We start from the raw sequence: 72,089 nt of genomic DNA on the forward strand, positions 1-72,089 counted from the left end.
GAATCATCACATGCACATGTTCATAAAGGCTGAAATATTCTCATTACTTCTTCAACTTTCTCGACAAAAGTATAAAATATTTATCACAAGTGATGGAATAGGCATATACATCATAAAGGAAATCAGTTTTTTCATAACATAAGGGAAATACATCTTTTAGATAATGCAAGAAAATGAAAACGAGATTTAACATAGATAACTCTATTTATGGGTAGTAACGCTTGATGAACTTTGCATTGAGCGGGCCTATTTGGAAGCCATCTTCAACCCTTATAAGCCTTTAGTACCTAGTTGAGCTTGCTTGGACCACTCTGTAGGGCCTTTTCCATTTCGGAGAAAACTTGGGTGGGGGTTGTCCTCATATGATTGGGTCTACGAGCTTCCATACTAGATCACCATCTTCGAACTTTCTTGGCACCACAGTTTGATTATAGGCTCAAGCGATGGACTCATGATATCTTTCCATAACTTTCGCAGCCCTGTCTTGTTTTTCCTCTAATGCCTCCAGTCTAGTGGTTCGAGGCTCAAGTACCATTCCGAAATGAGAGCCATCCAGGCAGATGGTGTCTCCAACTCTATAGGTAACACTACCTCAGACCCATACACAAGGAAGAAAGGAGTTACTTGAGTTGGCTTTCACTTTGTGGTGCGATATGTCCATAGGGCTACTATCAATTATTTAGACTAAGTTCTACCGAATTCATCCATTATCTTACTCAAAATCCTTATCAAGATCTTATTTGTGGCCTCCTCCTGTCCATTCCCTTTTGGGTAATAGGGCGTGGATTTGTGATGCTTCACTTGGTAAGTCTCTAGGAGGCTTTTCATATGTTTGTTTATGAAGGGTGTGCCATTGTTCAAAAGGATGGTGTTCGGTACTCCGAACTTGCAGATGATATTTTCCTTGATAAAGTTTGTGACTGTGGGCCCAGTAGCATTCTTTAAAGGGATTGCCTCGACCTATTTTGTGATCAACTCTATAGCTACAAGAATCCATTTATACCCTTTGCATGGTGAGGAGATATGCCCTATATGGTCAAAAGTCCAGTTATGAAATGGCCACGCCGTTCGGATGTTGTGTAGATCTACAACCGGTGCATGGATCGGTTTTCGCACTTCTGACAAGTCTGGCACCTCTTCACGTAATGGGAGGCATCTGACTCTGTGGTCGACCAATAATACCCGAGGTATATCAGTTGCTCGGAGCGCCTCCTTGATGTTCAATTTCGTGGGCTCTTTCGAGGACTAGATCCGACTCCTCCATGGAAAGACACCTCAGGGGAGTGCTCTCAATGTTTCTTCTGTAAAGCTTGTTCTGATCAAGAAAGTAGCGCCTTGCTCTACTCTTGAGGTGTGCGATGTCACTCGGGTTCTCAAGTAATGTCCCATTCTTTAAGATAGTCAATGTAGACTTGTCTCCAGTCGGGGTATCAATTTCAAAACAACTTTCACCCTCCTAAATGTATGACTGACATTTGAGGCATTCTTTATGTAGTTGGTTCGAGGCCTTCTCCATCTCAGGCCAATAGTGGCCTTGTCTTTGGATCCTTCTGTATAGACTAATATCCTTGTCCCCGTAGGACTTTTCATGAATCTGTTGTAGTCAGAACCTTGTTTCTTGTTGGTCAACACACCGGGCTAGGAATCTGGTATTTCCTCGGAAGTAAAGTTCACCTTGAATAATTATGAATTGAGCAAGCTTGGCTAGAGTCAATTTCTGACTTTGCTTTTGAGTTGTTTGAGGACTTCTCCTCTCCAGTCCTTCGAAATGTCATTGTTTTCGGATATTATTAAAGGCTCCATTCTCTTCTTGATAACAATTGTCACCTCCTTCTCTAGAATGTCAACTCTTGCCCCTATTGTTGCGAGGGCATCTGAAAACTTGTTATCGGAATGAGGCATATGCTCTATTTCGACCTTCTGAAATTTGAGGAAGCCTTTGGACCATCGTTAAGTATGTGGCCAAGGCAAGCTCTTTTAAGACGAACTGTCCTGAAACTTGTTTCACTATCAGCTTCGAGTACCCCCGAATCCGAATCTTCTTGATACTGTGCTTCTTAGCTGCTATCAAGCCTAAAATAAGAGCCTCATACTCTGCTTCATTGTTCGAACAATGGAAATCTAGTTTATAAGACAAGTATAACTTTTCTCTATTTTCGCTTATAAGGACTATCCCAATTCCACCTGTTCCTCTGGCTGCTGCTCCATCAAAGCTTAACATCCAAAATATTTCCTTGGAAACCATAGTTGCATGCATTTCTCCTATTAATTCTTCATTCACTGGTTCATAGTCGCCACTTGGTATTTGGGCAAGGAGATTGGCTAAGGCCTAGCTTTTGATTGCCTTGGGAGCTACACATGTGATTTCAAATCACTTAGTGCTAGCCACAATCTTGCCACCTTCTTGGTTAAAGCAGGCTTGCTGAGGAGGTATCGAAATGGATCACTTCTGGTGTCAACCAGAATCTGATGTGCTAAGAAGTAATACCTGAGCTTTTGGGTGATGAATACCATAGCTAAACAATGTCTCTCCACTGGAGTATATCAGACTTCTGTTCCTCGAATCTTCCAACTGATGTAATACATCGGGCATTCTACTCCATCTACATCTTGGACAAATAATGCCTCTATGGACTTGGGGGTTGAAGTTAGGTGCAACATTAGAGGCACCTCGGGCTATGTGGCTATCATGGTCTGCGATGAGGTCAAGGTCACCTTGATTCTCTCGAAGGCATTTTGGTGCTCTTGGTTCCACTCAAACTTGGCGTCTCCTTTTAACAAAGAGCTGGAGGGGGTAGAGATCTCTACAAGTGCCGGAACAAACCTTTGAATATAAGACACCTTCCCGAGGAACTTCTTTGGCTTCTTCTGAGAACACGGGGAGGCATTGCTCTGATAGGTTTAACCTTGTCTTTATCTGCCTCGATACCATGTCTATGTACAAGAAACTTTCAGCCGTCACTCCGAAATCACATTTGAGAGGATTCATCATCGTTTTGAATTTTTGGCACCTCTTGAATACTTTCTCAAGGTCTTGGAGATGGTCCTCTTCTTTTTTAGACTTTACCACCAGATCATCAACATAATCTTCCACCTCATGATGGATCATGTCATGAAAGATTGCAGTCATAGCCCTTTGGTAGGTTGCTTTGGCATTCTTGAGTCCAAAAGGCATGACTGTATAGAAGAAGTTTCCGAGAGGTGCTCTAAAAGTAGTTCTTTTTGCGTCTTCCTCGGCCATCATAATCTAATTGTATCCACTGAATCCATCCATGAACGAGAACATATGGTGTCCTGAGGTAGAGTCCACGAGAATGTTGATGTGAGGTGGAGGAAATTCATCCTCTAGGCAAGATTTGTTTAGATCTTGAAAGTTTACACATACTCTGATTTGACAATTTTTCTTCTTTATTGGCACTATGTTCGCCAACCATGTAGGGTACTATATTGGCCGGATAAAACCTACTTGTTGAAGTTTTTCTTTCTCTTCGATTTTCTCTTTGAGATCTGGATGATATTTTCGAGCAACTTGCTTGATCGGTTTGGAGTTTGGGAACACATCGAGATAATGGGAGACTAGGTCAGGATCTAGTCCGGGCATTTCCTTATATGACCAAGCAAACACATCGGAGTACTGGCCTATCAACTTTAACAACTACTCCCAATTATCTGGGCTAAAGCTCGAACTTATAAATATTGGCCTTGGGGCATGTTGCCCATCGCTCAAATCTATTTCAACAAGTTGTTCGGGCTAAGGTTTGGGCCCATCTTGCATGCATGCATTCTGGAGCCACTTTAGGATTTATTACTACGTCATCATCATGAGACTCTTCTTTTGACTCGGAGTCGATTGCTAAAGAAATCGACTCCTCGCACCTTTATAAATAGTACACCATCTTGCCTCCTTCTCAAACTTTCATCACCTTACGAGGAATTGGTAGACTTTCTAGTCGAGACGTTGTCTGCTTAATTGATTCTACCTTTGGCTCCTTGTCATCTTTGATATCCTCCCAACAAGGAATTTTGACCCCCTAAGGCTTAGAGGTGGTGGGATTTTCTTCGACAGAGAATTCGGTAAAGCAAATGGCATCAGAATAATGAGCTTCATGAGTCTTAAAAGGCCTTTTTGTAGCTTGAATTGTCACCGTCTTCTTTCCCTATTTAGCCTTAACACATCGATAATAACTTGGAGGTATAGCCTCATATCTATTCATCCAAGTCCTCCCTAGAATGATGTGATAGTTTGCATAGGAATCGATAATATAAAACTTGGTGGATGAGCGAATATCTCTAACGGCTAAATCAACTGTTACTTATCCCATAGTAACCCTTCTTTCTCTACCAAAGCCAGTGATGACTATCGATTGCTTCACAATGCGCTCTTCAGAGATTCTGGCCTTCTCTAGAGTAGTGTGGGTCATAATGTTGATAGAGGCTCCACTGTCTAGAAAGGCCCTTTTGAACTCAACACCGTTAATATAAGCAGGAACATAAAGCGGGCGGTTGTGAGAAAAATGGATACTTCTAGTCAGTATCGAAAAAAGTAATGGCACTAGATTGCTCTTTTGCCTTCCTTGGGTGGATCCCTTAGTTGACATGCATTCTTCATGGTATGCTTCGGCTATATTAATGATAGCCTTAGTGATTTCTGTTCTTGCCTCCCTGGAAGTCCAAGTCGGTTGAAGAATTGTTTGAACTTTACACAATCTTACAGGGTTTTGGCGTAATGATCCGGATCTTTCTCCACTATTGGAGGCTCATAGTTAACCATCCCCTCGGTCTCTTCAAAATAGGATGCCATACAAACATGGTATCCTCTTCTCCCATAGTATTCTTCTCCTTCTTCTAGATCGAAGGGACCTTCGACATGAGCCATAAAGGCTCTACCGTCTGGATCAAGAGCACATCCATAATAAACTTGTTCACCATTGGACTCGAAGGTGTCGTCAGGATAACAATCGTCATCATCGAGATTAGCAATAGCCTTAATCATTGGGTCTTCATATGCTATCATAGCAATATTCTTGCCATTGTCTCGATGCTAAGGATATGGTTGTTCTCGGATGTCTTGAGTTCCTTGCTTTTGGAACCTCAATTCGTCAGACTCGACTTTATCTCTGAAAATTTTCCTGAGAGTCCAACACTTCTGTATCGGATGTTTCAATGTGCAATGATAAATGCAAAACACAAGGCTCTCGCGGTCCTTTGTTGATAGGACTTCCTCGATATAAGGCAATTTTAGCTCTCTATCGGCCACCCATTCCTTAACTGGAGCTTTTACCTCTTTGATTCCATATGGATAAAAAACATTGCCCTTTTCACCACTATATTGTTTCCTCTTCTGGCCTCTATGACCCCTCCTTGTGACTTCTGGGTATCGGGGCCAGAGGCAGCAGCAACAATAGGTCCACGAGACGATTTGAAGCTAGTTTTGTAACTGGCCTTAAATTCGGACTCTTATGCCTAAGGAGTGCTAATGTTTCGAGTTGCTTCTATTAGTACTGAGAATGTGAGTAGCATGTGACTAACTAGAAACAATTTGCACCTATTTAATGCCCCTTCTAGGTGGATTTGAACCAGATAACTCTCCTCTACAGCTTCATGGTAATCCACAGCCTTGTCCTGAAACATTTTGACGTAGTCAAGGATGTCTTCACTTTCTCGTTGCTTTTCCTTACACAATGTAAGTGTGGTCACCTTTTCAGCCACTTGAAAGAACTTGGCGTGGAATTTGTTGGCCATCTCTTCCTAACTTCAGATAGAGTTTGGGACCAAGTTAACATACCAACTATATGCTCAGTTAGTGAGGGACTTAGAGAATTCTCTCAGTCGAAGGATGTGGTTTGAGCCATGAATACCCAGAATCTCAATTAACCGCAAAATATGTTCTCAAGCATTTCCTTGTTTGCCATCAAATTTGATGAACTTCAGCACCGTGTATCCCTCGAGGTATGGATAACTCAGCATCTCAATAGGGTATGGTGCCTTGACATCTGGGTCAGGCAAAGAGGGTAAAGTCCTCTTGCCCTGTTCGAGATTGAACATGGCTTGCACATTAGCAAGAGTGAGAAATTGTTGAGGGAGAGAATTTGATGGTGGAACTCCCGAGACTTGGTTTATAGAACCAGCGACTAAGCTAGGAGCGACTTAGCCATTCTGGTGTTGAGAATTCACCATCGGTGAAGACACGTGACAATATTGGCCCTTGGCACCTATGGACAAACCATTTGACAATGGAACATTGAATTGGGTTCCATAAAGTCCATTGCACATCACGGCTATACTAGGTTGGGCTTGCAAATTCGTTGTTGGCGCCAAAGGAGACCCGTTCGGTACGTGGGTAGCATGTATTGCTGGTGGAATGAGATTGGGTACGGACAGAGCTCTATTTTGTGCAAGCATGCCCCCTGAATTTGTTTGGACACCAACACCTGCCAGAGCGCCATTCATTATGTCGGAACCTACCCTAATCACCACTGGATCATGGCTTGACGCACCATGGAGCCCGGGCATGGGCAAGTTGCTGTCGCCTACTATGGTTTGAGCATGTGTTGCTACCGTTGTTGTGTTTCCATGAGCCACGGGCTAGTCGTGGCCTACTTCTCCTTGGGCTTGATTTTGCACTCTAGGAGGAATAATGCCACCTCTAGTTTGATTTCCATTTGGCGCCGATGCAAAACTAGAACTCAACACTAATATAGTGTGACTGAGATTCTAAAGAGTGGTAAGAATCTCTTGTTGGTGAAGTCCTTGAATGGCTTCAAGCAAGAGTGGTTGATCTTGAGCCAAGGTCCTATCATCACTACCATTAGAGGATCCTTGTTGGTGAACTTCATCTTCTCCTGCCATCCTTTCCGGAGTTATGTGGGTTCCGGATCTTGTAGAGACCATTAACCAATTTGCGTCCCTAGTGGAGTGGCCAAAATGTATGAGAGGGTTCAAGAATGTTGTTGGAATTTTGAATTCTCTAGAAATGATGAGAGGCATAGATTCTTTAACAGTCACAACTAGGAACACAATAACAAAGAGATGATGGAGATAAGAGATTGGGTAAAGAAGAAGGCAAAGTAGTTAGAGAGAGAATAATGGCAAGGCTCTCCCATAGATCTCCCACTTTCACTCTCAAGGTAGATAATGGAGAAAGGAAATTAGTTCTTTCCTAAGATTTGTCTCTCCAAAATCCATCCCTTTTAAAGTTATGGGTGGGTGCTATTTATAGGCACTTCATGATATGGGATGGAGCCCATGTGCAAGGTACATGGGGAATATTCCCTCTAACTACCTTGTTCGAGGAGGTGACCTCTCTGTGGATGAGGAAAACCTCGAAGAGGAGATCAACCTCTTGGCGAACCCTTCTTCTTAGCCACACCTAACCAATGATCCCCGATCATCCCAAAGGGCCATGGTAGTCCTAGAGGACCTCCGCCGCTAATATTCCTGATTCTCATGGACCCTCCCCGGTCATGCCACCTCGACCCAAGTATAGGCTAAATCAATCAATGAGTGAATTCATCTTCATCCCACCGTCTTCGGGATTCGGGCCCTTTGTTCGGGCTCTAACCTCATTCATGATTCTAGTAGGTTGATTCCGGAATGCTCCAAGTCCACAAATGTTCTGAGACTAACCAATGGAGCGGCTTCTAGATTGCAATCGAATTCGTTCAAAGCCCGAGTGCTTTAGATCTCTAGGTTTGCTCAATACTCTTTCGAGTTCGGGCCGAAGTAAGTCTCCAAGTTCGTGGATCCAGGCCTTTTCAAGGCTTGGAGCGATCTGGCCCACTTGATGGCAATAAATCTAAGTCCACTAATCTTGGACTTTCTGATTGGGCCTAATTAATTTTAATGGGCCCAACTTGACTCCTCTTACAAGTACAAATTGTTTTAATTGTAGAAAATTCTAAAACATAATTTCCTTTATTTCTTTGTATAAACAAAACTCTGATAACAAGAATCTACTGCATATAATTATAGATATATGAAGTAAGGAGCAGCTCCAATACATGGCCATGGGTGTCACTGGATCCCCCGAATGATTTTTTTTTATTTTTTATTATATAAGTATTAGATTTTAGGAAAAAAATCAGCAATGAACCCACTAAAATACAACTTTGAACACATAGTTTTCAGTCCCAAAACTTTAAACCCATCAATTAAAAAAGCTTACTTTTTGACTTTTGCCTACTTTTTGTTTAAAATATTTTATTTGTAAAGTGATAGTTTGTATCTTGCTTTGGACACTAGACTATTCTTGCCCTCTCTTTTTAAGCTTTAGGTGAGAGATGACTTAGATAGAGACACTCCAAGCTCTCTCTCATTCATCACTCTCCATCTATAGCTCTCTCTTTTCATCATTAATCTTCTCCAATGACATAAACTACTCGGTTATTAGGTAAATCTTATATAATCATTTTTCTATTTTATAGTGTTTTGGATAGAACAAATATAAATCAACAATTTTTGGGGTAAAAATTAGGGCTTTTTTTTTTGTTCAATAATTGCCTTGTTTGTAAATGTATTACATATATTTTGTTTCTATATGTTTTGTTAAAACATCAATACTATTTAATTTCCCCCTTTATATATGGGGCTAAAAATTGGGGATTTTTTTTTTCTTTAGTTTTGTTTTTTTGGCTCACTAATTGTTTGTAATTTGTAAATGTATTATTATGGATATGATGCTTCAATGCTTGTGTATGTTATGTTAGCGATGTTACATTGCACTGTAATTGATTTATGTGTGGTTAATTTGGTGTGGTTTTATGTACAATGTTTTTCTTTATTATTTTCTTTTTTTTCCAATTTGTTCTATCGCTATAGACAAATTTCTTAAAAGAAAATCAACAGTAGTAGAAGATTCATCTCCTACATAAGAAACTTCTTCTAAGCAAAGTCATGTAGATGTGAACAATCTTCCATCTGACCCAGGGCTACGATAAAAAATTTCATCTTATCTTCCTATCAATCAGGATGAAATTAGAAGAGCATATTTACAAAAGGGTCTTTGTGATACAAGGTTTGAATCAAGAAACTAATCTTAAAAGGGCTGGTGATACACGTTGGGGATCACATTATGGAACAATTATAAACTTGATTTTGATGTTCCCATCTGTTATTGATGTCCTTGAGATTGTTCAAGAGGATGGTTTACACGCCGAGCAAATAGTTAAAGCTCATCCTCTTATAGATTCAATGCAATCTTTTGAATTTGTCTTCAATTTACACTTGATAAAAAATATATTGGGGATCAGACATGAGTTGTCATTCGCGCCACAAAGAAAATACCAAGATATTATAAATGCAATGACATTAGTTAAAGTGTCTAAGCAATGATTGCAAATGATGAGAGATGATGAATGGGAATCCCTATTAGAAGAAGTGTATTTATTTTACAGCGAACATGATATTCCTATCCCCCACATTGATGATAGATTTGCAGCTCGTAGGAGGTCACACTGCAAAGCTCCTAAAATCACAAATTTATACCATTACCATGTTGATATCTTCTACACTATTATGCAACTTCAAGAGCTTAACAACCGGTTTACAGAGGCAAGTACAGAGTTGCTTCTATGCATGGCTTGCTTGAACCCCAATAATTCATTTTGTGCTTTTGATAAGCAAAGGTTAATCCATCTTGCTGAATTCTATCCATATGATTTTTGTACAATAGATTTCATGGCACTTGATAATCAACTTCAACACTTCATTGTTGATGTGCACTCTAGCAATGGATTTTCTGAACTCAAAGGAATTGGTGACCTTATTAGAAAGTTGGTAGAGACAAAGAAAGACATTGTATGTCCATCAATCTATTTTCTTGTGAAATTGGCATTGATTTTACCAGTTGCGACTGCAATAGTGGAAAAAGCATTTTCAACAATAAAATTCATGAAGAATTGATTACGTAACCGATTGGAAGATCAATGGTTGAATGATTGTTTGGTTACATATATTGAGAAAGATGTATTTGATAGTGTTGATAATGAGCTTATTATGCACCGATTTCAAAATATGAAATCTCATCGTGATCAATTGTAGAAGCTCATGTATTAACATGCCTTTCTGTTTAAACAATAGTATGAATATATTGAAATATTTTTGTTTATAATTTCAGAATTTAAATTAATTTGTTGATTTTTTTCTCCATAGGTGATATAATGATTAATGTGAATTTTCTATAAGATATATGACATTTAAGTTTTTGATTGACACCATTGACAAAAATTCCTAGAGTTGCCACTATATAAAGTTGTATCTATCTCTTTACTGGCTCTAGATTTAATAAATAACAAGACATGAAGGATACATGGCATGCATTATAGTATTCAAATTTGTAATTACTAAGCAAAGTACAATATACTTGAAACATGTTGTTCTAAATTGAACAAATCTGATTTTGTTTAAATGAAATTTTTGTTTCAAACCAAATTTTTAGACAAGCAAGAATCTCTATAAACATACAGAGTGTACAAAAATAAAATCAATTTTGTTTCTATTGTCAAAACCATAAACCAATTTTGTTTCTACGAATTTATCTTAAGAAATATATGATAACGTAATGAGAAACAAAACAATAGGAAATATAATATGACTTAAACATAAATTTGGTTAAAAGCATCATCGTTTATAGATTTTGTGAGACCCATAAAATCCTCTCGTGTGGATTGTTAATGAGATCCAACGAAGAGATGAGTTTTTCCCTATAAATCTGCGAAAATAAACATGGTCGGTGCCACCTAATCGGGGACACTCCGATGATAAACTTAGACTCTTGAATCAAAGAGAGAAGATGAAGAACTGAAGAGTATGTGTGTGTCATGTTGTGGAGACATGAGACATACCTATATTCCATGGGGTGCTTCCCTTTTATAGATGGGGGTGTGATATTTTTTTGATGGCCTTCCTTGTTTGGGTTGGGCCCATTATTAGGACTTGCTTGGGTTACCCCAAATAAGCTAGTATTTTTTAGGCCGCCATAATTGCGTCAAAACTTTCATTGTCTTCGATAGAAGGAATAAGAGTTTTTATTGCCGAGTTATACTGTTCAAATAGATGTTAGGCCTCTTGATAAAGAATACATTTCATAAATAAATAAATGAATGATTGTATAGATGCATGTATGTATAAATGTATGTATAAATATATGTATGTCTTGGAAATTAGGGTTGTGCTCCGAATTCGGAGGCTTTTGTTGATGGCTCTTCGTGCTGAGCACGAAGATTGCTCCGTATTTAGAGTCTTTTGTTGATGGTGCTCCGTGTTGAGAACGATGATTGCTCCGTATTCGGAGGCCTTTGTTGATAGCGTTTCATGCCGAGCATGAAGATTGCTCCATATTTGAAGTCTTTTGTTGATTGTAATTGGCGATCAATTTCAAACATTGCCAGGATTTTCAATAGTATATATCGTGTCATTGACTATCTGTACCAAATGTGTAGACCTGTTAATCACAAAAAAGTATTAAACTAAAAAGCTTACTCCAATGGTAGAGCATTAAAAAATAGCATTATTGCTCTGTTGTAAAGAATTACCGAGTGGAGCAGATTGAAGTAGATTGTTAAGTTGGTTTCTTTCCCTTGAGCTAGTATGAGTTGTGGTTGTATCGAGTCAGAGTAAAGTGGTCATGCATTGTATAAAACATATATTTGTCCCATTGCTTTCGAATGAAATTTGTTATTTAGAAGGATTTCAAAATGGATTTTGGCCAAAAGTGCTGAAGAGTAAGTCGAGAACAAATTGTTAAAGCAGATTCCTTGCCTCATGGGTTTCGAATGAAATTTGTTATTCAGAAGGAATTCGTAATGGATTCTTGTTAAAATTGCTGAGGATCGGTCTACCATGTTTTTGGGCAAGTTCGGCTTTAGTGATGAATGATTCTGGCTGTTACATAGTTGAGAAGTTGCCAAATATTGTCTGGTTGTAGAATTCAACATTGATCAAACTCTATGCTTGGCGGCAAAAATTTTATCTGAACTGCGATGGATATGTGGCACTTCATATAAAATCTAAAAATTTTTGGTATGGAATTTGGAAAATCAGACCATACAGATGTGTTCATAAGGCTCCAAATAGTTGGAAACTATTAGATCATTGTAATTGGACTCCCGATGGTGTAATTTTAGCCAAAATAGATCTGATGGCTCAGATCGGGTGAGAATTTTGCTCTATGAAACACTGGATAATTTTTCTTATATATGTTAAGTTTGACAACTCGGCTCGACTTGATGGCTTGCGGCTTGGCTCAGTAGTGGCTCGGCTCGGTCTGGTGGCTTTAGCAAAAAAAAAAAAAAAAAGCATAACTAAAGTTGTTGTCAGCGAGACTTGAACCCTCGCCCTTGTGATTGGTATAGATATAGTTAATTTTTGGCTCCTGGTTAATGGGTATGGACTTTTCAAGTTGACAGAAACCCTCTAGTATATTCAGATGTTGATTTCTGTACCTCCGAATTCTTGACAAGTTTGAAGCCAAGATGCTAGTTCTATGTTGAGACAGTAGTGTCGAGCAATGTTGTTGTATTTTCGAGAATTAAATCATGAGATTTTTGCCGAAGAGGTGGATGAATTAATAATTGTATTTTTTGTTCTGAGAATGTCCAAGGCTGTGGAGCATGTTGCCGAGACGTGACTCAAAAAAAGAGGACTAAATTTGTCATCGACATCGTGGTTGTAGCCAACATGATCAAAGATATATACTGGCATCGTTCATGTCAATTATCATTACTGATGAGCTTAATGATGGAGTTGTGGTGCCGAGCGTCAAAAGACAGTCAAGCGGCTACACATTCAAGTTGGTAGCTACTTGGTATTACTGTGGCATTGCCAATTGACATGTGTTGCTAAATGACCTGTGTTGCCAAGTAATGTTGCCGAGTAATAATGGTGCGAAATTGTGGAGTCATCGTTGGGCTTTATTGATGTAACTTTGTTCTTTGGTGTTGTCATACCGCATCGTATATAATGTTAGTGGTGTCACCGCCGAGTGAGATTTTGAGGCTTGTTTTCAAACTGGAGGACGTCTAAGGAGATTCGAAGTTCCCGAGTTGTCCAAGATAATGGCAATAAGCATAGATACCACAACGTTTTGGAAAGCACTTCTCTAGAAACTCTTTGATTTCTTGCCTTGTCGAAACCTCTCAGTCGACAAGTCAACAACTTCTTTTGCTTGCCAAACGCTTCTCCGATGATTATTTTCGATCTATACCATTACTTCGGTGGAGCCTCACTTTGGTGAAGTTGAGTTAGCGAGGTTCGTGTTGGTTCAAATTATTTTCTTGGCAGAAATTGTGCACACTCGTCGAAAGTTCGTGAGTCATTTTTTATCTTAAGATGAGTTGTTGAAGTATCTTGTAAAAAGAGAGCATTGAAACCCATTTGTGGACCTCAAGAGCACATCTTATCATTTGAACTCTTCTCCTCAAGATCTGCAACTGTCATAAGTTTCTAGCACCAGTACATGCAATGTATAATATATAAATAAACTCTTGGAATGCCGATTTTTGAGTTTTACTATTGCAATTTGTTGAATCTCAATTTTTAAGGGAGAAAATAATTAGTTAGTGACCAACATGTTCTTTGAAAGCTATCCCTAGCAAATCCAACTAAAGGTATTTCAATGGGGTTTACGTATATGTCTCGACTACTCTTCTAGAGAGAATGTCGAGATAGATATTAAACAAATGTTTGGACCAAATCTATGAGCATAAACATATACATATATATATGCATATAGATAGCAAGATTGAACTTCAAAGATAAATTTGAACAAAGAGGAAAAAGACAAGATCAACCGTGGGTTATGTTTTTAGTAACGTGTAACAATGATCTGAGCATCTTGAGTGTGGTGTTTGTTATCTCCTTCGTTGAATGTTTTTAGACAATTTCCACAGACGACGCCAACTGTGAGACCTAAAAAATTTTCTCACTTAGATTGTTGAAAAGATCTAACGAAAAGATGAGCTTTGCCTCATAGATCTGCGAAAATAAACATGATCGGCGCCACCCAACCAGGGACACTCTGATGATAAAGTTAAACTCTTGAATCAAAGGAGAGAAGATGAAGAATTGAAGAGTGTCTGTGTCGTGTTGCATAGAGATGAGACATACCTATATTCCATGGAGTGCCTCCTTTTTATAGATGGGGGTGTGATATTTGTTTGATGGGCTTCCTTGTTTGCTTTGGGTCCATTGTTAGGACTTGTTTGGGTTACCCCCAATAAGCTGGTATTTTTTGGGCCACCACAGATTCTATTACTAGTGCCTAAAAACATTCAATAATACTGGGAGTTTTAGGAAACACATTATACGGGAAAACAATTTGCAAAAAATTAATTTTTAACTGAAAAAAAATACTAAATTTGTATCACAGAACCTGAAACTGTAAACAAATTGAATTTTTGTCTTAAAATTGTAAGAAAATATTTTCGAAAAAATTAATTTAATGCAAATAAATAATTAAAATAAAATAAATTTCATACTGAAATTGTATAAAACTTGATACAGATTGTGGCCGAGCCAGTGTTTGAACATTGTGTATGTAAGACAGAAATTCACCCTCACCTCTAATACTTATGATTGATGGGTGTCCTTCCTCCAAGATACAACGATCACTACACACAGAAATTACACAATTTTATATGTATACAGCGAACCAATTTGTGTTATGTACTCTCTCTTCTATACTTGACTATGACATATGTATGAATCCTAAAATTCTATTTCTTATTCATGAATGCAATGGGATGAGATAGTATTTATAAAAGTGGTTGAGACCATTCTAAAGGGTCATAACTCTTGAATCAAACCTTTTCCTCTAAAGAGGCACCATAAAAAATTGCATCATTCCATTTGAATGGAGTCAATTCCTATTTACTTCTAAAAATTTCCAATATATAGAGAAGAAGCAATTGAAAGAAACTTGGAGGAGAAAGTAATAAAATAAAATAAAATAAACAATTGAATGAAAAGAAGGGACAAAGAATGGGCATGGCTGGCTATGCATTGGTTTGGTTTGAAAAGATAGAAAAGAAAGTTGGCATTTTTTTTTTTTTTTAACTTGATAGGCAAGGAGATGGCAATGAGGTGAAGTTAAATTAAGGAGATAAAATAATGACATAAGTGAGAATGAAAAGAGAGCAAGAGAAGAGAGTGACGGCATCCGGTGGACGATGGCAATTAGTGCTATACAGGAGAAGATCACAGGCTCAGAATCACAGGGTATTTGATAATAGCCGCATTACATTATTTGTGGATAACTTGCATGTTGAAATGGATCTGAAAAGGTAGTTTAGGATGTATTCGAAGTTTGGAATTGTTCGTCATGTGTTTATACCTTACAAAAATAGTAAAGCAGGTACGAAGTTTGGTTTTGTAAGGTATGATTGTAAAGTGGCAGCAAGGCTAGCAGTTCAGAAGACAAATTGGGTGTGGTGCGATAACAAAGAGTTAAAAGTTAAGTTTGCAGATTTTGATAAGAGTAAGGGTTGGCAAAATGACATCAAAAGCAAGACAACACCATTGGGTGGTCATGTTCTGACCCCTGAGGCCATCGGAAGATCTAGTATGATTAGGGAAGGTAAATCCTATGTTGATGTTGTGAAGCTAGGGGGTGGTGAAACCATTAATTGATTGAAGGTCTTGGCTTCAGATGAAGAGAATGACTAGCTAAGAAGAACTATCACGACCCAAACTCGCCCCTATAGGTTTAGTGTTGTAACTGGCTAGTAATCCATGATTACCATAGGCCTGTTTGACAGTATTACAATAACGGGGCTAGCGAAAGCTAATAATAAGAAAATAAAACGTCCAATGAGCTGTGAAAACTTAAATAAAATAGAATAAACTTTCATATAAACATATATGTACAACAGTCCACACCAAGTTTGTATAACAAAAGCATATGCAAAAAAAGGATTTTAGTTCCATGATCAAAAAATACACAAAGATCATAAACTACTTGTGTCACATGAATGAATCCCCAAAAGGGTGATTCCCCGTACCACCCGGAAGCCTCGACACTAGACCGCTGGTAACCTCACGGTGAGGCACAAAAGTTGGCTTGACAAAACCGAGGCTAGGTCGACGCCACTACGTCCCCTCCTGCACTTGATCACCTATATACATATATAAAAGCATGAGCGGGAGCCTGTTGAATAACAACAGTATAAAGAGGTTATGAATGATGTTCCCACTGTAATCCAAATCAGTCAATTATAGCAGTAAGTGGAATCATAATCATTGGCATAGCAAATCCATATTTCATACAGGAAACATAGCAGTCATACGTGGCACATCCAATAGTAGAACTGTACAGAAGGTTATGAAGATCGAACAGTCAGAATTGATGGCCATGACATTAATACAGTAAACAGAAGTTCCAAGAATTGTAACTGACAAAGATCTCTATAAGAGTAACGGTAAACAGTAGCAGCAACAGATACTATGGATGCCACGAATATAGTTCATAAAATAGGACAATCATTTAATCAGTCAGAAAGTATTATTTTAGAAACAAAACATTTTATAATTCAAAAAATACTTATAATTCAAATATATCTTTACAAGGTTGTTATTAACAGTTGGCTCCTTGAATCACGCGGCTAGGACACGACGTCTAACCTACAGAAACACATTCAAGCAATTCACAATCACTCAATTCAGTCAGTTCTTAACTATATTCGGTTCTTTCGTTAGTTGTTCAATATGTTAACTCGATTTTTTTTGTAATCCCCTTTGAATCCATGAAATGCATGTGCATGTGAAATACATGTGAAAACCATGAAAATGTAGACCCGAAAGGTAGAAAAACGAAAAGAAAAACAAAATCGAGCCTGCCCTGAAACAGTACATGCAAAAGGCCCTAGCCGCACGTGCGAAAGTGCCACTGCACGTACGCCCCGTACGTGCAATTAAAGTAGTAGGCTCAACTTCCTGGGCCCTGCTTTCTGCACGTGCGGTCCTTCTCGCCACACGTGCGATTCTAGGTTTTTCAGAACCAAAAATCAGCTATTATATTGAAATCGAACCTTTCCAAAAACCAACTCCATTTTTATACAAATCAAGACCCAAAACCCTCTAAAACATGTTGAATAAACAATTTCTAACTTCAAACAAAATTCATTACTTTAAAACAAAACTCGATTTCCATTTGAAAGATGAAAGCCTAGAATTAATGAGTAAAATCAAACCCATGCAAATTGTAAGTTCGAAACTCAAAATCCATGGAGTTTCTTCCCCCATCTACAAGAATCATGCAAGAAACAAGTGCTTGATCATGAAAAATGCCATGTATGACCCAAGCTTAAGCCAATTCTTACACTTCTGCTCTTTAGGATTCTTAACATGAACTTACACCACCCAATCCTTAACTTCCACTTAGATTATATGAGTTCAAGGATAAAACAACTTAGATTTAAGAAGTCGGAGGAGGATTCTTACCTTGGGAAGTTAATTTGGTGAAGCTTTGCCCAATCCCCTTCTTTCTCTTGAGTTCACCTCCTAAATCTCTCTCTCTCTCTCTCTCTCTCTCTCTCTCTCTCTCTCTCTCTCACACACACACACACACACACACACACACACACACACAAAAGTCTACTAGGTTTGCGCTCTTATTATTGAGTTCCAAAGCAACAAAATATCTATTTCTAATAAACTTAATCAATCTTAAGCTTGAATTAACTTAAATCACATTCACTTAAATCAAATTAAGGCTCAATATAATATAACTAATAAACTTAGTTATGCTAAGGTAAATTAGACTCTAATTACTTAGTCCAAGCATTTAATTTTAACCTTATGATTTAACGATTCAGACAGGTCTATTTCATATACTAACGTATCTGTCAATCAAAACATAATTCAAATAGCACATGACACATAATTAACACATATATAAGCATGTTAATCACATATAAACACATAAGCAAGTGTGGTGAAAGGGATTTGGAATTACTCTATGATCTAGAGAAACCTTTCTGATCCTTGAGATAGTACCTGAAAGTGAAACAAACGCTCCAATCAGGGGTGTCGGAATTAGTATTCTGATGGGCAAGTTAGTCTTTTGGTTAAGTTTTACTTTCCTTACAAGTTATTTACTATTTTTCACATACCTTCCTTTAATCGAGGCTCATCCTTTTATATTGTTCTCTTGGGCCCATTTCTACCTTTTAGGCACCCTAACTTCGTGGTTGGGCCCCCACGACCCATGAGATATTTGACGAAGTCGGCCCTCCAGCTCATTTCTATTCGGCTCACTTTACATCAGCTAAAGCCTATACAATGGGCTTTTGGGCCGACTTATAAACGGCCTCATTGAAAAGGAATCTAGTCTAGTTGTTGTGATTATCTAGGACCTGTGCAATGAGATTAGAACATGGGGGGAGGATTTCATACAAGAAGCCTCTCGTCTTGTTTGGCTACATTGTTATGGTGTATCTTTCCATGTGTGGAACCCCAACACTTTTCATAGGATTGGTAATCTATGGGGTGATATCATTAGGATTGATTATGAGGATCCAAAATCATTAAATTTTAGAAAGATTCTGGTGCACACTAGAGTTATGAAGACTACCTGTTCTGAGGTAGTGGTGAAGTGTAACAATAAGGATTTTGTTGCTGCGATCAGAGAGGGACAGATTGATATGGTGTTTATGGAGGAAATTGACCATAAGTGCGATCTTAGTTTTATTGTTGATCATCGTTCGAAATCCTTAGACGCCAGGGGCAAGAGCTAGAAAGGGAAAAGTCATGTTAGGATGGGTAATAATGATGAGGTGGATCAGGTCTACTCTCCGCAGGTGGTAGTTAGAGCTGTAACGTCAGGCATGCATGGGTATTGGGACTTGGTGTCGGCGGTGAAGAAGTCACGCCCAGTGCATCTTCAAGGGGAGGCTAGTAATCGTGAGGGAAGTGGGCGTTTGAAATTTGTTAGGTCTTTTAATGAGTTGGGCTATGATCGAACTCAAGTGGGCTTTTTGAGAAGCTTTAGTGGCTCTCTTGGACCTTTACCTGGGCTGAACTTAGAGATTGTATTGGGTGAATCCTCAGTTGTTGAGCCTCATTTTGGTAATAGGTGCACTATAACTGATATTGAAGAGATGGGTCATAATAAGGAGGATGAGCTGATTGGCCCTGTTATTGGCAAAGATAAAAGGGTTGTGGATGAACCTGAGGTACAAGGGTCCATGGTGGGTGTTCAATCTCAGTTGGTGGAGGAGGAAATTTTTGGTAGTTTCTCAGTTATTAAGGATAGGGCTAATCCCCAGCCTAAGTAAAAAATGGAGGTTGCCAGAAAGGGTTATAAGAAACCTCTACCTATGGATTCGATCAAATGGCCTTGAAGTCACGTTACCCTTAAAGCTGCTATTGCAGCTTTATCTTTGGCCTCGACCTCAAAGTCGGGTGCTAGCAATGACATAATTATTCTCAATGAAACCCAAGACACTATGTTGATGGGTAAAGCAGTAGGTATTGAGTTCGATGATTCTAATACTATGGTGCTCAACAAAATTTCCGATTTGGAACGGAAAGTTATGACAAGGATTGAGGAAATGAGGAATCAACACATTAGGTAAGTTTCTTGTCTAGTATGGTGTCATGACCCAATCCTGCCCCTATGGATAAGGTCATAACCGGTCAGTAATCATGAGATTACCTGCGGCCTCAAACCTGATTAAACATTTTTCAATAGAAATGAGGGGCCAAATGGAAGTAGATTGAAATTTTTTTTGTCCAATGAGCTGTGCTTACATGGCAAAACAAAACATTTCAGAAGTAGTCTATAATAACTCACACACATATGCATAGAGTTAACATCTTATATTCGTCCCGGAACTTTCAGATATGTAGCTATCCAAACAAAAACTTAAGTACATAGGTGATCCAACGTGTTCACCAAAATAGTAGAAAGTGAACAAAAGATCAAAAGAACAAAAGCAAAGTCTTGTGCGTGAGACATTCGGGCTGACTCTTCAAACTGACTTCCTCTCACATTCTTCACTGAGGCTAGGTTTGGACCTCTCTTTGCCCACCTACATGCACATAAATGAGAGTGAGCGGAAGCCTAGTGAATAATATCAAAATAAAGAAATTATATGAACGAATCCATAACGGACATATCCAACAGCCTTAGGCCCATTCTTGTTTGTATCTAGTACATCAAACGGCCTCAAGCCCAAACATATCAAATGACCTCGGGCCCAATTCATCCATGTCAAACGACTTTTGGCCCATTCATTTATGTCCAACGGCCTTTGGCCCAATCATTCATGTCAAACGCCCTTTGGCCCAATTATTTATGTCAAACGGCCTTTGACCCAATCATTTATGTCAGACGGCCTTTGGCCCAGTCATTCATATGAAACGGCCTTTGGCCCAACATTCATATCAAACGGCCTTTGGTCCAACATTCATATCAGATGGCCTTTGGCCCAACATTCGTATCAAACTGCACTTGGCCCAACATTCATATCAAACGGCCTTTGGCCCGACATTCATATCAAACGGCCTTTGGCCCAATTATTCATGTTATGTGCATTTCATACTTGAGATCATAAGCATGTCGTAATCATAATCATGTTCCAACGGCTTTATTCAATCATTAGCATGACGAATAGCCAATTCATTTTAACAACTCCGTAGAACTCATACATAAGTGAGAATTTAGAAAGTAGCATACTTCAATACATTCTTATTAAGATATTACTCATAGTGTTCTGCTGATGGATTCGCCCTTGCGCTTGGCCCTACACAATTTACAACATATCGGGTCACAAGTGATTCAATCCGTTCTCGAATAATTTATTTCTCTTAGGCCTCTTTCTTATCCCTTTAACTCATTTACAATGTTCCATGCATGCCTAAGAGTACTTAGAAATGAAAGAGAACCGAAAAAGGAGGGTAAAACAACTTTTCAAAATTTCTAAAACAGGGCTCTCCGCTCGAAGCGCAGCTTTGGTCGCTCGAGCGGACCCCTTTGGTCTACAAAAGTACTAGTTGCGTGTGATTTACGCTCGAGCGAGATTCTCGACTCTCGAGTGGGGAGTTTTCGCAAAACAGGGTTCGCTGGAGCATAAAGTCTGTCGCTTGAGCCACTGTGCATTTTCTACAAAACTTTTGGGAGCCAAATTTTCACGCTCGAGCGAGACTTTCCTCGCTCGAGCGGACTGGTCGAATTCTAGGTTTTCCAGAATTCTGTTTAAAGCTAAAAATGTACTCCCAAAGGTCCAAAGCTTGCATATTTTGTACCAAATCATGGAAAAACAATGCCTAGCATGAAAACATGGGTAATTCGAAATCAATTGACCAAAAATCATGATCCATATTTCAAATCATCACAAGCTTTTCTTGTAATTTCAAAACTCATGCAATTAAGCCTTCAATTTTCATGAATCATGCATGCATGTAAAATATTTAATCCAATTCTACTTCAAATGCTAGAAATGATGCTCATAGTCATAAAGCTCAACAAAACTACACATGCATGAGTAATTTGACACTCAATTCTACATATTCAACATGCCTCATGTCAAATTTATGGCTAACTCTCACATGCATGTACTTATTAACTTCAAATTCATTATTATCAACTCAATTCTTGTTATTCATTACATAACTTGTTTGAATTCACATGATTACAAACTAAAACCCACGGGTTTGAGTTCAATCACTCACTTAGGAGCTCAAATCATCCAAATTCTAGCTAGCTCCTTGAATTAACCTTCTCAAATTCAAGCTCCTTGCTTAATTCCACAATTTTGTCTTCACCCTCTCTCTAGAACCGACCCTCTCTCTCTCTAGAGTGTAATTTCAGCCAAGAGGAGAGAAATGAGCTCAAAAGTGATTATAAGTGTAAATAAGTCACTTATATATATACTTGCCTAATCAATTTTGATTAAGGCAAATCAATTGTGCCTACTTCAATCAATTTAATCTAATTATTTTGACCCGAATCAATTTTTAATTAAACTTCACCGTAGGCTCTAAAAATTATGCTAAGCACAAAAATTCAGTCAATTTCGTTTTTTGACGCCTCTACGGTCTTTAATTAAATTTTATAGCAGAGAATCAAACAGATTTTCCTACGGTGAACAGATAGAAATTCAAAAACGCATATGATCATATAAATGGCACTCAAAATCATATTAAGCACATAATCACAATCATAATTAAGATTAATTAACATAACATGGGATAGGGTTATCATATATGGTGTAGTTTGTGTTTTTCATTTGTTTAATTATGCATCTTTTGTCATGGAACATTAGAGGTTTGGAGAGGGAGATAAAAAGGAGGAAAATCAGGAAAGTCATTGTGGGGATATATTTTCTGAGTACCAACACGTGGCATGGTGACACCGACGTGTCAACCGAGGTGCCACATATCGTGGTAGTTACGCCGAGGTGATCTCCGAGTTGCCGAGGTTACCTCCGAAGATATCGGAATCCGAGATAAGCGGATAAGGGACAAGAGTCCTAGGACAAAGAGGAGACTTAGTCAAGATAAGGATAAAGCTCTTAGGAAGTTTATCTTTATCTCTTGAGGAATCCAAAGTAAGCACTGAATTGGAGTTCATAGAAGTCATGCTTCTAATGGGACTTGGATTGAGTAAACCATAAAAGAGAGGCACCCCCGTGGGTCTAAGGTACGTAATTTATGTTTTGAGCATTAAGTTTAACACTTGATTATCTTTGAGAGAAATACTGACTTGATCGTCGGAGTGCCCCCGGGTGAAAGAACCACCGCCGGAGCCTTTCTTTCTGTTACAGGTTAGCTGAAGCTATCTATTCTGCTAGTGCTCTCCAGTTGATTACTAAACGGGCAGTGTGGTCAGATTTTTATCCACACAATTTGGCGCCTTCTGTGGGAATCTTAGAAGAATAGATGGCCAGTGATGGATAGAGGGAAAACGATGAGGGCGACACTCCTGCTGGGAGTGGCAGACCGATTGATCTAGACTTTGAAGGAGATAACCACAACACAGAAACTCATGGCCAGGGCCACGGAGAGAAAGACGTCGGCCAGGAGGGCAACACTTCAAAGAAGACAGACCAAGGCAAGTACTATAACGAAGATAACCTTCAGATATGGAGGGATAGGTGCCTACGGAGGGATGAGGAAGTAAAAGACTTGGCAAACAAGTTGGCGGACCTACAGTCGGTCGTCAACTTCATGATGCAAAATAATGTCATGCAGCCACCATACCCGTTGCAAGATACGCCGATGCCAGTAATTAATACCCAGAAGGGAGGAAGAAAAGCTATCCCCGAAGCCCCTCAGCACACCAAGAGTGGAAGCCACTCTCACCGACCTTCCAGGGAAGTCGGACGAGAGGAACCAAGGCAAGAAGAATCCCGAAGGACACATCGCATGAAGGATCCAGGGCCCAAAGAACATCGGCATGTTCAAGGACAAGCACTCTGCTTTGACACAACCCATGGAGAAAGATCGAAACGGGCCCACCACGAGGCCGAAAGTAGTGTGCCAAAAAGATTAAAGTCCAGAGATAGCCGAGCTCCAGGTAGGAGTAAGGAAGACTTGAGGGACTACTTCAAAAGGAGGCAGCAGAATGTTGAAGCATAGGTCACTTCCAAAGGTAAGCCGAGAACACCATTCTCGGTGGAACTGGACAAATTTGAAGCACCAAAGAGATTCAGTATGCCTAGGTTCCAAATTTATGATGGTAAGTCAGACCCTAACTTTCATGTTGGACTATACCTGAACTCAATGGCATTATACAGTGGGAACGAGCCGTTGCTCTGCAAAGTATTTCCCTCATCCTTTGGGGAAATTGCATCCGATTAGTTCCATAAGCTACCAAAGGGAAGCGTGAAGACATGGGAAGGCCTGGCCGAGATGTTTGTGGTTAGGTTTGTAACGAACAAACTACAGCCCTTAAGGGTCGACGCCCTGATGGCTTTAAGAATCACCAAGGAAGAAGGCCTTAGGGCCTACGCGAAGAGATACTACGAGGTGTTCAATCGAATACCCGAATGCAACCAAGAAGTGACGGTCGTATCTTTTAAGAACGGCCTGAAAGATGACTGTCCACTACAGAAGTCTTTGGCAAAAACATTGCCAAAAAGCATGGAAGAACTCATGGCGAGAATCAAAAAGTACGCCAGAGCCGAAGAAGATACGTCGGGAAACAAAGAAATAAAGCAGGAAAAAGGAAACGGCTCACCGAAGCGAGGCCGAGGTAACAACGGACCGACCAAACAAGAGACAGAATTGAAGGGTAAACAGGCAGTGACGACGGTGTTCCGAATCCCTATCCATAAAGTCTTGGATCAAATACGAAACCAACCCTATTTCAGAACTCCAGCAAGAACACTAGGGGAATTTATGGGAAGAAACGTTGGTAGGCGCTGTGCTTACCATAATGAAGAAGGACACCCAACTCAGGGTTGCAGAGCCTTAAAAGCACACTTAGAAAACCCAGTAAGGCAAGGCCATCTGAGGGACCTTGTTGACGAGGCCAGAACAAGAGAAGAACAGGCAAGATTGCCTCAAGCACCAGCAGCACCGCCTCCCCCAGCACAGCAACCACAGGCAGGAGGACCACGGGTGGTTAATGTAATCCACTCAAAGGTGAACGAAAGCGACATTCGGGGAGAAACCCAAAGAGTAAAACACCTGCAGCACGTGAACCAGGTCGGATACAAAAGACCTCGGCCTGAAGAATGCCAACGACCGATGATAACTTTCACTGAACCCGACCTGGAGTTGGTCCAACATCCGCATAATGATGCCATGGTAGTATCCCTCTAGGTTGGGGAATGCCAAGTGAAACGCATCCTAATAGATCAAGGCAGCTCTTGTGACATCATGTACGTCAGATGTTACAAGGAGCCGGGCCTTCACCCTAACGACCTGGAACAATCCCGCAACCCTATGGTCGGCTTCAATGGAACGCCGACATGGCCACTGGGCGCAGCAAGCATGGAAGTACAAGTTGGTACTAAAAAGATCAAGATAGAATTTATGGTGATTAACACACCCTCGCCATATAACATCATCTTAGGGAGACCATGGTTGCATGCAATGAGGGCAGTTCCCTCAACACTGCATCAACTACTACGGTTCCCAACAGAGCATGGGATTGAAGAAGTCAGAGGAGATCAACTGCAAGCAAAAACTTGCTCCATGGCAGCAATGAAGACTACTTGCAGCATTCAAAAGCCAAAAGAGGCAGAGATTGAAGACGAGGACATGGAGGTCCTAGAAGATGTCGGCAAGGAGCCGACCGAAAAAAGTGAAGAGACACTAAAGAAAATCCTTGTCTAGGAGGGCGACGAAGAACGCTTCTTTCTTCTTGGCTCAGGCTTAGCCGAAGAAGAGGAAAGAGAACTGGAAGATTTTTTAAGAGCCAACATTGAGGTGTTCGCCTGGACACCTTACGAGATGCCTGGAATTGACCCCGAGGTCACTTGCCACAAACTGAATGTCGACAGGTCGGCAAAACCTGTGATTCAACAAGCCAAAAGATCGACGTTGATGCACGTCGAAGCAGTAGAAGAAGAAATAGATAGACTTCTGGAGGCCAGGGCCATCCGAGAAGTTCACTACCTAACTTAGCTATCGAACACAGTAGTGGTGAAGAAGAAGAACGGCAAATGGAGGGTTTGTGTAGACTTTACCAGCCTCAACAAAGCCTGCCCCAAAGACAGCTTTCCTCTGCTCAAAATTGACCAGCTAGTAGATACAACTTCAGGACATGAAATGATGAGTTTTTTTGATGCATATAGAGGGTACCACCAGATTGTCATGAACCCTCCAGACGAGGAGAAAACCGCGTTCATCACCCCTAAAGGACTATTCTGTTAGAAGGTAATGCCTTTTGGGTTGAAAAACGCAGGAGCAACTTACCAAAGGTTAGTAACAAAAATGTTCAAGCACCTGATTGGTAGAACGGTAGAAGTCTACATCGATGACATGGTCGTGAAGACCAAGGAATCTAAGGGTCATCTTGCCGACTTAAAAGAGGTCTTTGATATACTCAAAACATATCGGCTTCGACTCAACGCGTCAAAGTGCGCGTTTGGAGTTGGATCAGGTAAGTTTTTAGGGTATCTGGTAACGAGAAAGGGCATTGAGGCCAGCCCAGACCAAATCAAGGCCATCCTAGAGCTACAGAGCCCGACGTTGGCAAAACAGGTTCAGATGCTTACCGGAAGGGTCACAGCCCTAAACAGATTCATCAGTAGAAGCTCAGATAAATGCAGACCTTTCTTCAACTTGGTGAAAAAAGCCACAGACTTTCTGTGGACAGAAGAATGCGAAGTCGCTTTAACCGACCTAAAGAGGTACTTGACCACGACTCCGATTCTTTCCAATCCAGAACCAGGGGAAGAACTATATTTGTACTTGGCAGTTTCAGAACACGCAGTCAGTGCAATACTAATCCGAGAAGAAAAATGGGAGCAAAAGGCTATTTACTATGTAAGCAAAACTCTAGCCAGCGCAGAAACAAGGTATCTACCACTGGAGAAATTAATGCTAGCCTTAGTAATGGCTTCAAAGAAGCTGAACCATTACTTTCAGGCACATAAAATTGTGGTCTTAACAGAGCATCCATTGAAGTCCTTATTACAGCAAGGAGACTTAACAGGAAGGATAGCAAGATGGGCCGTAGCCCTAGGTCAGTATGATCTGGAGTTCAGGCCGAGAACAGCGATTAAAGGCCAAGTTTTGGCCGACTTCGTCGCAGAATTCACCCCCGAAACCACCGAACATCGGGCTCCGTTGAGCCAGGATGAGCATTGTCCCAGCAAGCAAGGAGAATCTTAGCCAAAGACCAAAGAGTAAAGGAAGGAAAAACTCAGACCCTGCAGCATCTACATCGGCGACTCATTCAGACTGTTTGTCGATGGAAGTTCAAACCGACAAGGTGCAGGGGCAGGAGTACTGTTGATATCTCCAGTTGGAGAAATAATAGAACAGTCCATCTGTTTGGGGTTCAAGGCCTCAAACAATGAAGCGGAATACGAAGCATTAATTGCAGGGCTAAAACTAGCAGTAGCAGCAGAAGCAGATGAGGTAATAGTTTTTTGTGATTCACAACTTATTGTTAACCAGTCCACAAGTGAATTTGCAGCCAGGGACGAAAGGATGTCGGCATATGCAAAAGAGGTCATCAGATTAGCAGCCCTATTTCAGAACTGCCGACTACTCCAAGTTAGTCGAGATGACAACACCCACGCCGACGCGTTGGCTAACCTGGCAAGTTTAATATAGACTGGAAAAACAAGGACAATTATGATCGACTATATGTCGGGCCCGAGCATAGAAAAAGAGAACACAGAGCGGCAAGCAATGTGTGTGGACATGGGGCCAAGCTGGATGGATACAATTGTTGCATTCCTGAAAAAAGGAAAGCTGCCAGAAGATCGTAAGGAGGCACACAAAGTCAGGCTAAAATCGGCAAGATTCAGTCTGACAGAAGATGGACACCTCTACAGAAGGTCCTTCGCTGGACCACTTTTAAGGTGCGTACACCCTTTACAGGTTGAAGATTTCCTGTATGAAATTCATGAAGGAATTTGTGGAAGCCATGCTGGGGGCAGATCATTAGCCCACAGGGCCATTACCCAGGGGTATTGGTGGCCCTACATGCAGAAGGATGATGAAGCCTACGTAAAGAAGTGTGAACAATGCCAAAAGTTTGCACCTTCGATACATCAGCCAGTTGCTGACCTAAACCCAGTATCCAGCCCTTGGCCGTTTGCCCAATGGGGCATGGATCTGGTTGGGAAACTTCCCCAGGCAACTGGGCAGAGAAAATACTTGCTGGTGGCAACAGATTTTACAAAATGGATAGAGGCAGAACCTCTTGCCAAAATCCGAGATGTGGACGTCAAGAACTTTATATGGAGAAACATCATCACCAGATTTGGGATTCCAAGAGCAATAGTTGCCGACAACGGAACACAGTTTGACAGCAAACTCATCAAGAACTTTTGTGCGAAATTCAAGATCAAAAGTTACTTTTCAACACCAAGTTTTCCCTAAAGTAATGGGCAAGCAGAAGCATCCAACAAAGTAATTTTGGATGGAATAAAGAAGAGGCTTCAGGCAGCAAAAAGAAAGTGGGTAGACGAATTGCCCAACGTGCTTTGGGCATATCGGACTACGCCGAGAAGATCATCAGGGGAATCCCCCTTTACCATGGCTTATGGCACATAAGCAGTCATCCCATTAGAGATCGGCATCCCAGGGAGCGGGACCCAGGGAGTAGAGAATGGCACCAATGACATACTCTTGGCCCGAGATCTGGATCTTCTGGAAGAACGAAGAGAAAAAGCTGCAATTCAGCTGGCAGTATACCAGCAACAGCTTGCCAGAGCTTACAACAAGAAGGTTAATCCAAGAGAATTTCAAGTCGGCGACCTAGTCTTGAGAAAAGTCGTCGGTAACAAGAAGGATCCCAGAGAGGGCAAGCTTGGCCCAAACTGGGAAGGACCCTACAGAATTACTTCAGTATTAGGCAATGGAGCTTATCGGCTTAAAGATAACGAGGGCAAAGCACTGCCAAGACCTTGGAACACTTGTAATTTGAAATTTTTCTATCATTAGATGTGCATTATTTTTTGGCCGATGTCATCAATAAAGTTTTTTCAGAGTTCTTTCAACACATATGACTGATAAAATTACATATTCTTTGGAGACATGAATAATGAGAACCCAAGTAGAACTCAGGTTCACATTGGGGGCAGGGAGAACAAGAATGCGTTTACCACTTGTTGAAATTTATAACAATTTACAAGTTGGAATTAAGCTGATTCCTTATCTTCACTTGTTGAAATTTGTAGCAATTTACAAGTTGAAGTTAAGCCGAGATTATTCCTTAATTCACTTGTTGAAATTTGTAGCAATTTACAAGTTAGAATTAAGCTGATTCCTTATCTTCACTTGTTGAAATTTGTAGCAATTTACAAGTTGAAGTTAAGCCGAGATTATTCCTTAATTCACTTGTTGAAATTTGTAGCAATTTACAAGTTGGAATTAAGCTGATTCCTTATCTTCACTTGTTGAAATTTGTAGCAATTTACAAGTTGAAGTTAAGCCGAGATTATTCCTTAATTCACTTGTTGAAATTTGTAGCAATTTACAAGTTGGAATTAAGCTGATTCCTTATCTTCACTTGTTGAAATTTGTAGCAATTTACAAGTTGAAGTTAAGCCGAGATTATTCCTTAATTCACTTGTTGAAATTTGTAGCAATTTACAAGTTGGAATTAAGCTGATTCCTTATCTTCACTTGTTGAAATTCATAGCAATTTATAAGTTGGAATTAAGCTGATTCCTTGTCTTCACTTGTTGAAATTCCTAGCAATTTACAAGTTGAAATTTAGCCGAGATTACTACTTTTCTTCGCTTGTTGAAATTTGTAGCAATTTACAAGCTGAAGCGAAGCCGAGGTTATTGCGTAAAGCCCTTATAGCAAAATATAGGTTGTCTAAACCAAAGGAAGATGCTTAACGCTTGTTGAAATTTGTAGTAATTTACAAGCTGATGTTAAGCCAACATGTGATCATCCGTTGAAATTTGCAGCAATTTACAGGTTGAAGTAAAAGCTAAGTATATTGTTTAAATACTTGTTGAAATTTGTAGCAATTTACAAGTAGATCATTATTTAACACTTGTTATAACTTGAGAACAGTTTACAGTATATGTTAACACTTGTTGAAATTTGTAGCAATTTACAAGTAGGTTAGACCGAGATCACTGTTTACATACTTGTTGAAATTTGAGAAGAAGCTTGCAAAGTTAACATTGAGTAGTACATGTTTCATACTTCTTAAAATCTATGACAAGTTTGCAGGACAGTATCTTGCCGAAGTAAAGCTTGTAGTTATTATACCCGAGGTATGTTACCCCGAGAAGCTTGCACAAAGGTGGCAAGATATGAAAGGCGTGTAACACATGCCAAGTATAGAATCACACAGAAGTAATCCAGAGAAAATAAAAATTGAAGTATTTAGTGGAAAACAGTTGCAGTTGTATACACACATCGGCCATAAGAGGGAGCTTACATTGTCCAGAAATTGAAACAAAGTACAAAGTACAAAAAAAGAAAGACATCAAAGTTGTGATTCCTCAGCCCAAGGAGCAGTTTGGGTCTGGACCTCGGAAGTTTCTTGCGAAACCACTTCGGCAACCTTCTCTGCCACCAGTTCGGCGTCAATCTCTGCTATTGTTTTATCAAGACTTCTTTCAGACAGAAGAAGGTCGGATGATAGCTGCCCTGGAACAGCCTCCTTGGACACCTCCTCAACCTCACCATCTTCTTCATCTTGAGTTAAGTTGATGACCTGCTCAGTGGAAGGAAAGGACTTGGCTTCAGCAGCATCCTTGGATTTCCTCACTAGGGCCTCATCATCATTGTTGTTTTCATCCTCAGCCTCAGACTCTGATTCATCTTCAGCTTGGCTTGGAGGTGGAGGTGGAGGTGGAGGAAATGGGAGAGGAATAACATCAGCATTGCGGAAAGGCGAGTCAACAGGGAGATCAAGTTTTTTTATCAGGGACATCCAACCAAGGGAAAATCCCCTGTTGTATGCCTACCTAACTTGAAGTTTGTAATCCTCAGTGACGTCGGCCACGCCCTGAGCATATGCCTTCTCATCAACCTCTTTGATTTCGGCTTCCTTTGTGGCCAAGGCTTCCTGAAGTTCCTTCTCGGCCTGGGCCGCTCTCGCCTCGGCCTCTTTCTTTTGGGATTCAGCAACTGTCTTGATAGCCTCAGCAGATTCAGCCTTTTCCTCGGCTAAGGTTTGGGCTTTGGTGGCAGCCTCGGCCTGATCCTCCAATTTTTTCATCTTTAATTCAAGAGATTTATTCTCCTTTTTGAGGGAAGAAACCTCCCTCCTCAGGTCGACCAGCTTCTCTCGATTTTGGAAAGATTGCATTGAAAATGAGTGGGCATGCTGGATGGCCTGAAAGAAAACAGAAGTGTTAGAAAATATTTTTAAGTACAAAACAGAATAGAAGAAAAAGTACTAAGCAGGAACGCTTACTTGGACAGAGTGCTGGAGCATTAGGGCATAGTTCTCATATTCACTATACCCGGCATTCCGCTCCAAATCACCAGGAAGGAGCAGCGCCGTAGTAAGGGCAACGCCGACATTAATGTCATCGGCGCTTTCATTGGTCATTATGCGCCTATCTTCCAGAGTAATCTGGGGAGCCCAAGGAACATCAGATTTTTTGGACCCCGAGGTCGTCGCAGACAACGACCTCAGCTTCTCGGGTTGAGTAGATTCTAATGGCTGGGATTTTGCACGCCTCTTCCCAGCGGAAGGTTGAGATTTGCTGCTTTCAGCCAGCTTGGAGATGGGTAGAGCATCCTCAGCCTCAACCTCAGTAGCCTTGGTCTTAGGCTGGGCCTTCTTGGTTCTTCTTGGCTTCGGTGGGGGCATAGGTTGTGTCGGAACAGCATCGACGTCGGTTGGAAGATCGACTAGGAGATCTTGGGCGATAGGCTTTGGGCGAACCATCTCAGCAGTTTTTAGGAGTCTTTGCCAACGTTTTCTTTCTGGTATTGGGATTAGGTATGGGGCAGAAGTTGATGGTTGGCCGGCTGGATCAGAGGTTGACCCTTGGTCAGCCCGAGATGTTGATGCTGTTTGAAAAGTAGTAGCAGAGGGAGGAGATAGGCTCTTCTTCTTTTTTTTTGGGACGTCGGGCAGAGTTGATTTGTATGTTGGAATAAAGTTCAGCACCAGTGGAGCCTTGCGCCTCTGGATGGGAAGATCTAGGAGCTTTTTCAGGTCTTTGCCTAGGAAGTATGATTGGCGAAAGTTTTTTGGTGGCTGATGAAGATCTGCAGGACAAACAAACAGACATTTGAAATAGACAAAGTTTTGAAAACTTGAAAAGAAACAACTAGGTATTGACGCTGGGCTCTTACCCTTGCCCTCTTTAACTGTTCGAGGAAGAGGGTAGAGGTGAACATCTTCGTCTGGGCTAAATTCCCAACTTCCCGAAGCAATAACAAAGTCATCCCCGGCTCCCTTGTTGGAGTCTGGGAGGTCGGCTACAATTTTGAACTCGGTGGACCTCGGCTTGAGGTAGTAGACGTAACCTTTTTCCTTCAGGTTAAGTGGACACATGGTATAACAATATTGTATATCGGCAAGGGTGATTCTAACGTTTTCTTGTCTAGCTAAGGCGATGATACCAAAAATCACTCGATAAGAGTTTATGGCAAGTTGCATAGGGTTCAACCTATAGTAGTGGAGAACTTCGCGAAAAAGGGGATTAAGTGGAAGCCGAAGTCCGCATTCAGTAAAGGCTACAATAGGAAAGGGCATCGTATGATCTGTGGGCATGATGGAATCGTCATCCCCAGCTAGCCTGAGGTGAACATCGGTAGGGATGGAGAACTCCTGCCTAAAGTATTCGAGTTTGGTTGGGGTGTTTACCCTATGTCTCCACATATCCATAACGACGGCCTAAGTTCAGAAGGCTAGGTTTTAGAAAGAAGGTGCTCTTAAAGGGTTATTGGAACCTCGGCAAAGCCCTAGGTAAGGACTGATAAGGTTTGTTTCAGTTTTTCCTAAAAATTAAAGGTTCTATAGACAAATCCCAAACCTAAAACTATGAAGGCAAAGATTGAAAAGCAAGAATTAAATATAGAGATCTGGAAAGAAAAAACAGAAAACAAGAAACACAGAATGACGTTTCAGAATCAACGAATAGAGGTATGGTTCTCAAAAGGGAAAGAAATACAGAAGTAAACAAGTCAAGAACAGTGGCAAGAAAAGTGTTGAAATAGTGCAAGTGTTCAAGATATGAGCAAAATCATGGAACAAACACATCCAGATGAACAATCCAAGGTTTGAACAAAACAAAAATGGCAGCAAGTAAAAGCGCATAGAAGAAATTGGGAATAAAAGGAACAGAATCTTACCAGAACAAATGGAGCTGGAATGAAAGTCGCCGAGGTAGGGCAACGATTGCAGACACAACAGAACGGCAAGCGCTTCGCTAAAATGGAGGAATGAAGACGGTTGTAGAGCTTGGAGTTAGAACAATGGTGGATTTGAGAAAGTTTAGAGAGAGAGAGAGCCAGAAATTCGAATGCATAAAGTAAAGGAGAGAAGAGAGAAAGAAAGGTTTTATCAAAAACTTGAAACGGCGACAAAACAGGGCATTTATTGTGCCTGGAGGAACGCGTGCGTCAGACGGCGCAGACAGAGGAAAGACGGCTTATAGGCGCGTCACGGACAGAGGCTAATAAGGATATAACGCGTGAGTAAAACGGTTGAAAATTGATGTATGACAGTTCATACGCATGAAGGGATTCATTTGAATTCTTATTCTCCGAAAAGAACACGTCGGCCTGAAATGAATGATCTCGGCTAAACAGTTTTTTGAGTCAAATATACAGAAAGGAATATCAATATAGGTTCCCTCACCTTAGAATGCCGAGGTAATAGAAACTAGGGGGCAATTGTGGGGATATATTTTCTGAGTACCAACACGTGGCATGGTGACACTGACGTGTCAGCCGAGGTGCCACATATCGTGGTAGTTACACCGAGGTGATCCCGGAGTTGCCGAGGTTACCTCTGAAGATATCGGAATCCGAGATAAGCAGATAAGGGACAAGAGTCCTAGGACAAAGAGGAGACTTAGTCAAGATAAGGATAAAGCTCTTAGGGAGTTTATCTTTATCTCTTGAGGAATCCAAAGTAAGCACTGAATTGGAGTTCATAGAAGTCATGCTTCTAGTGGGACTTGGATTGAGTAAACTATAAAAGAGAGGCACCCCCGTGGGTCTAAGGTACGTAATTTATGTTTTGAGCATTAAGTTTAACACTTGATTATCTTTGAGAGAAATACTGACTTGATCGTCGGAGTGCCCCCGGGTGGAAGAACCACCGCCGGAGCCTTTTCTTTTTGTTACAGGTTAGCTGAAGCCATCTATTCTGCCGGTGCTCTCCAGTTGATTACTAAGCGGGCAGTGTGGTCAGATTTTTACCCACACAGTCATCAAAGATGAGAAGGTGGATATGGCTCTTTTTCAAGAAATTAAGAGAGCTAATGTTAGTATGCAGATGGTGAGATCAGTTTGGCCTTTGATAGTTTTGAGCTTATGGAAGTTGTAGCTAATGGTACTACTGGTGGGCTGTTATGTGTGTGGAACCCTAGGGTTTTTGTGCTTCAGGATAGTTGTTGCTCTAGGAATTTTATTGTGCTTGCTAGAAAGGTAAGATCAGAATTTGAATGTGGGATTGTCAGCCTGTATGCTCCTAATGAAGTGTCCAAGAGCAGAGATTTATGGGATCCGTTAGTTAGAATCAAACCATTGTTCCCCAAACCCTGGTGCATTGGGGGTGATTTTAATGAAATTAGGACTATTGGTGAAAGGGTTGGTTGCTCTAAGAGAAGTGTGGGTATGCAGGATTTCAATGAGTTTGTTGACATTATTGAAGGGGATGAGCTGCCAATGTTACAGAGGAAGTTTACTTGGAGCAATTCTAGTGAGAATGGAAATGAAGTCGTATGATAGGTTCATCCTAGACTCTAAGTGGCTTGTGGGCTTTGATTTTAAGTGTTGGGGGCTACCTAGGTCTGTATTTGACCATTGCCCTATTATCCTGAAAAATGATGCTAAGGATTGCGGGCCTAGGCCTTTTGGGTTCATGAATTATTAGGCTCTCCATTCTAGGTTTCTACCTATGGCTAAGAAGGTATGGCTTGAAGTAGCTTTCGATGGGTGGGCAGGTTATAAATTGTTCAACAAGTTAGGCACCTTAAAGAAGCATTTGAAGGAGTGGAATTCCTCTATGTTTGGTAATCTCACATCTCAATTGAAACTTGCTGAGGTGGAATTCCACCATCTGGACTTGCTAGCTAAGTCCAAAGAGTTGATAGCTCAAGAGAGGTGTAGGAAAGTAGAATTGAGAGAGGCAATGTGAAAATTAAACAAGAGTACTTAGTTGTTTTTGCTTCAGAAATCCAGACAAGATTGGTCACTCAGAGGTGATAAAAATACAAGGTATTTCTATTTGTTGGTGAAGTGCAGACATAATATTAATGTTATTAACTCAGTGGTAGTTAATGGGGTGGTGTGTAAGAAACCAGCAACTGTAAAACATGGGGTGTGGAATCACTGTAAGAGTGTATTTTCAGAACCATGGAAGATTAGACCCAAAATGGGGGAGTTTTCCAAACTTCTGTCGAATCCAAAGCATCTAATCTTGTAAAGGAGTTCACAGAATCTGAGGTGTGGTGTGCCTTGAAGAATTATGATGGAAATAAGGTACCGGGGCCAGATGGGTTTAATCCTTTTACTATCAAGAAGTGTTGGAAATTTATGAAAAGGGATATAATGCTATTTTTTCAAGAGTTCTTTGCCAATGGTAAGTTGGTCTCAGGCCCCACCTCTTCATTTATAGCTCTTATTCCAAAAAATGAAAACCCCATTTGCCTTAATGACTATAGGCCAATCAGCCTTTTTGGTTCTATATATAAGATTCTTGCTAAGGTACTATCAGATAGATTGAAGTTAGCTCTCTCATCCATTATTAGTCCATCCCAGTCAGCTTTCTTGGGGGGAAGATTCATTCTTGATAGGGTGTTGGTAGCTAATGAGGTGTTGGATTGGTAGAGAAGTAAGAAGATGAAAGGTGTGGTTATAAAACTTGATTTTGAAAAAGCATATGATTGTGTGAAATGGAATTTCTTGCTCAATATGATGGAAAAATTTGCCTTTAATCATAAGTGGAGATCTTGGATTAAAAATTGTGTCACCAATGCCAGGCTCTCAGTACTAGTCAATGGTAGTCCTACAACTGAGTTTAATGTCGAAAGGGGTTTAAGACAAGGGGATCTTCTTTCTCCCTTCTTGTTTGATATGATTGTGGGAAGGTCTTAATATTCTGATTTTGAGGGCTAGAGAGTTGGGACTCCTGAATATGACTGATATTGGGAATGATTGGGTCAAAGTATCCCATCTTCAGTTCGCGAACGATACTATCTTATTCTGTGAGGCCAACTGGGATGAACTTCTGTGTATCAAAAGGTTACTAAGAAGCTTCGAAGTTGTTTCTGGGCTCAAGATCAATTATAGCAAAAGCATGGTTATTGGGTTTGGTGTGGAAGAGGATCTTATGGAACAGTTTGCTGATAAGCGTATGTTCCATGGGTGTACTTCTTATTACCTTTTTGAGATTACCTCTTGGGGCTAGTCCCAGACTTAAATCCACTTGGGCCCTTATTGTCAAGCAATTTAAGGTTAAGCTTGCTAGCTAGAAGAGAAGGAATTTGTCTTTTGGTGGCAGACTCTCTTTGATTAAATCTGTGCTGAGTAATCTGCCCGTTTATTACATGTCCATGTTCAAGCTGTCGAAAGGAGTCACTAAACAACTTGATCGAATTTAGGCATCCTTTTTGTAGGGAGGTTCTGATCTGAAGAAAAAATTGCATATGGTAAAGTGGAGTAAAGCCACTAAAGACTTGAGAGTTGTGGCTTGGGCATTAGGAGAGTTAGGGATGTGAATTTGTGTCTTCTAGCCAAGTGGTGGTAGAGGTTTGGGTGTGTGGAGAAGGCCCTTTGGAAAGATATCATTTGTAGCAAGTATAAGTTAGCTCGTAACTCTTGGCTACCTTCGGTTGATTCTCACATAAGAGGGTCCAAAGTTTGGACTGACTTATTGTCAGTGGTTTTTTTCTAGGCCTACCTTCTATGACTTTTTGCGTTCCAATGTTAGCATTATTCTAGGTGATGGTATGAGATGCTCCTTCTGGAATGATGTGTGGATTGGTGATGGTTGCTTGAAAAATGATTTCCCTAGATTGTATCTGCTTTCACTGGAGAAAGATGCCTCTGTTTTTGATATTTTCAGTTCTAGATCTTCATCTAATCGGTGGGTGTTTACGTTTAGAATACACCTATTTACCTAGGAATCCGATGACTTCTCCTCTCTTGTTCTTCTACTGAATTCTGCACCAGCATTAAGGCAATGAGAGGTGAATAAATTGGTATGGAAGTTGGGTGCCTTTATACTCAGTGAAATCAGCTTGTCCTTCAATGATAGCCCACGTTCAATGGTGCCTAAGCTATTGTGAAAGGGCATCTCACATGTTGGTTGGCATGGAGAGGTCAGCTAAAAACATCAGTGTTTCTTCAAAGTATTGGTGTCCTTGATTCCAATGGAAGTTCCCTATGTTGCTTCTATAATTCTTGTGCTGAAGATGTGAGTCATGTTCTTATACACTGTCATTTCTCTTGGATAATTCTGGTCAAATCTGGTTAATTGGTGGAGTTTGGAATGGGTTGTGCAGGAATCTGTTAATCATCTGTTGGATTGGTGGAGTGGTTTTAAATTCAAGAAAATGTGTAGGTGTATGTGGGAAGCTTTGCTATCTGTGGTTATGTGATTTGTGTGGAAGGCTAGGAACGAAATCAAACTCGCTGGTAAAATGGTTAGCTGGAGTGAGGTCTGTGACTCCATTAAGCTGCACATTGCTTTTTTAGAGAAATACCATATTAAGGAGGTGGATTTCTCAATCAATGATTTGATTTTTAATTTGAAAGCCATCAGGGGACTATGAGGGGTGTCTGTCTATGTTTGGGGCTAGTGTGTTTTTGCCTCAGTTGTATGTTTTCTTGATTTTGGTTTGTGTGTCCATTGGTTGAGTTCTCCTAAACCAGTCAGGTAGGTGCTGCATATGATTGGGTGGCCTTTCTTGTGCCAACCTAATTAGGATAAGTCAGTTTCACTATGATGCTTATAGCACTTCCATTGTCTGTCTTTATTGATGTATGATGTTAATGATTTATTCTTGGTTCTGATTCAATGAAGTTTATTTTTTACTGATCAAAAAAATTATATATATGGAGAAATAAAATAAATAGAATATAAGAAGTGAGTTTAGTTCTCATCTAAAAATTTCACCACCAAACTACTATAATAAAAATCACCAATACATCTCACTAAAATATTTAATACTTAAAAAATACGAAATTTCACAACTTGTGCGAACATAACTGGGATGAGGAGGAATCACTATGATGCTTATAGCACTCTTTTTTTTTTCTTCTTTTTTTTATATCTTTATTGATGTAAGATGCAAAAATTTATCCTTAGTTCAGATTTAATAAATTTTATAATTTTGTTGATAAAAAAAAAAGAAAAAAAAAAAAAGAAAAAGAAAAAGATCAACTAGAGCTGATTGAAGAACCCTCTCCAATGAAGTTGTTGATCATCATCAAATTCAACGAGGTACTACTACTACTAATGGTGTTATTACAGTTATCGAGAAACTCCCCAAATAAAATGAAGAAGATTTTAGACTAAGAAGAATTACGGAGCTTCTTAATAATCTTCCACTTAATTCTCTGAGATGCTCTGGGATAAAGTTCTCTCTCGCCAAGAGACACTTTTTCCAGAAAGATGGGGAGATCATATACAGTGTTCCTTCAAGATGAAAACTATAGATTTAAGGCAAGGAGGAGGTGGTGGCGGTGGCGGTGGCGGTGGTGGCAGCAGCTGCAGAGGATGAGCGACACAAAGAGGGGAGGGGAAGTCTAAAGAGCGTTGTCTATTCTGCTTTTCTTGATTTCAATGAGAATTTGTCCTGCTCTTTGAGAAAGTCTTTGGTTATTAGGGTACTAGTGAATGTTTCAGAAACACCAAGTCACAACTCCAGAAAAACAATCTAGATTCAATTTTTATACAATGAAATCATGTTTAAATTGAACAATCTAAACAACTTAAAATTTCAAATTAACTCCAACAGTAGAACTAAATTCCTTAGAAATAATCATTGAATCCTATGAATAATTCACAAATATAGAACAACATTCAACAAAAATATTCAGCACAATATGTCCACAAAAATTACGGTGGGGCTGCCGGACTGAGGTTTGCTGGCACGTTATACGAATAAATGGCGAAAAAGGCCTGAATCATGGTGAGGAGTAGAAGTAAGGTAGCAGCCAAGGCTGATATGAAAGACCATGGTGTGTTAAAATATGTGTGTTTAAAGCCAGCCCATTGCACAAGCACATCATTCCTATAATACCCATTCACATTCTCAAATACCTTCTTTAGATAATTGTTTTCTATGTCAAAAGCCACATCTTTCCCTAGTAGGTTGAAGAATTGAGCAACTTCATCATCTGTTCCCAAATAATTCTCTACAATTTTCTTGTCACATAGAAAATCCACATCACTAGGCGTGTTCATGAGGCAACCCATGAGCGTGGCGTAGGTGATCATGTGTTTCGAGCAATGGCTGTAGCATTGCTCGAAAGCCACAGAGTTGAGGAACAAAGAGGTAGTGAAATCATCAATTGTTATTTGTGGGATTTCAAGAACTCCATTGTGAAATCTTATGTCTAGGAAGCTATCGGCCATTCCTGTCTTCAATTCGATTCCTGCTAAGTTGAGCTTTTTCGCCGATTGGATCAATTGAAACAATGGAACAATCTTTTTCTCTCTTCTCCTCGTCATAGCTCTTCTAGGGTTTGTTTGTTGTTGAGTTGAAGGGATAAAACTCAAGCGAAACAAGTCAAGTAAATGTTTTCCCTTAAGATTGTCCAACCTATCCAAGACTTCCTTCGGCCTTTGTACCAAGTAATTAAAAAACTCGAGCGCTAACCTGGCTAGAGTTTGACCACCACCTTTCCTGGTATCTTTTGAAAGATCAAACAACTTTTCAAGGACGAAGAAAGGAATTTGGTTTTCAAATCGAAGAAAATCTCTCATGAGATAAGGGCACATCCATGACATGTTAAAAATAGAGTCATCAGGATCACTTGGCGCTACACGCCCAACTTTAGCAATGACCTCAATAATGAACAAACCATCAAGTACCATCATCTTAATGAGATGGATACTGTCAAAAGTGATGTGCTCCGAATAAGACATTCTTATTCGTGATTCAATCGATGCCACGGCTTTTAAGTATTGGTCGAGTTTTGGACTGTTTGGTGGGGACCGAGCGAGGAGTTCACCGAGAAATCGGCATTTGTGCTGTTCAATCATCTCGAGATGGGGTTTGCCGTGGTGGAATGGGCCGATTGAGACTATTTGAGGTTGATAAGCCTTTTTGTTGATTTCGATGAGGCTTTGAGGGACTCTGAAGATGCAACAAGATTTATTTCCAGCTGACTTGTTTAACAGGGTTGGATTTTGTCTGATCTCTTCTTCCATTTTCTCTACCTCTTCAACTGTGACAACGTGGTGATGATGATGATCAGGTCCTCCATTCTCCATTGTTGTTGCTTCAAATTCCAATCTGTGTGTTCTAGTTTTACTTGTAAAATTATTGACTGTTTGTCTGAGACATTACAACTAAAGCATATGACTTGTATAGAAGAGACAAGTCAACCGATATGGAGAGGACGGAAACATCCTTCACAACTTGGAGGAAATTACCCAGAAGAGACAAGTCAACCGATATGGAGAGGACGGAAACATCCTTCACGACTTGGAGAAAAATACCCAGAAGAGACAAGTCAACCGATATGGAGAGGACGGAAACATCCTTCACAACTTGGACGGAAACATCCTTCACAACTTGGACGAAAATACCCAAAATTTTCAGGCTACTTATTTTACAGTCAGTGAAACACCATTTGGACAAGCCCATGCTTAGCTTTTTGTCTCTCTTACAAACAGAACAGAAAATAGGGGAAATTCTATAATACATGTCTTTCTTATGGATTGTTATGGGCAACGTGTAGATTTAGTTATGATTTATTATAATATTAGTTATGAAATATTGTGATTATTATTTGTTTATAATTTTAAAAAAAAATTATTATATTTTTTGTGATGTTTGCTTATAACTCATTATATTTTTTATATATTTTTTTCATTGTTTTATTTTATAACTTAAAAATAAATAAAAAATAAACTCATTATATTTTTTTTAATCATAATTGAAAGTGATTTAGTTTGACATTTGTGATAATTAACACTACAAATATTATAATTTGTATATGATACATACTCTTTTAAATTTAAAGGTGTGTATTTTAGAATGATCTCATAAAATAGATATGTGGCCAAGGAAAATTTTATAATACACTCTTTTGGGTGTGTATCATATGCGTAGCTGATAGCTATGACATTTGTGGTTTTTTATTATGACTCATTTTGTTGTTAATTATAACTTATTAAAATATTAGTTATGACTTAGTGATGACTTTTTTTCAAAAAATTTATTATTACAGTAGAAGTCTTTGGTTATGCTTCAAGTGCTATTTGATTATGACATTTAGTTATAACTTGATTATGACTCATTATAATATTAATTATAACTTATTATAATTATTATTATTTTGATTATACCTTAAGGCCATATTTGTTTACCGGATATAAAGGCCGAATATAGGTGTAGAACCGGATATAATATGAGTTGGGACTCACGTATTTTTTTTTTTTTTTTTTGTCTTTCTATATCCCGTGTTTAGTTGTTCCGAATATGGAGAGCTTGGATAGTATATGATCCAAAAAGGGGATATGCAATACTACCCCGTAGTATTGTATATCCCTACTATCGGATATAGCTCATCTTTCATTCAAAGGACAAAATAATTACTCTCATCTTATGTCATCCTATATCATATCTTAACCAAACATAATATAAGTGACCCCATAATATATATAATCCATCTCATATCCTATAACATATTATATACATCCTTTATTCAAGCTAGAGATGCAAAATCAGTATGGCCATGGAATCATATGGAGTTTTTGGCAGTGGATGCTGAAGGGAATTCAAGGTGATTGTTATGTATTTGGAATCCTGATGTATTCATTTTGTCAGATTGTTGCAGCACCAGAAATCTCATCATCCTATCAAGTGCCACTCGTGACCTTTTTGAATGTGTTGTTCTTAACATTTATGCACTGACTGATGCTGCTAGGAGAAGGAAGCTTCGGGATTCAATCATCAATCTAAAGCAACATTTCTTGAAGCCTGGTGTCTGGGAGGGGATTTCAATAAGATAAGGTACATGTCTGACAGAAAAGGTTGTACTAGGAGAGACAGAGGTATGCTAGATTTTAGTAATTTCATTGACCAATTGGCATTAGTTGATATCCCTCTGCTGGGTAGAAATTTCACTTGGTGCAACTCATTGGAAGGTGAGTGATGAAGTAAAATTGATCGATTTCTTCTGGAGCCTATCTGGTTGGAGAAATATTGTTTCAAACTTTGGGCTTACCTAGGGGAGTTTCTTATCATTACCCCTTGCTGCTTATGGAGGATTTGAGAAATTGGGGTCCCAGGCCTTTTAAATTTATAAATGCTTGGCTTCTTCATTCCAAATTCTTAACAACAGTGGAGAAGTGTTGGGTGGAATCCTCTATCCAAGGATGGGCCAGCTATAAACTACTGAGGAAGCTCAGTTCCTTGAAATTGGAGTTGAAAAAATGGAATGTTGAAGTATTTGGAAATGTGGTGAACCAATTGAAGAAGGCTGAAGATGATCTCCATGCTCTAGATATATTAGCTGAATTACGACCACTTAGTACTCCAGAAATAACAAATAAGAGGGAAGTTAGGAATCTGGTCTAGAAGCTCAAGAAGAGGAATGATCGGATTTGGTTCCAAAAATCCAAGTTGAATTCGGAACATAATGGGGATAAGAACACCAAATTTTTTCATATCATTGCTAGTAAAAGGCAAAGTAGAAACTTGTTGGATTCAGTGCTGGTTAATGGAACTATATATAATGATCCTATGATAATTAAACAAGAAGTTTTAAGGCATTTTTCCTCAACTTTTGCAGAAAATTGGGTTTGTAGACCAAAATTAGTTGGCTCGTTTGTGACTCTAAGCTCAATCGAGGCTAGAGAGATTTTGGAAGCTCCTTTTACCATGGAAGAAATTTGGAGGTGGTGAAGGAAAGTAATGGGAACAAAGCCCCGGGGCCGTATGGTTTTAACATGGGTTGTGCTCAAAAGTGTTAGAAAGTGATGAAGAAAGATGTATTCCATTTCTTGCAAGAGTTCCACTCCAATGGAAGATTGGTTAAAGGTCTGAATAGTTCATTTATTGCCCTTATTCCCAAGGTGGTTAGTCCTTCAAGCCTTGTGGATTTCAAACCAATCAGTTTATTGAACCTCGCATACAAAATCATTTCCAAAGTTTTATCTCGTAGACTGAGCCTGGTGCTGCCAAATATTATTAGTGAAGTTCAATCTTCATTCATAGGTGGTCGTCATATTTTTGATGGCGTCATGATAGCCAATAAGGTAGTGGATTGGTGGAAGAAACACAAAAAGAGGGGGCTAATTCTGAAATTGGATTTTGAAAAAGTATATGATTTAGTTAACTGGAGTTTTTTGTGATCTATGCTAACAAATTTTGGTTTTGGGGGCTTATGGGTTAGTTGGATGAAAGAGTGTGTGACCACAGCCAGAATTTCTATACTTGTTAATGGTTCTCTGACTGATGAATTCTCTCCTAGAAAAGGGTTAAGGCAAGGAGATCCTCTTTCTCCATTCCTCTTTAATATTGTTGTGGAAGGTTTAAATTTGTTGTTGGCTAGAGCTATAGATTTGGGGTTAATTAAGGGTGATTCATTGGGTCATTCCGAGATTCAACTCACACACCTACAATTTGTGGATGATACTCTACTATTTTGTGAAGCAGAAGAGGCAAAGGTGGTGACTATTAAAAGAATTTTGAGATGCTTTGAGATTGTCTCCGGCCTGAAAATAAATTTTCATAAGAGTGTACTGTGTGGAGTAGGAATTGATGAAGCTCTTGCTCAGGTTTTTGCATCCAAACTCAATTGTCAAATGCCAAAAATTACCTACTAAGTATTTAGGACTACCTCTTGAGGCTAACATTAAGTCACGTAAGTCTTGGTAACCTGTGGTGGACAAAGTGAAGTCAAAATTGGCCCTTTGGAAAAGAAAGTTGCTCTCTTTTGGTGGTAAAGTAACATTAATTAAGTCTGTTCTATCCAATATACCATGTTACTATTTATCTGTGTTCAAACTACCTGAAAGTGTGGTGAAAACTATTGATAAGCTGCAAGCAGCTTTTTGTGGGGGAGCTCTGAACAAAAAAGAAAAGTACACCTCGTTAATTGGAAGGCGATCACAACTAGCAAGAAGCAAGGAGAATTAGGCATTGTGAATCTGAAAGAAATGAATAACAGTTTTCTATTGAAATGGTGGTGGAGATATGGGGTGGAGGAAAAGGCATTATGGAAGTAGGTCATTAATAGTAAGTATAGAGCCATAGGAGGGGGTTGGTTACCTAATTTGGAGCCTTCTAGGAGGGTGTCTAATGTGTGGAATGGAATTCTATCTGGGGTAGAGGTTCATTCAGATTTACATACTTTTTCCTATCCAGTATAGAAATCATTTTGGGTGATGGTAAGCGAGTGTTCTTCTGGATGGATAAATGGTTGAGGAACATTAAGCTTAAAGGAATTCCCGAGGCTATTCAGTCTGTCTATTGAGAAGGAGGAGTCCCTGGAATTTTTTGTGCAAAGAAAGGAAGGTGTAGGGGGTTAGAATTTAACTTTCAGGAGGCCTCTAAGGTCTTGGGAAGAAGCTGAGGTTAATAGATTATATGTTCTGCTTGGTGAGGCACCATCCCTGAGACCAAACCTCTCAGATTCTCTTAGGTGGCAGAGGTCTTCATCTGGGCAGTTCACAGTTGCTGTAGTAAGAGATTGGTTGGCTGCTCGTCATGGGCCGAAGTTGATGATCCCTACACTATTATGGGGTAATGTGGCTCCTCCTAGAGTTCAATTTATGGGTTGGTTGATTTGGAAGGATAGAGTTAAAACCATTAATTTTCTGCAAAGGATTGCATAGATACAAACAGCAGAGCAGAACAAACAGCACCAAGACAGAGCAGAACAATTAGAGTAGAACAGAATCAGCAAAATGATCAGAGCCAGCACACACAGATACAAGCACACTTAACAGCAGACTATTATCTGACTTAGGTTATGCACAATATCATGCCTTGAGTAAGAGAAACCTGGAAGGTTGGATTTGGCCCACAGAGCCACTCTCCACTTGACAGTACCACTCAATTCCTTTAGGTTAGGCTGACACCCATTGAAAATACAATCATTCCTCATCTTCCACATAGACCAGAGCATAGCCATTGGTACTAAATTCTAGAGTTTCATTATAATTTTTTTACATTTAAAGCCCATCCACCAATGGAACAAAAGGCGTTACCCATTTCATATCCCACCAAAGTAACAATTCATTCCATGACTCCCAAATGCCCCTGCACATTAGAAAAATATGGTTCAAAGATTCAGGTTGATCTACATGTGTGCTGGTTCTGATCGTTGTTTTAGCACTTGGCTGTAGTAGTGGATAGATCTGCTGGGCTACTGGTTTGGGTAACACTTGTTTCAGTCTTGGCTGTGTATCTAATTGTACCAGTGCTGGTTTGCTAATTGTGCTGGTTGGGTAACCCCTGTTTTAGTCCTGGTTATGTATATTTTTCTAACTTTGTTGGGATGGGTAGCACCTGTTGTCTGTTGTAGCAAGATCTGTTGACTTTCGTGCTTCTGTTTCTTTGTTCTTGTTGGTCCATCATTCCCCCTCTCCCCTTTCCATTTTTTTTCCCCTTTATTGATGTCTTTTCTCCTTCTTGTAAGGTTTCTTTCATCAATAAAGTTCTATGTTGATCAAAAAAAATATTATATACATCCTTATCCTTACGTATTACATATCCTGCTCAAACTCTTTTATCCAATTTAGACAATTAAACGGGTCCTAAGTGATATTTGGCTATGATTCATTGTTATGTTTGTTAGGGGCTCTGTATTTTTTTCAATTTTATTTTTATTTTTTTCAATTTTTTTTTTTTACTGTTGCTCTGTTTTTGTTTTGGAATTGCTGCATTGGTTGAGCTCGTTGGGCTCTTTTTCTTTCTTTCTTTCTTTCTTTTTTTTCTCGGTTCATAAGAAAGAACACAGAAGGAAAGAGATTTTTTTTCTTTTTCAATTACTCTTGTTGTAGCTTTGGCATGCATATAATTTATATTATTTTACTTGGAAAACGTTGTTTAAGCCATGACGCAGTGTCCGCCTAACGTTTTGGTGCTGCTGTATTCAATAAAGAATTTTTTTTTTTTTATAGATTAATATTTTTTTTTTGCATTATGGTGTATTTTTTTTTTTTTTTCCATGTGGATGGTTGAGCTTCTATCTAATATTACTTGAGTTGAGATAATATTGTTTAGTAGCGATCCCTATCATTTTTCTCAATCTATTTAGGAAGCTCCAAAATATGAAATGGCACCTTCACAGTAAAATTAAACAATATTGTCTTAACTCAAGGTTCAGCCTTAAATTCAAACAGATTCTTAAAAACATAAATAAATAAATTTTAAAAACTGATTCTAAAATTGAAACCAAAGATCCTTCATTTTTTTTTTTAATCTTATAGTCCTCGTGGTTGTGAAAAAATGAAGGCATTTTTTGTGATAAAGGGGTTGTTTGAGGTGTCCTAAATAAGTATATTTTTTGACTTTTTACACTAAAAAGTTGAGGAAAAAAAGATGGTTATTTGGGTTAACTTTTTGACTTTTTATGAAAAAATGTGTATTAAAAAATTGTATAAATTAGTGTTTAAAAGAAGATTATGAGTGTGAGTTATGCGGCCGCACTATCTATGCTAAGAAGTAATTGCCTACTTTTCGGGCATTGCACTGGACGGTGCTGTTCGGCCCATGGGGGCCATCACAAGTCCCGTTTTAATAATTTGAACCGTTCAATGTGTAGAAATCGTCGAGTACTATATGCTTGTAAAAAATCACGTTGATCGGATATCGATAGCTATCTAATCAGATTTGTTTTTTTTTAACCGCTAACTACAACACCATTGATTTTTTTTTATACAAAACTGATTTGATCATATATTTAACGATATCCGATCAATGTCATTTTTTACAGACATATAATACTCGAGGAGTTCTACACACTGCACGGTTCAGATTATCAAAACAGGACACTTGATGGGCCCCCCACGGCCCGAACAATAGTGTGTTAAAATTACACCCCAACTGTGCAATTTTTCTAAAAAAACACAGCCACAACCTCTGAACCGGTGAGACTGAGTTGTAAATTTGTGGGTAAATTTTTTTTTTTTTGATGAATAGTGATAACTTTTTAACTTTTTGAGTAATTTTTTGACTTTTTTACTTTTTTTGGATATCCCATACCAGGCCAAAATGTTTGCACGGGTACTCAGGATTGGCGTTGTGGTCCAAATTTATAGCTGGACACTTCACTATTAACAACTTGATAGCATCTTCGACTTGCATTTATTTATTTATTTATTTTGATCCCCGAATAGAAAATAATATTGATATAAAATAGAGGATAAAGAGTACACAAAAGGGAAAGTCTATGGTACACCTTTCTTAAAAATATGTACTATATGTAGGGCTGCAAACGAGCTGAGCCGAGCCGAGTCAAGTTCTGCGTAGCTCGAGCTCGACTCGATAGAATTTGATAATGTTCGGGCTCGGCTCGAGCTCGAGTCGAGTTATGAAAGTTGTGCTCGAGCTCGGCTCACTAGATATTTTTAAAGCTCGAACTCAGCTCGACATAGCTCGTTTACAAACAAATGAACTCGAGCTCGAGCTCGAACACCCAAACAAATTAAGCTATGAACAGAGCCAAAAATAAAACATCCTAATGCAATAATAAATCAATAACAATAGCCCAAACAAATCTGCCAACCTTGAAAATCAAATAAAACATCATAATGCAACAATAAATCAATAACAACAGCCTAAAAAAATTTGCCAATCTTGAAAATCAAATAAAACATCCTAATGCAACCCTAATGCAACAATAAATCAATAACATAAACAACACAATCTGCACACAGACCATGCAATTGCAATAACTATTATAGCAATCTGCAAATAGACCATTGAAACTTTAAAACTAAACTAATCAAAACATAGAACTTCCATATCCCAACTCCAAAATATAAAATTACATCACTTAAAAAAAGAACAAGAGTCTTTAAAGTTTCTTTTAGTAAGCAATAAAAATTGATTTCATCTATTTTCTTCTACTTTTTCACATAAATTGATTATTAGAAGGGACTTTAATTATTTAGGATAAAAGATTATACTTACATCCGGTGTCTTTTTCAGTCTATGTAATGCACGTACCCAATCAGCTCCACACAACAATATTTGGACAGCTTCTGTTGACAATGATGCACGATAAGGATCAATGACTCTACCACCAGCACTAAATGTAGACTCCGAAGCTACTGAAGTGATAGGAACCGATAATATAGCACACGCCATTTTAGACAATATACGAAACTTCAGATTATTCACTTTCCACCACTCTAATGCATCAAAATAAGAATCTGAATCTTCGTTACAAATATAAACACCTTATTCTAAATAAATATCCAAGTCAGATTTCATAGGTTGAATGGTGTCAGCTTTTCTAACGAAAGATTCAAATTTCGATTTTCCAATTACAACAGATTTTCCCACACCTTGCATAGAACTAGTTGAACCAGTTGCTTGTGTGTTGTGCAAAAAACTTTTCTCAGTATTTGATGAGGTGTGAATAGAAACATACTCATTGTAAAGCTCATATAGAGCCTCAAGAACCATAGAGATGTTTCTAGTAGCTTCAGCTTTTGGGTAGATCTCTGGAAAACAAAAATCAATAAGCATCATTTTGTATCTTGGATCTAAAACAGCAGCCATAGCCATCAATAAATTGCATTCATCCCAATACTTGTCAAATTTGACCTTCATCTTCAAAGTCATTGCTCGAATGTATTCATTGCCATCCAATGATTTCTCATTCAATATCTCTTTTATTCTCCACACCTCTATAAGGAACAAATAAGAAGTTGGATAGTCACTTCCAAAATGATATTTGTGACTTCATTGAAAATTGCCAAAAATCGACACACATCCTCAACTTTTATCCAATCTTCAAGGCTAGGCATATAAATAAAACCCAAATCCCTCTCTTGGTACCTAGGGAAGGTATCTTTAAACTCCAATGCAACAGACATCATCATATATGCTCCATTCCATCGTGTAGGACAATCCAAAATCAATTTCTTCGAAGGCAATTACAACTACTTAACAATTTCATTAAATTGCAGAAGACGAGCTTCTGATGCAACCAAATACTTCACACCTTCACAAACACCATCAACAATATCTTCAATTTCACTAAGGCCATATTGCACCATGATATTGACGATATGTGCACAACAACGAACGTGAAAAGTTTTTCATCTAATGGTAATTTCTTCTTCATGGCAAAGTTTTCTTTCAACACCCTCAAAGCAACGTCATTGTATGAAGCATTGTCAACTATTATAGTAGCCACCATGTTTTCAATTCCCTATTCAACTATACATTTGTGAAGGGTATCAGCAATGATAACACTGGTGTATAGAGGTGGTACATTACAAAAGTTAAGGACACGCTTTTGTAATTGCCAGTCATTATCTACAAAATGAGCCGTATATATTGGATTTTTTGCCCTGACTTCCACAAATCTGCTATGACACTGATTCTAAATGTCATAGGTTGATACACAGTCATTTTTTGCTGTTGTATGACTAATCTTTTGCCAATATGGGGTAGTGGTCCTCATAAACTTGTTAAATGAAACATGCTCCATTTTCATAAAAGGATACTCATGATAAAGTACGATGTGAAAAGCAGCTTGTGACGCCCTCAAAATAATAACATTAATCCCATCAATTTAGACATGCATTGATATAAGAGATAAACACCATTCTATTCATCAGAGTAATTCTTTACAAAAGCATTACATGTTAACAACAAAAGCAGATGCCCTACGGGCTTACAGTTTTCCAAGTTAACACTTGGTTACAAAAAGGAGAGTACTAACTCAAATACACATTAAGCCCTTGGCTTGAAATTACATGTAATACAACAAAGATAACACAACCACAAACGTCTGCCTGCCTCTAGCCTCTTAAGCTATGTCCTTGGAGGTGGTATGCTTCCTGTACCTGAAAATGGTGTCCCATATAGGGTGAGTCATAGCCCAGTAGAAATACACTAAACCAACTATAAGCAATGACTAAAAGATTAGCAGTTGATAGATGGTCAACACTTGTACACTCATTTACCTCACATTACTGTTCCATAACATTCATGTCCGTGTTACAATTCACTTTCCATTTCTTATTCAACTTAGAGTTTGAAAACAAGGCTCAGTGCCCTGGCCAAATCATTTGATGAGATCATAATTCCCCACTAGAACACTTTCAAAATTCGTGATGGATATACATGTTGATGTCATATCTAAGTCAAACAAAACATTTCCACATTTCTCAACGATATACATTTTAGTGCTATATCAAATCAAACAAACAATTCCATGTTTCACGAATGATAATGATATACATTTTAGCGCTATATCAAATCAAAACAAACAATTCCATATTTCACGAATGATAATGATATACATTTTAGTGCTATATCAAATCAAAACAAACACTTCCATAAGTCTCAAATAATACACATTGTAGTGTCGTATTAATGAAACAAAAACACTTCTAATTCGCAGCCTGATACACATTGTAGTGCTGTATCACTGTCACAAGATTCGGTTTAGAGGTTCAGCCCCTTTCTTCCAATAAACCGTGGAGTACAGCCCCTTTCTCCTCCCACACAATACAATGTATACAAACAATTATCATATACAAAATTCAACGTATCAATACAACATTTTGATGTATTAAACCAATTGTCATGTTCATTAGCACACTCAATAGATTAGCTTTAGTTTGCCTAATCATCATACGTTGCCTACAACAATCAAGACTATCCTCCACTGATAGTCCAATACAGTTATTTCTAAATAGGAAATAAATGCACCAATTTGATATATTATCAATAGTTTAACTAGGTGAGCGATAAGTGAGTCCAACTACACCCTTTAACCCCATATCTTTCTAATTTGAATATTTCCTATTCAATTTCTCAATTCCCTAAATTTCTTGTACAAATTAATTTATCAATGTAATTAGGGCTTTACCCATAATCTACATAACAACACTAAGGTTCCATTTTCTTCAATAGTTCAACATTAGCCTCATTTCTCTTTATCAAACATGCATATAGGTTTACATATAACAAACCCCCATCTTTTGTAAAATTACACAAAGACCCAAACTTTCTCAAAAATACCCAACAACCCCCAACATATCAAAATGCTAAAATTCAAAGACAACTCATAAGGAGGAGTAGGATATCCCTACCTCAAATTCGGAGCTCAAAGGGAGAAGATGACGAAACCCAAAGTGCTCCAAAACTCAATATGCTCGGATCAAAACGTAGCCCTCGACGATCAACACAACTTTTGTAAAGGCCAAAGGTGAGGAAATCACTCCTACTAGATCAATACTTAGAGAGAAGTTGAGTTTTAGTGAGAGAAGCTCTCAAATGGCTTTTTCAGAAAAGTAAGAGAGAGAAAGGATGTTGAAATGTGACTAAAAAATGCACAGCTGCCAACTGATATACGCATGATCCGCTCGACCGGAGAATAGAATGCTCGAGCGTCAAGCACAAAAACTGGAACCGCTCGAGCGCAAGAAATCCTGCTCGAGCGCCAAGACAGAAGAACAAAATACATCCGCTCGAGCGCGAAAACCAGTTCGCTCGAGCGTAGATTACCCCCTCTCAGAACTTTCGCAGACAATGAACACCCCGCTCGAGCACCAACAGACCCGCTCGAGCGTGACCTGCTCGAGCGTAAAGAAACCCGCTCGAGCATGAAAAACACATCTGCAGAAGTTTTGCAGAGGCACAGATACTAGAAGTGTGAAAACTCCGCTCGAGCACAAGAATACCTGCTCGAGCGTACCACTAAAGAAACGAACTCCGCTCGAGCGCAGAATCATCCGCTTGAGCGTAACACCAAAAACCTGGGCAATAACACTAGAGACCAAAACTCATCCTACCAGTTCGAAACACGCCCAACACATCCTAAAACTCAAACAAAGAGAATTAAAGGATGTCAACAAGATATATAACTATCAACCCCACAGAACCTAAGTCCGGAACACTATAAATAAAGAGAGGAAAACCGGGATCGCTATACAGCTTCCCTTACCTTCCCATGATCATACGTGAAGGTAGAGGCATTGGTCACACTATCGGATCAAATTGTAGAAAATGATAAAACCTTTTGCTTCTTTTCTGCAAGTTTACATGCCACACAATTTTTCTTCAAATGCCTTAGAAGTTGAATTGTAGCACCAGTTGCATGAATTGCCAATTATGTTTTGCACCATTGACATTGAACCTTCTTCGTACCATCTAGAAGGACTACTTCAGTAAATTCTTTCCAAGCTTGGGATTTCCTTTTTCTAGACTTCTTTTCAAATGTGTTTTTGTCATTTACAGCTTCTTCATTGTCTTTTTCATTGTCCTATATTTCAATCATATCATCAACACCAACCTCAACATCAACATCAACATCATTCACAACATCATTGATTGAATTATCCATGAGTAGACTAAAGGATGACTCTTCGAATGAAGAAAATGGTGTACACAAATCTTGTTCTGGAGAAGTGAGATGAAGTTGTTTGTTTGACATATCTAGAAGGAGGGGAATAATTTCAAAATATGAGGCTTAAAAAATATAATTAATATTCTTACAAAAGGAAAGAAAACTAAAATAAAAGGAAACAAAGGTACATTGAAATCAAAATAATGAGATACTTTAAAAAAAAAAAAAAAAAAATCTCAAGAAGAAGAAGAAGAATCTGTTGCTGAATTTATTAAACATGGAGACTACCATAATGGTTGTATTGCTGTAAATTATTGATTGGTTTGTGTTAATTATTATCATTATTTATTAAACATGCTTGCCTGTCTAATTTATATTCATAATTATTTTAGAACATTTGAACTTTCTTATTAATGCTCTCCTCCTGAGTGATAATAATGATGTAGTCTACCAATAAACTCCTATTGAAGTATGGTTCGTCCCTTGTTTGATTAGATCAAATTTCTTGCAGTTTTGATGATAAATGCTAAAATGGGGCATGCCCCCAGCCTTACTAATATAATAAACTGCTAAAGGGTTGCAGCTGCAGCACTTTTGTGTCTTTTCAAGTGATTATTATTATTAATTAATATTGGTTTTTTATTCCCTTTATCACATATAATCCTGTACTGAACAGAGGATATAATTACCAGTTTAAATCCAATTGGCTAGAAATAGGAAACTGCCTTGCAACATAATTATTTGTGTTAATTTCTTTGTCATAATGCCCTTCGAATTTGTATTCACAATTCGTCCCTGGAGGAATGATTTAACACAGGCAGGAGGTTGTCATGTTGGAGAATGAGAGTGTTTTCAATGAAGCCATTATTGAAGAAAGAGAACAAGGAATCAAAGAAATTTAGCAGTAGATTTTGAAATCTTTCTTTCAAAATAAAGAAGAAGAATAAGAACAATCTCAAGAAAGGTACATTGAAACATTGAAATCAAAATAAAGGAAAGAAAGGTACATCTATGAAACAAGTTAAACTTGATGATTATTTCCAATATAAGTGCCTGGGAAATTCATGTATGAAATTCTACCATACCCAGCAGCAACATTGCATCAAAGTAGGCAAAAACATAGCAACAACATTGCATCAAAGAATAAAAAAAAATAGACCAAAGATTCAAAAAATGGATTTAAAAAAAAAACGGACCAGACATTGTGATATTCCTGTTCCATAATATGTTAATTGGTCCTTAATATGAGTATGATTATGTGTTTAACATGATTTTGTGTGCCATTATGTGAAAATATGTGGTTTTGAATTTCTATTTGTTCACCGTAGGAATATCTGTTTGATTATCTACTTTGGAAATTAAATTGAAGGCCTTATCGGCCACGGAACCCGAAATTAGTCGCGCCATTGTGATTGGCATAATTTTTAGAGCCTACGGTGAAGTTTAATTGAAAAATTGATTCGGACCAGATTAAATCGATTAAATTGATGAATGAGTGCCCAATTATTTATTATTATTAAATTGGTGCTAGTGGGAACTCATGTAAAGGGGCACTGTACACTTAATTGATACACTTGAGCTCAAAAATCAAATTTTGTGCCTTGAGAGAGAGAGAGAGGGTCGGCTATAGAGAGAGAAAGGGAGAGAATTGTGTAATCTTGGCTCAAGGTTTGGGAATTTGAAGATTTAACTCAAGAATTGGCTAGAGTTTGGGGGTTTGAATCTCCTAGGTAAGTGAATTCATGAGTTTAATGTTGTAAATTGTGAATTCAAGTTTGATTAATGGTTAAGAACACGAGTTAGATTGATTATGATGAAAGTGAGTTGGTTTTGTTGAATTTGAAGTCTTAGAACACATGCATGTAAGAAATTGCCATAAATTTCCATGTTTGAGCATAAAGTATGTAATCTATGTTGAGTTTTGATTAATGACCTTGTATTTGATCATCTCTTCACCAATTAAGTTGAGGATATTGTGTATAATTCACATGCAAGTGCAAATCATGGGGGTTTGAGTCTTGCATGTCTGAATCTAGTGAGTTGGTGATGAGTTTGAGTTAATTTGAGACATGCATGTGATTAAATTTTGAAATTGAGTTTTATTGTGTTGTAATTTGGTGTTTATACCATGTTAGAAAATTTTGAGCCAAAATCATGCATTTGGAACCTTTGAACATCAAATTGAAGCTCAAGAACATGTTCTGGATTTTCCAGAATTTTGATGTCCCCTCGAGCGTGGAAACCTCCGCTCGAGCGTGAAATTTGTGTTCCCAGCATTTTCTACAGACATGGTGTTCGCTCGGCCGGGGAAGTTCACGCTCAAGCGGGGAGCCATGTAGAGAGGCCTTCCGCTCGAGCGCCAGAGTTCGCGATCGAGCGTAATTTTGATGCATCCAGTACTTTTGCAGGCCTTAATGGTCCGCTCGAGCGGGGAAGTCCACGCTCGAACGGGGACCCTGTTTTCTGAAATTTTGAAAAGACATTCTGTGTTTCATTTTCTGTTCTTTTTCACTTCCAAGTACTCTTAGGCGTGCACTGAGCATTGTAATTGAGTTAAAGAGATAAGAATGAAGCCTAAAGAGGAAAATGTGAATTTAGAACAGATCGAATTGTTTGTGACCCTTTTGTGTTCATGGAATGTGTAGGGTCGAGCTCCAGGGCAAACCAACCAACCAATCACTGTGAGTAATATCTTAACAGAGATATCTGAAATATGTTGTTATCCAATTGCTTACTTTTATGTAAGTTTTATAAGTTCATTGATTCGATTGGCGGACAATGTTTGCTATACCAAATGAATGGGCCAGAGGCCGTTTTGATAAGAATGAATGGGCCGGAGGCCGTTTTGACATGAATGAATGGGCCGGAGGCCGTTTTGACATGAATGAACGAGCCAAAGGCCGTTTCGACATGAACGAGTGAATGGGCCAAAGGCCATTTTGTCATCTGAATGGGCCAAAGGCCGTTTTGACACAAATGAAAGTTTGAATGGGCCAAAGGCCAGTTTGTTTGGAACCTCAGTCACTTGACCTAAATTGTGTATATATGTTAAATAGACATATGAATTAGGCCTAAGGCCGTTTGAAGCATGTTGTTCTACATATCGTCTGTATAGCTTCTTTAATTGATATTATTCACTAGGCTTTCGCTCATGCTCATTCATGTGTTTGTAGGTGAGCCAAGGGAAGTCCAAACCCAACCCTAGTGATGTCTATGTGGAACAACAAAGGTTTTGGGAGAGTCAGCCCTTGTGTCTCACGCACGAGACCCGTCTTCGCCCTTTTGTTATGTATTTATATTCTATCATGTTGGCGAAGACTTTGCATCGGTTGTATATAGTCGTGATGGGTTGACTTAGACTTACATGATCCTGTATGTACAAAACCTTATGTAATACATACTTTGTTGTGAGTTATTAATATGCAGATGTATGGTTTGTTATGATGTGTCATGTAAACACAGCTCTATGGATAAAGTTTTTAAATTACTTCTATTTGGCCCCCACTAACTCTGTTAAAATATGTTTGGTTTGGTTTGAGGCCGTAGGTAATCTCATGATTACTGGCCGGTTATGTCCTTAACCCACGGGAGCGGGTTTGGGTCATGACAGACATTCTACAGATTTATTTATGTGTTCTAGTTTCTCCAAAAAAAAAAAAAAAATTCAGAATAAAGAGGTCTGTTCAATCTCAAGAAGAAGAAGAAAAAAACTAATCCTAAGATTCAAGAACAAAAGTAAGGAATAGAAAACTTACCACAAAGGATTGAAGAGAAGATTTTATTTTCTAGTCCCAAATCTTTACCAGAACAAAGAAACGTTGATATTCAGCACAGTTCTTCGTTCGATTCAATGTTGTGACCCTAGCCCCAAAATTTGTCTACAAAGAGATGAGATGAGACCAAATCTCTTAAAATAGAGATGAAAAATAAGAAAATAAGGAAGAAGGAGTAGCAGACAAAGGTTGTAGAACAATCTCTCACAGTTATTCAAATAAGGAAAAGATTGGATGGAATCAACGTTTTTTTTAGAGTGAGAGAAAACCACAGCAGCTTCCAGAGAATAAGTTTTGAGGACTAAACCCTAATTTCATAACACACACATATATATACCTAGGCTCGCAAGCCCAACCGAGCTGAGCCATACCAAGCTCGGGCTCGAGCTCGTTTATTAAGCAACCGAATCGAGCTCGAGCTTGTTCGCGAACAGCTCGGTTTGTTTGCAGCCCTAACTATATGCACATTATAATTATAGAAGAAAATAATATGACTATATTTTCTAAGTCATAATTAAATAAAAAAAATGTCATAACCAAGGTTTCGAAAAGAGATTGCGGTCGCTGTTGCAGTGGTGCAGTTGCAGGGTGTAAAGGCCATAGCATAACAGTTGCGTTAACCGGAACTGTGATTTTTTTAATTTTTTGCACAATTTAAAAACAAAATTTACTGATACACGTATTTTTTTTTTCAAAATCACATTTATTAGGATTTAAAATATATTTTAATCAATTTTTGCTAGTTTTTAAGTATTATCTAATAAATTTCATATTTTTAAATCATTATAAAAGGAATTTTTTAATATTTTATTATAATAGTTGATGACTTTAAAAATAATTGATTTCAAATATCTATAAAATTAATTTTGACCAATACCTGAACTAATTAAATAAAAAATATTTACAATTATTAAATGAAATGATTATATAAAAAAAAATTGTGCCATAAACAAAAAATATTTTTGAGCTAATGATTTTTTTGTAAAAGACATTTTTTAGATAACACTTTGCAAGTAACTACATAAAATTATTTAGAATTAAGTATTAAATGAAATGATTATAAAAATCAATGATTTTTTTTAAAAAAAATACATTTGTTAGGCAACATGTTATAGTAAAAAAATAAAAAATATTTACAATTAAATAGCAAATTAAATGATTATAAAAATAAATACAACCACTATTTATATATATATATTTTTTACATGCTAATGTAATGAAATAAAAATTAAGTATTCGTTCTTTTTATCATAAGATTTTTTATTTTATTTTATTTTTAAAAAGGAAACTATTTAGAACATTATAACGGCGTGTAAGGAGCCGTTACAGCTGTTATGATATCGCTACGGCCGTTATGTAGCACTGAAACCGCAGTTACATATGTAAATTTTTGTCATATTACAAAAGTGGGTGTAACGGGTGGCACTTACAACCACAACCGCAACCACAACTATTACATAACGGCTGCAACTGCTACGTAACACTGCTTTTTTAAAACCTTGGTCATAATCAAACATAAAAAAAAGTCATAACTAAATATCTCAAAATAATATCATAATTAAAGAAGAAAACTAATTATAACTAAAAAAGAAAATGACATAACTGAAAGTGTATATATTATGAAATGTGTAAAATAGAATTCTCCCACACAAAATTACATTAATAAAAGAGGAACTAAGGCTTACATATGATTAGTATGTAATGGGTGCCTCCCAACCTAGTTGGAATGCACTATTATGTGGGGACGAAGGGGTCGCGTGTTCCTGCAATTTTGAAAAATTATATTTTAACCTCTAACAAAAAAACATAATTCAATTTAATACTCCCAAATAATGTCCTGAAATTTTTAAATCACTACTTTTTTAACCATTTTTTTTTACAAAAAAATATATGTTTAATTATATGTTTAAAAAAAATTGATAAATTTTATATTAAAGAAATGTTATATGTCACCGATTTTTTGTCACTATTTTGTATCATCTCTTATATGAATATTCATAATTAGTTCATTTGTTTACAAATAATTATTAAACAATTACTAACAACTAATAATATATTGAATATAATTTAGTGACTCAAAAAAAAAAAAAAAAGTGAAATATAGAAGCCTCTAATACTATTATTTATTCACCTTTTTTTCTTTTTTCTTTTTTTGTGTTTCTTTCTCCATTCCTTTCTATATCTCTTTTTGTGTATGTATCTTGATATAATTTGATCAGTTAACTTGAGTTTATATTTAAATATAACTTTAGGATCACATTAATTTTTAGTTTTAGCATCAAATAATAATTAGATTAAGTTGAATTGTGAATTTTATTAAGATTTCAATTCAACAGTGCACCTTTCGGGCCAAATTACTTTCTTGGCCAAAAAACATAAAACATTTAGTGCAAATAAAATTCATAATAAAGAGTAAATAGAAGGCTTATTACAGGTAAAGAAGTTGGGGATATATATGTCCCTACTGCTTAGTCTTTCCCTCCCCTTCTCCTTGTGTGGTTACTCCTGTTGCTGTTGATCCCCTTAAATCTAAAGATTTTCATCTTGAATTTCTCAGGATTTAAGGAAAACTCAGTTTCAGTAATTTCTTGAATTGTTTATTTCCTAATTCTTTCCGAACCTACAAATAATAAACATAGCTTTAAACCATAACTTCTCTAGAGATTCAAGAGGAAGATTGTTTAGCAGTTCCGTAAATCTTCTAAGTCTGAATTCTTCTTCATTTTCTTCTTGGAGTTTTTCAATTACTATCATAACAACTTCCTTAGTGGCTTTTTCAATCATCTTTATTTGATCATTTTCCAATAGATCCTTGAAATTAGATAATATATAGTTTTTTTTTTGATTTATTATTATTATTATTATTATTATTATTATTATTATTATTATTATTATTATTATTATTATTATTATTATTATTATTTTCAGCATCAAACTCAGAACAGGATGTTATCGTGGTGGCTTCTTTAATCAGCTCCTCTGGCTGATCATTTTTTGGACGATACTTCTGGAGCTTAGACATTAAGTGCCTTAACATCCTTTTAATTACATTAGAGCTGGATGCCGTCTTCTTCTTCTGATGCAATACTGATGTTACCGGTGCTCATGGTGGATTTGAGACAATAATACCACCATTAACATCATTACAAATATTAATATTATTCTCATCAAAACCATGTTTCAACATTACTATGTCTGTATGCTATGCTATCCTTGTATGAAAACACTTGTTTATCTATGAGACCAAGCCATTATTACCAATTTGCTATAGCTAGTAATTTCACTTTTCCAAACCGTGTCACAAGCTACAAATACTTTTCAAAACCTTGTCCACTACAACAATTTGCACTTTTGGTGATCAAATTTGGTAATTAATGGAAATTGAGTCTCCAAAAGTTGTAGAATAGGCAATTAAACATTACATTGGTTGGCATTGAAAACGGTTTTAGTTACTAAATTCTTTTAGTAGCTGTATATTAATTATTGGCAACTAAAAAAAATTAGTCGCTAAATATGCCACAATAGGTGACAAAAAATTGCTTTAGTCGGCATTAGTTCATGTTTTAGGCTACTAAAGTTTGTTTTAATCATGGTATACTAGTTTTTGCCTACAAAAATAAATTTAGTCGCCAAAAGCCTAGCATAATGTTTGCTATTAATCTTTGGTGATCCAAGTTTTGGTCGGCAAATATTCATTTTCAGTGACCAAATCATGTTTAGTCGTTGTAAAGTAATTTTGGCCTACTAAAATAATTTAGTTGCTAAATAAAAAGCATAAATTGTACTTTTATCTTTGGTAACCAAATTTTGGTGAATATTTCTTTTCAATGACCAAAACACCTTTAGTTGCCAAAAATGCTGCAATAGGCAACTAAAATTTATATTAGTTGGCAATGATAGAAAAAAATTTAGTGGGAAGTTTTTCACATTTGGAGGCAATGCATTTATTTTATTACTTTTTTTCTTTTTTGGGTACAGTAGAAAGTAAACAAAGCTAGGCTCTTTCTCTAGAGAGTCGTATCATATCAGCTACCAGGTAGCTTTGATCTCGGTTGGTGGATCATTTACCACCAGAATTTCTTCAGGTTGCGCAGGTCCAAGTTTAGCTAAAGCATCGACGCACAGGTTCCCTTCCTTGAATACATGTTGTATTGTGCATTCATAACCCCTGAAGATGATCTTGGCATCTTCCAGCAACCCTTTAAATGGAAATTTATCTAATACATCTTCTTCCATCAGTTGCACCACCTGTTGTGCATTAGTTTCGATGACCACTCCATGCATCCATTTCTGAAGTATCACTATTTGTCCCTCGTAAAGAGCCCACAGCTCTGCCTCCAAACTGGTTCCATTGTCAATGTTACCATAGTAGCCACAAACCCTGCTACCTCTTTCATCTCTGAAGACTCCACCAAATCCTCCTTCACTTGCCAGCCTTCTACTACCATCCACATTAAGTTTGAGTTTTCCTGCAAGAGGTAATACTTAGTGAATCAGTTTAAATGCAGGCCTTGGATTAATAATAGAAGCTTTAAAAGCCCAGTCAATAGCTCTTTAATTTTATTTCTTTTTTTCATATTTGTTTTTATCAATCTGTAACCCAAACAAAAACAAGACTCTTGCTCTCCCCCCTCTCTCACGGACTCACCATTAGAATACCCCCATCACTCCCATTGACAATGGCACCATCTCTCCATCATCGATCTTCCACCGTTGCACATCTCTATCACCACAACCACCGCCACCGCCGCCGCTCACCTCACTGCTCCTCGCCTTGCCTCGCCTCGCCTAAAACATTGAGGTTTTTCTCTTTCTCTCTCTATTTCCCTTACTCTCTCTATCTATCTCCCTCTCAGGCTATAGTTTTCTGCCTATGATGTTCTCTATTTCCCCATTTCACTCTACCTCCAGGGTTTGTTTTTTTATGTGTAGGGTTTTGATTTATGTGCAATCAATAAACCAATGATTGGAATGGATTTCTGTAAAATGATTGAAGGAACATGTAATTTATTGAGGGATTTTTTAGCCTGAATCAAGATTTCCCCATTTCACTCTAGTTCCAATTTCATTTCTTCATGATAAATTTTATGTCTTCTTCTTTATACTAAACCAAAAATATTTAATTTCCAGTGAAACAGATTTCATAAATCTAACATTCTTTTCTTTTCTTTCCCTATATTTATGGTAATCTTAGTACATAATAGATCGTTAGAAGAGTTATGTTGTTCTTGTTGCTTCAAATTCTGCTCTTCACGTTTTCCTGTTGCATCAACACTTGTGTTTGTTTATTGAACAATTTATTTTATTTTAATTCTTTTGCAGTTCTAAATACCAATATACTCCAATTACAATGTTGTTAGAAATTTGGTATATGCTATTAGGAAAAAGCAATACGTATGCTTGATTATAGAATAAAAATATTTAACCATATGCATGTATTACCCATATCTTCTATCATTATGGAAGCTGAGCTCCATTTGACAGACGCTTGGAGGTAGGTTGATTTGTGGAAATTTTAAGAACTATATTTTATTATAAGGTGGCGTAAAGGTTCAGAAAGTTGTTTTTATGCATTTAAAATAGAGAAAATTTTATTTTTACCCCTATACTTTGCCTTGATTTTCAATTACACTCCTAAATTTCAAATAATTTCAATTATACTCTCAAAAGTTTTGAAATCGTATCATTTTTACCCCTACCGTCACATTCGAAACAGAAAACGTTAAAAAAAATTACGTTTTGGCCCCAAATTTCAAAAGAAAAATGCAATTGCATGTTGAATATAGAAATTAGAGTACATAGAATCTTTTTATTTTTAGCATTATGTATATAATTTGTGATTGTGTCAATCACTAATTTAATATTGTTTCCTTATTTATATTATTTCCTAAATTGTATCATGAATATATTATATATACATTCCTCTACATCATTCATAGGTAAGCCAAATAATTCTTTTCATTCTTTTTGGTATCAAAGCTAGGTTAAGTACCTAGTAATTTTGCTTCACCGGCAGGTGGCATCCTTGCCTTAGCCACCCGCCGGACCCAGGGTGTTTCCTGACCATAGATTCTTCGATAGCTCTTCTAGAGCAGTTCAGTCCTTTTTTTTCCCCCCCTTTCTAGAGTGTGGTGCTAATGTATTAAGTAGGTGTTTGGAATTCCCTAAAAAAGCAAAAAAAAATCACTAAAAAAGCAAAAAAAAGTTAACACTATTCACATGTTTGGGCAAAAAAAAAAAAAAAAAAGAAGACAAAGGATAAAAAAACAGAACTGCCCTTGGTTTTGTCCCTTTCCAACAGTACACTTTTTGGTCAAAAAAAGAAAAAGAAAAAGTGTAGCACAGTGCACTGACGCAGTTTGGTCACTGACATGCACAGAAAGCATATCAATGGTCAAAAGGGTAGGAAGGTAATTTCGCTAGTTGATACAATATTTTAATGCACATTTTTTCGTACAACGTGAAAAAGCTATCCCAAACATACATCTTTTTTTCTCTACTTTTTCAACCAAAAAGTCAAAAAGTGCACTTATATAGTTCATCCTAAACAACCTTTAAGCATTTTTTGGCCTTTTTTATTTAGTGGGCTACTAGATTTGTTCGATACCATTTATTTGAACTAACCATTGAGTTTTTTCCGGCTTCTTCCAATCATCCATTTGCAAGCTTCTTCACACCAGTTTGAGGGGGAGTGTTGAATACAAAAATTAGAGAACATACAATCTTTTTATTTTTAGTATTATGCATATAATCTGTGATTGTGTCAATCACTGATTTAGTATTGTTTCCTTATTTATATTATTTCCTAAATTGTATCATGAATCTATCATAAATACATGGGCTCTACCTCATTCATAAGTAAGCTAAATAATTTTTTTCATTCGTGTACACACCATCTCCTATCCAAACTCACAATCTCTCATCTTTCTCCAATTTTTCCCTTTCCTCCGCCCCTGCAAGCGCTGCCACCACCGCAATCACTCAATTCTCAAACCTAACATCTCTCAAACCCAAATTCACTCACTCATTATATATATATATATACATATCATCTCTTCATCAACTTCTCTCAAACTCAAATTCATTCACTCTATATTCTCTCAAACCCAAATTCACTAACTTAATAGTCCCTCAAACCCATATCAATTATCTATCCATATATACATATCATCTCTTCATCAACTTCATCACCTTCATCAACTTCACCAACGTCACCATCCGAACCACCAACTTCACCATCACCGAACTCCATTACTGCCACAATGAGCATCACGATCACCATCACCATCACCACCACCATTCAACACCAAACTCACCTCCTTCACAACTAAGTTCCATTACCACTACCATCAAGCTCCATGAACACCATAACCGCGAGTTCCGTTGCCATCACCGGACCGCCACTACCATTATCACCAGCTCTGTTACCACCTAGAACCACGCTCCACATCATGTTATAAGTGAAGAAAAAGAAGAATGAGGGAGATGTAGGGAAAAGAAATAAAAGATGAATGTTTCAGAATTTTTGAAGTTAGTTTTGGACATTTTTTGACATATCGAAACTGTCATTACACGAAGAAGTGAGAAAGCGAGGTAGTGTAGGAAGAAGTAAGAAGTGAGATGAAGAGAATGGTGAAAGAATGAAGTAGAACTGTCAAGAATCAAGAAAGATATGAAGTCCGAAAGATGACTCGAAGAAAAGTTAGAAACAAGAATAATAGTATTTTTTTTTATTATCAACTTTCGGAGCTCCGACGACATGCAAAAAAAGGAAGAATGAGATGTGTGAGAAGTGAGATAAAAACTAGGCCGTGAGATGAATCCAACGACGTAAAAATGAAGTAAAACGGAGTTATGACGAAGAAAATAGATGGGCTTGAAGTGGTGGTGAAGAAAGAGGGTGAGTTTGCATCTTTCATTTGAAATTTGGCGTCAAAATGTAATTTTTTTTCAACATTTTCTGTTTTAAATGTGACAAAATGGGTAAAAATGATATGATTTTAAAAACTTTGGGAATAAAATTGAAATTATTCGAAGTCTGGGGATGTAATTGAAAATCGAGGCAAGTATAGGGGTAAAAATGAAATTTTTTCTTTAAAATATCTAAAAACTAGTGGACTGATTTAATATTAATAATTAGATAGGATAGGTAAGGACTGCCTATTCATATGTTAGCTTAAATTAAAGAGCCAAAATCGAATATTTCATTAATCTGTCTTGTTTAATTTGGAAAAAGAACTAGTTGGTTGTTCAATCTGAAGGTGCCCAAAGACTTAAAATTTAGAAACAAAGGCATCACCACATCATAGAGGACAACTAGCTTCTAATATGATAATAATGGTCAATGGCCTACTATTCAGTAATATGCTTTTTCTGCTTCTGTAATTCGGTGCCTTTTATCATATTATTATTGTTATCATTCTCTCTCTCCTCTTTTTTTTTTTTTTCTTGGTTTTCATTATGGTTATGATTTGCAGATAGACTTTTAGTTAGGATGACATCATACTAGGAAGCCAATATTTTATGATGGAAAATTGTATTTAGACTCTTAACTCATTATATCGCAAACACTGTATTTCCAATTTGTCATAGTAATTTAGGCTAGTGTCTCATCGACAGTACTAGATTAGCTGGTTTTCATGCACAAATCCTTGTAGCAACTAGCATTAAAAGCACAACATAACCACTGTAATCTGGTAACAAATGTTAGAGCAGCCATAAGCAATAGCTAGCTATAATGGCAAAGACCAATGAATTCTTGAAAAAAATGGAGAGGCAAATCATATAGTTTTGCAACACAACAGAAAATACATAGACATCACACATTGCATGCACTCGCACACCAATAATTAAGTCAAGCAAAGAAATGGTAAGGAAGTCCTTATGCTACCATACCAAACATACATCATTTTTTTTTTTCATATTGATTTGAAGTTTTAACATAAAACGATAGGTTTGGTGACAATGAAACCAGGTTCTATTGTTTTCATTTTTATGTTTTAGTTTTTTGTTCTTGTCAAATTATGTCTAGGATTAGTGAGCAAATGTGAAAATTTGTAGTGGGCATACTTTAAAACTCACATTTCTTCACCATAGAATATTCATAGGGCATTAGTCCTCTTCGAGGGGTAAAAATGTAAAACAGCTCACGAACCACTGTATAGATGTCACGCGTAACTTCCTCATAGCAAATAGGACTTGTGGGGATAGACGGCATGTAATTAGCAAACGTAAGTTGGAAGTTAGAGTCAAAAACGCCTTAAACTTAGTAGAAAAAGAACGTTCGAGCCTTAAACTTAGTTACCACAAATTTAATTAAAAAAGGTATTTACTAGTGGGCAAGATATTTTAATGTGCTAGAAATGGATGGAGATGATCTATAATATTCCATGAATATCCAATTGGAGGTGCGTAGTGCTGTGCCTTTTGGCGGAAACAAAGTGCATCTAGGGCTATTTGAATGTAAATAAAACATTGGTTATTGTCCTGTTTGCCACATGTACTATTAATTATAGATAACTAATTTATGAGTCTTCAAACATATTTTATCATTGCTCTTAATCTTAAATTTTACAAGTGATTACTATTATGCATTTTAAACTTTATGCAGCTTGAGTTTATTGTATTGAATCTACTATTATTTTTTATGGCAATTAGTGCTACTACTTGTTTCCATGCATATGCTATTTAAAAAAAAAAAAAATGCATACAAAATGTCATATTTTCAGTCAACACTTCAACCATGTCTAAAGTATAATGGAAAAAGTATTGAAGAATATGAATAGTTTAATTCGCTCACCATAACCTCTAATTTTTTTGCCTTAGACTAGCAAGTTCTGTAACCATTTTTGGTACTAATGGGTGTAATATTGTTTGTAGGTGGCTTTTGGTGTGGACTTGGGGATATTCCATTTTGTATACGAAGGACAACTTATATTTTTGTATAATCCGGCTATTTTGTCGTCCTCTGCTTTTATGTGGACTAGTATTACTCGTACAGATAACTTTTGGCATCAAATGGATAAATTTTGTTGTGGTAGATAAATTACCTTTTGTCATGGTATATAGATTACCTTTTGTCGTGGTACAGAATACCATAGTAATTTGTACCACGTCAAATGGCCATTTGGCATGGTAGTGAATATATTTTTTGTGTAATGAGGGCATGATTTTTGTATGATTATCTAATTTGTATGGACTTATTATTTTAGGTTGGAATATAGTTTGTTTGTATGGAATTTGACATTAAAAATTATTCATTTTTAGATGGTTGGAAGTGAAATCAATGAAAATTGTTGAATGATTGATAATATATCTATTGTTTTGTTTATATACATACTACAGGTTGTACATTACATACAAGTTGTGGACAAATTAGAATTTTGAATATATATATAATCATGTTTTTGGCAACTAAACAATTGGCAGCTAAAAAGGAAGTCCATATTTTTAGCGACTAAATAGTTAGTAGCTAATAAAAAAAAAAATGAAAAACAAGGGGTAAATTATACTTTGCACCTCTGCACTTTGCACCAAATCTCATTTTGGACCCTACACAAAAAATATGACAGTCAACCCCCTACACTTGTGGTGAAATCCTACTTTGGTCCCTACATATGAAATTGTGACAGTCAACCCCTATACTTTTTGTAAGATATATCAAACGTAGTAGGTAAAAGGATTCAAGATCATACCTTAGGTGATGGAATCTGAAACAATGAACCTTGTGGGTAAATCACGTGCTTCTTTAATCACAAACTAAGAACACCTAGCAATGGAGTGATACCACAGTATGAGTATCACTCACTCTAATCACAGTGCAAAGGTTGGATTATTCTCTGATATGGGAGAGAGTTAGAGAAAGAGTATGGGAAAAATGTTATGAGTAAAAACCACATAATGTATTTGATATTCTTATATCATTCAGATACATATAATCAAATATATAACCATATCAATCTATCTATCCATATCTCCTAAGGATATGATAGATGTAGATAGATAGAGGGTTATCCTAACAAATAGGATAATCAGGAAATCAAATTCAAATTACATGGGTAATTTGAATGGGTCATGGGTCATGCCACATGGGCGCCCAAATTCGGGTCCAATACCTGGCCCAATTTCCAACATCTCCCACTTGCACATGAGTTGGCATGACACTGCCACATCTCTATCTCAATCTCCCCAAATATTTAACAATCTCATACTAGCCAATGAATCGTGCGACCGCTGAGAAACACCTGCATGTGGGAGCTCTATACTAGAACTCAAAAATGAGCCAACATAGAGACATCAACCCGAAAATAAAAATAGTGTCTCATATACCCCAGACCCATCTAATTACACTAGTCCAAAAAACATCTCTAATCCCTCAAAAGAATATGTTTGACCCTCTCAATTCGTGCAATATATTCACACTTACTCTGCCTCTTTCACAGAGCGATGTGAGTTGCTAGGAGTGAATATACAATAGTGGTGTAATACTAGATGATCTTCCCTTTGCCCTCATGCCATTTAGTTTAGGATTGACTGTTTTCCCAATGATGTCCCTTAAGGCCGAATCATACATGACCATACACAACATACCAAAGTAGCAGAACATCAACCCCTTACCTTATGACATAGTCAAAAGTCACAAAAGGGTACATAAATGAAAGTCATATCAATAATGACACGTAAGACTCACACGGTGAGGAAACAGGGATCCATTCTCTCACCTCATTATTTGGTTACCAAGGACATGTAGTATGAATACATGTTACGGTAGAGTAACTCTTCCAAAGAGTGACGTCATACTCGATACACCATACAGATCTTAGTCTAGTTGCTTTCTAGCGCCTAACCCGAATTCTCTATTTGCTTGCCTTCCAAGAGCCAAATGAGATCTCGCATCTGGCTAATCATAATAGGCACAACATGGAAAGTGGGTACTATCAACCATGTCTAGTCCTTAACACGACCTCATCTTGGTTGTAACCAAGGTGACATACATAGTGGATAATTTAAGCCTCTCTTGGCTCTAAATAAAAATAAACCACTAGTCTCTTCCTTGCTCGCTCCCAAGCACTAAGGGCGATTACTCGTGTGAGTGAGCCAATCTTGCCTGCTAACGTCATCATTTGCTAATCATTATGACACAAACCATAATAGTGTCAACATCACATCATCTCACAACAAATAAGTGATCGATTTTAAAAAACACGACCACAATCTGCGCAATTCTAGATTCCAAGCATAAGCCTTATCAGTACCTCTTGCGATAAGCATATATAATGGAATGCACCATGTGCGCCTTACATGAAGTGGTTCAAGATCACTACCTCTTGCATAATTACCTCTCTAAAGATATTTTGGTGACCAATCTGCGTTCATTCAAGATGCGCCCAACTAGCGCATTGAATCTTACAAGGGGCAAATTAATATACTACTAGTAAAGCATTCTATCCAGAGTCTAATGAGTAAGGTCAATGTCTAAACTACTCAGTTGACCATTTACCAAAAATAACACTTATCATGCTGAATATGCCCACATAGCGTACTTCAGGCTCCCACAAAAAAATAAAATAAAAAAAGGAATATAGGTCATCTGTTTCTCCTAAAGACAATCCGAGGATTCACTCAATAGTTAAGGCTCTGGCTTTTACCGGTTGGTAAGTCAATGGGTTTGCAATTTTGCATCTAGAATCATTCTAGGATATTACTTATGTAAGTCATCAAAGACAAACTGGGAATTCTTCCAAAACAATCCCTAAGGATCATACATCTGAGCATATAAATTACATCACCCATGTCCATCATATCTAAAACAGAGGACTGCCCACCTTAGGTGGCAACAACCTTATAAATTCCTGGCTTATAATGACTAAGTAAGAAAAAACTTCTTTTAGACCATTGATCATGCCTCAGTTGTCTTCATCGATCATCGTTGGCCTATCATGGCTTGACGAAATCTAAGAACCACTATTTGTATAACTATTTTAGGTTATAAATGATTTATTGGAACTAGCAACCTTTTTGTGCTCCTAACTTTTCACCATAAAAGTAGAAGGTAAATCCCTACGAATCTACTTATCCAATTCTCCAACGAGAAGTTGGGTCACAACGTCCACAAATCAATGTACCAAATTTATGTCAATCATAGCCTAAGTCGAAATAACCTCACTCCCCAGGAGGAAGTCTTCTCATGGTCTACACTTTTCTCAATGGTGCGACTTTTCGGTATCTAGCGAGCCTTATGCCTCAACAATGACTACCCAAATTTTGCATAACTTTAGAACAATTTTGCGTCAGAATGGAAAGTCAACCAAATTATAGAAATGGTTAATCCTCAAAGACTTTGTCTTAAACTGCACAAAATTGATCCACTTTCTAAAAATAAAAGACTAAAGCCTTTGACATTATCTTAGGCTCTTTATCATCTTGTAGAGCAATCATGAATGTTTCCCTCTCAATCACCCAATGATGACGTGGAAAAATTTCATAATCGCTACCACGCAACTAAGAATGTAAAGTATTCTTCTCTAATGAATTAATCCATTAGTAGGCACATCGCTCCCACTGTCCCTAGGATATTGGAAATTTCTTTCCATTCTCAACTAGGCTACATAAGGCGATATACTTAGAATTCTCTATCTTATAGAGTTCCAAAACTCTATTCACGTCACCTTTACTAAGAAAACTTTACGTGACTTAGTTACACTACCACAAAGCTGCTTACCTATATGCATATGACCTAGAGGGTTTACATGACAGCATACAATAATGCGCCACATGACCCTAAGTGTTTACAAGACAGCATACAATAATGCGCCATAGAACCCTAGGTCTAAACTTCATAACCTTATGAGAAGTAAAATAAAAATAAGCTGCTTAACGGTTACAGATCACCCATAGATGGCTCTCCGCTAACCCATTACTCAAATGGAGTGTAAAATCTGATATGGAGGGCACTTAGTTAGGGATATAGGCAACAAACTAATGCAATTCCCAATTGGAAAACATTTTACGCCACCATCCACCTAACATTAATGATACTTAATTCCTTATCTCTACTACACCATTGTATTGCTAAATACTAGGAATAATCAATTTTCTAAGCATCCATTTCTCTTCACAGAGCTTTGTAAAATAACTCAAATAGATACTCGCCACCTTGGTTAAAACTAAAAAACACAAAAGCTATTATCTGATTGATCTCGACCTCATATGTGCAATGTCAAAAATTATCTCAAAACTTTTGACTTATAGGAGATCAAATAGTCTTGACTCAGATGCGTATCGTAATCTATAAATGTGTCGAGATTGAGGCTAGCTATCATACCCCTACATATATCTAGTCACAAATATCATAGTGGACTAAATGAGCCGATACAAATGCCCTTCTGCGGCTTTCCTACTTACTTGTGCACAACCATTGCGAACAAAGTTACACATTCACATGAGAGTAAGATGTCACAAGCGAGTGGGCCCAAGAGGGCCTACTCAAACCATCCATGTCATCTTCTCATTAATGTGATTAAGTATAATAAGCCACTGGTTCATGACCAATGTCATAAACTAATTCCAATCATCCTAATGTGTGAGTTCTAGAAGACAAGTTTTAAAGGTTTAGGCCCAACTAGGTAATGTCTCACGACTAATTCATATTCACTAGATCATAAAAGGATGTCATGGAGATATCAAGTGCGCCTAAGTCGCAAATTTAACTAGTAAGTGCTAATCCCCTGCACCTTCAAGTCTATTTTATTCTCCATACACTTTACTACATCTAGTTGAAAGATGACGATACTCATCTTGCCATCTCTATTTCTTCCTTCATAGTTACTTGCAATTAACTCTACTATCCACAAGAAGGAGAGAATAAGCTATCAATCTATAATAGGTTAAAGAGTCTAATTCAACCCAATGCTCTCACAAGCGATGCATCAAATTCTTAGAGTCATAACAATCTTGTCGACCTTGACCTTTTCATTACTATGCTGCAACGTTTGCGCTTAGTGGTAAATGTTATTCAAAAACGTTAGCCTAGCTAAGGAATCATACAAAGAAGCACCTCCTCATGTCTCACACTCAAGTGTGGAAATAGTAAGTGTTCAGGCTTAGACAAGTTAGCAATGCTAATAGATTTTGCAACTACTTGGCGCTAATCTTTTCACTTAGTGTTAATAGATTTTGCAGCCACTTGGTGCTAATCTTTTCACTTAGTGTTAATAGATTTTGCAGCCACTTGGCGCTAATCTTTTCACTTAGTGTTAATAGTTTTTTCTGCTACTAAGCGCTAATCTTTTAACTTCGAGTGATACTTTTATGCACACTATTATAGTGCATGAAATTTTGCTACATCCACTCCCAACAGTTGGATAGAGAGCAAAACACTACTCATACTAGCTACTCGTGTTACACTTAATGACTAATTTATTTAGGCTCGCATTTCTTGGATGACGTAACTTTTGAATGTTACTTCATCCAATGATGCAACATTATTACAAGTCAAATTACCAAATCAATTTGTGCAGCTCAATAGTTAAGATCATATACAGATCTATTGAGGGCTTACTAATTTCACAACTCCAAAACTCGCCAATCAAAACTACATAGCATGCCGCTAACCATAGCGCACACATCAGTTTTTTTTTTTTTATTATTGTGCCAAAACAAGGCAACAAAACCACGGCAACTTGAGTCATGTTTCCTTACTTTGGCTCAATTAAGATTTGACCTAAAGTCTCCAAGACTTTTTGCTCATCTAAAAAATAGGATTACATTGTTCACATTTGAACATCTCTACTAAGTCTATGTCAACCAAGTTAA

The 72,089-nt window shown here is 37.8% G+C and overlaps 4 protein-coding genes across 4 annotated transcripts; 2 read left to right on the plus strand and 2 right to left on the minus strand.

The window, feature by feature from the left end:
• The first annotated feature begins 9,339 nt into the window (after positions 1-9,339).
• On the plus strand, positions 9,340-9,900 carry LOC114307572 (uncharacterized). The gene has a single exon (XM_028252967.2). The coding sequence runs from the start codon at positions 9,340-9,342 to the stop codon at positions 9,898-9,900; it is 561 nt and encodes a 186-aa protein (XP_028108768.2).
• A 24,778-nt stretch (positions 9,901-34,678) lies between these two features.
• LOC114307571 (uncharacterized) lies at positions 34,679-35,877 on the plus strand. Its single transcript, XM_082905086.1, has 4 exons — positions 34,679-34,914; positions 35,026-35,089; positions 35,149-35,606; positions 35,763-35,877. The coding sequence occupies exons 1-4, from the start codon at positions 34,679-34,681 to the stop codon at positions 35,875-35,877; spliced, it is 873 nt and encodes a 290-aa protein (XP_082761212.1).
• Positions 35,878-38,731: 2,854 nt separating this feature from the next.
• On the minus strand, positions 38,732-40,469 carry LOC114307562 (UPF0481 protein At3g47200-like). The gene has a single exon (XM_082905830.1). It carries the CDS (start codon positions 40,223-40,225, stop codon positions 38,846-38,848), a length of 1,380 nt encoding a protein of 459 aa, XP_082761956.1. The 5' UTR covers positions 40,226-40,469; the 3' UTR covers positions 38,732-38,845.
• Positions 40,470-60,305: 19,836 nt separating this feature from the next.
• LOC145807150 (uncharacterized) lies at positions 60,306-63,576 on the minus strand. Its single transcript, XM_082905087.1, has 2 exons — positions 63,468-63,576; positions 60,306-60,745 (listed from the first exon to the last, which is right to left on the minus strand). Exons 1-2 carry the CDS (start codon positions 63,574-63,576, stop codon positions 60,306-60,308), a joined length of 549 nt encoding a protein of 182 aa, XP_082761213.1.
• Positions 63,577-72,089: the final 8,513 nt, after the last annotated feature.

Source organism: Camellia sinensis, chromosome 14 (genome assembly GCF_055761805.1).
Source record: "Camellia sinensis isolate YWXY chromosome 14, ASM5576180v1, whole genome shotgun sequence".
NCBI lineage: Eukaryota > Viridiplantae > Streptophyta > Magnoliopsida > Ericales > Theaceae > Camellia > Camellia sinensis.

Excerpts from the sequence above, each read along its gene's own strand:
- LOC114307571 (XM_082905086.1), top strand. The coding sequence starts at position 34,679 with ATGGCTAAGAAGGTATGGCTTGAAGTAGCTTTCGATGGGTGGGCAGGT. Across the intron at positions 35,090-35,148 it reads TGTGTAAGAAACCAGCAACT|ACCCAAAATGGGGGAGTTTT; the intron begins GTAAAACATGGG and ends ATGGAAGATTAG. Across the intron at positions 35,607-35,762 it reads GCTAATGAGGTGTTGGATTG|GCTCTCAGTACTAGTCAATG; the intron begins GTAGAGAAGTAA and ends CACCAATGCCAG.
- LOC114307562 (XM_082905830.1), bottom strand. The coding sequence starts at position 40,225 with ATGGAGAATGGAGGACCTGATCATCATCATCACCACGTTGTCACAGTT.
- LOC114307572 (XM_028252967.2), top strand. The coding sequence starts at position 9,340 with ATGAGAGATGATGAATGGGAATCCCTATTAGAAGAAGTGTATTTATTT.
- LOC145807150 (XM_082905087.1), bottom strand. The coding sequence starts at position 63,576 with ATGGTGGTGGTGATGGTGATGGTGATCGTGATGCTCATTGTGGCAGTA. Across the intron at positions 60,746-63,467 it reads CGTTGGTGAAGTTGATGAAG|GAAAACTCAAACTTAATGTG; the intron begins GTGATGAAGTTG and ends TACCTCTTGCAG.